Below are 72,089 nucleotides of genomic sequence, written 5' to 3' on the forward strand. Positions count from 1 at the left end.
TGTCTTATCATTATACGATAAGAATAAAACTGAAGAGAAGATGTTTTCTTGAGAGGGGTCTTTAAATCTCCGGTTCGTGGGTCTACGTGGTACAGTAGGAAGTGGTAGCCATCATCTCCACGAGGGAACATCAGGGGATATTGAAGAGCGTCGTATGATCGGTGGGTTTCAGATATTCGTCTCAGGCCCTGGTCTCTTGTCCGAAGCACGATGTCTCGCTTATCACATTCGTGTCCAACCAATATGACAGCTATCTCGTTTGTTGTCGGCTGATTATAACAGCCTCTGTGCTCACCAGCAGGAACTCGGTCGGCGTGGATCACAATCTTGTGGGTGTCACCGTCCGGCATTGTCTCTAGAGTTGTCTTCAGTTCCTTGACATATGGGTTCACATCATGTAACATGCCCTGCAAATCATTAACTAAATGGGTTTTTAAATTTGGTATTATTGCTGTTCTTTGATCTACCTGTGCTTTGTGGTCTGCAATGAAATATATTTGAAGATATTTAGAATTTTCATTGTTTGCAGGGAGAAGTGAACCTATTAAGTGGTATACTTGTCCTTGAATTTTGAATGTTGGCATAAAATTTCCTTCCACTACTTTAGTAGCTCCGAAGCTTGTCATTTGGAATGCGCTGTTGTAGGCTCGCACAAATTGAAGAAAATGGCGAGAGTCAGTATGCGTCCCATTTAACAGAGAAATAAGAAGTTCCGGTAGAGGAGTTAGATGATTTAATTTAATTTTTCCGGAAGAGCAGCACATTCCCTCTGGCTCTTGCTTCCATTTGAGAGCCCTACAGAAAGGGCACACTTTACTCAAAGACCCTATATGGGCTCTTGGATGGTAGTCGATAAGAGGGTTATAAGCAAATGCACTTCGCTGCTTTTCATGCCATGGAATCATATTAGGACACCTAGATTCAATTGACGTTGAATGTAATTCTCTAACATTGGCATGTCTCACTCTATCTTCATCTAACCGTCTGAGATATTCATCAGTGGTCTCTGATGAACGTCTTTCTGTTGCACGTTGTCTTTTCTCTTCCTGCTGGACATTTTGCATTTCGTTTAACGATGCGTAGGTACTTCGTCGTTGTGTTAACGCCTGAGAATATTCCTCCGCAGCTAGGTTTTCGCGTGTGAGGGAATGGTGCTCTCTGTCATGCTCCATTCGAGCCATCCGCTGATCCTCTGATTCTGTTTCTCTTAAACGCATCTGTCTAAATCTTTGCGATCTGAGTCTTGCCTCGCGGTCTGAAGCAGTCTCAGAAGCCCTAGATGTGGACTGGCGTGCTCTCTGTGAGCGAAGCCTGGCCTCGCGCTCAGAAGCAGTCTCCGAATCACGGTCAGTGCTCTTCCTCAGTCTGTCTGCATTGAGTCTGGCTTCGTGGTCTGAAGCAGTCTCAGACGCCCTAGATGTGGATTGGCGTGTTCTCTGTGAGCTAAGCCTGGCCTCGCGCTCAGAAGCACTCTCCGAATCACGGTGAGTGCTCTTCCTCAGTCTGTCTGCACTGAGTCTGGCCTCGCGGTCTGAAGCACTCTCAGACGCCCTAGATGTGGACTGGCGTGTTCTCTGTGAGCTAAGCCTGGCCTCGCGCTCAGAAGCACTCTCCGAATCACGGTGAGTGCTCTTCCTCAGTCTGTCTGCACTGAGTCTGGCCTCGCGGTCTGAAGCACTCTCAGACGCCCTAGATGTGGACTGGCGTGTTCTCTGTGAGCTAAGCCTGGCCTCGCGCTCAGAAGCAGTCTCCGAATCACGGTGAGTGATCTTCCTCAGTCTGTCTGCATTGAGTCTGGCCTCGCGCTCAGAAGCACTCTCCGAATCACGGTGAGTGCTCTTCCTCAGTCTGTCTGCACTGAGTCTGGCCTCGCGGTCTGAAGCAGTCTCAGACGCCCTAGATGTGGACTGGCGTGCTCTCTGTGAGCTAAGCCTGGCCTCGCGCTCAGAAGCACTCTCCGAATCACGGTGAGTGCTCTTCCTCAGTCTGTCTGCATTGAGTCTGGCCTCGCGGTCTGAAGCAGTCTCGGAAGCCCTCAATATCTTAACTTTTTTAGCTTTTGATATGGACCGTCCAATGTTAATTCGCTTCCTAGCAGGCATGGTCAAAGGAACAGTCACAAAAGTGTCGAAACCCAATCAGTAACTCTGTAATGGGCAGCAAAGTGCATGTGGTGGTGATTATTTTCTGTTGGTGACGGTGGTGTTGGTGATTATTGTTTTAACAGGACGTAGAACGGGGCAACTATCCTCTATTAACACTAATCAGAAGAAAACTGAAAGAGATCCGATACTTCGAAGAATGAAGTTATCGGCAAAATAAAGGGAAGGGCCGCAATGAGCTCGAAAATATCAAAAACAGAAACCCCTCCCAGAGCAGAAACTGGGAAGGCAGGAAGTACTAAGGGGTAATAGTCAACAAAATAGAGGTAGTTGTGATTATTGTTTCGAGAGGTAGTACAAATGCGCAACAATCTTCTGTTAACACTAATCAGAACGAAATATGAAGAGATGCGATACTTCGAAGAATGAAGATATCGGAAAAGGAAGATAAAGTCCACAAAGGGGTTAAAAATCGCAATCAGCAACAGAATTGAAATGGCCGTATTGGTGATTGTTTCAAAAGGAGGGACAACTCCTCAACAATCCTGCCTTATCACTAATCAGAACGAAATTGAAAGAGATCCGATACTTCGAAGAATGAAGATATCGGCAAAAGAAAGGGAAAGGCCGCAAAATGCTTCCAAATAACAACCACAAACCCCGCCCAGAAAAGAATTTCAGATGCAGTGGTTCCCAATGAAATTAGAGTATCCGAAAATTTCTAAAGTGGAAATAAATTAACGTACCGTCGCAACACTTCTGAAACAGGAAACAATATTTCAGATATTTTTAAACGCAATAACTGACATGAACACTCACATAGATATGTTAACAATCTCAGTTAGAAAGTAACAATGTAATACAGAGAAGAACTAAGCGCCACCAGTGTGAATACCATTAAGCAGTCAAGTTCCTTTTGCTCAGAGCAATATTGATTTCGGTTACGCTTATCGACATGGATGATATAGACTGCTGAAGCTGACCGAAGTAGCTGTTGCCTGTGACTCACGGGTGGCCCAGATTGGTTGCGCAGTAGTGTCGTAGGACAGGTATCCTAATTAGGATAAAACCTTCAATACTGGTATTTTGAAGGTTTATGATGAGCCGAAATTATTATGTTATTATATTTATGTTTCGTGTCCATGGACGTATAACGTGCGGACGTACGGCACACAGATTTCCAATATGGCGTCAAGGAACAGCACCATTAGATCTCTGATGTAAAACATGTATAAATTCTATGTAGATTGTTTTAGAGAGCGATTGTTTTCTTTTTTGTATTCCGAGAGAGGCACTGAATGTTTTCTTCTAACTGACAGGATAAGTTCGTAGCGATAATAAAGTTGCTTTTAGAATACGTTAAAGTGTTCTCGTGTGATATTTTTATTGCGTAAAATAGAAAATCGCATATAGAGAACGACAGTAGATGTTGGTTTTCCCCACAGGAGCACCGTGACTGTGTAGCACACAACCGCACGTGTATCTTATTTCCTTGTTTATAGCTGTCTCTCTTATAAAGGAAAGATTTCCATGTAACATCTGTACGTAATTTCTTTCCTTATATTGCTGTTGGTGTATATAGTGACCTACTGTATTTTGCGTAGCGTGTGCATCGTAGTTCGTTTCTGTGAACCGCCTGTTGCGTGGTGAAGGTGGGAGGGGGGGGGGGGAGGAATACATCCGGGTTATTCCCTGCCTGTCGTAACAGGTGACTGAAATCGCCCCAGGGGTCCTTAACTTGGCAGGGTGGGCTCGCGACCACGGACCCTTTTAGGTGCACTTACTTATGCCACGCTCCTCACTTTAGCTATATTATCCGAACTTCCGTGGTCTATTCTTGTTCTTTGCAGACTCCGACGGCATAAGAACATTCGAGGCCTCATTTCCACGCCCTTCGCGGATAACTTAATTTCGGAAGAGTCGGATTCCTCCATTTTTGTCACTGATTACTGTTAATATAGGATGGTTGCCCCGTTGTAGTTCCTCTTGAAACAAAAATCAGCACCATCACCACTCTCTTCTCTCATCCGACTTGTGTTCTTATGTTTGAGAGATCTCGGGAGTTGGCCCAATTTTAAGATCGTATGCCGTTCCTGAGGCCAACCGAATGTGGAGGATTGTATTGAACAATTACGCCTTTCTGCTGGGATTCAATCAATCAATCAATCGATCAATCAATCAATCAATCAATCAATCAATCAATCAATCAATCAATCAATCAATCAATCAATGAATCAATCAACATACATACGGAGTAATTAAGGAAGAAAATAATAGTTAAGAAATCTGACATTAATGGAAAATAGATTATAATAACTGAGGAGAGCCGGATGACGACAAATATGTAAATACCAAGTGAATGTATTGCTCTTATTTATGCCCCTCAATAAATTATGCTGGTGTGAGTTATGGATATAAGAAAGCCGTAACAGAGGAGCAAATTAGGCGCAGGGATTCTTAGGTAAACATATAAGAAGACTAATGGTGTTATTACTGAAGCTGTTCGAGAACGGTTATAGGCCTAACCTCCAACGATATTCCGCCATTATCCCGCAGAATGGCCGATTGACACCTCTCTTGTTATTCTACCGCCCCCACCCACAGGGGGACGTTGTCGGTCTGTCGGTCACTCAATGCAGAGCATGGTACCAGCAGAAAATTGTAAATTTCTCCGTCATGTGAAGAGTAAGGTAAATTATGAACATAACGAAAGTTGTTTATAATGAAGAGACGTTTCACGTACGGTAAACGAAGTTTACAGAAAATCAATAGTATAAGAGAAAAAGGAGGAAAACCATTCTGGTTTTCCTATAAACCCCCCATCTATTGTAATATTTTAAAATGATATGCACATAGAAACCTTCCCCGGGATGAGCATACTCTAAATATGAAGTTTGATTGAGATCTATTTAGCCGTTTCGACGTGATGGCTTTCGTATAAACACCCCGTGTATTGAAAGATTTTAAAATGATATGCATATCGAAACCTTCCCCGGGATAAGTATACTGTAAATATGAAGTTTGGTTGAACAGACAAACAGACAGACAAACAGACAGACAAACAGACAAACAGACAAACAGACAAACAAACAAACAGACACGAAACGTAAAAACCACCGATTCGGTCTTGAGTTGACCTAAAACGGATAAATATCTGAAAAATTGGCAAAACAAAAGAAATTACAGACAGCGGACCCCCTACAATTTTATTTATATAGATAATTTCGCTGCTGTAGAATCCTGGAGCTGACGTTGCCATGGTACGGTATTCTACATTGTATTCGAATATCGAAGTAAATAGTGTACATGCAGTAAATAAGATAGTTTTAAAATTGCATGTCTCTTAGCGTTATCCGAGAAAGAGCATGGGGAGGTCCCCGTACGTTTCCAATGTAAAGTGTTTGTTACGGATTTGTGATATAACGGCAGGCTCACTTGCCTACTGGCATTCACAATCAGGTTGGGAAGTTTACATTATAATTGCAGGCCCCATTGCCTACTATGCGGACAGAATCGATTTGGGGAGTTTTCGTTAAAATGGCAGCCCCCCTTTCCTACCTCCAGATAGATTACAGTTTTTATTATAATGGCAGGCAATTACCCTACTATCACTCGAAATTGAGTTGTGCAGTTATCATTATAATGACAGGCCCCTTTTCCTACTGCCAGCCAGCGTACTGCCAGTCACACCAAGTTGGTGAGTTTCCATCAAAATAGCAGGCCACTATGCCTAATGCCAATCACATTTTAGATGAGTACATTTCTTTATAATGGCGGGCACCCTTGCCTACTGCCAAACACAATCGGGTAGGGGAGTTTTAAACAAAACTGCATGCTCACTTACCTTCTGCAAGTCAAATCGAGAAGGGAACTATTCATTACAATTGTAGGCCTTCCTTACTAATGACAGTTACACAGGAGTTGGAGAAGGAACCCTTTCCTACTGCCAGTCAAAGTCGGTGTGGGGAGTACTGATTACAATAGCAGACCGACCCTTTCTCGATCGCTAAATCGACATCAGTGAATATATATAGATCGACATACGAAAGTATATGCGTGTTTACAATATTGAAGACCTTCATTTACAGATTAACTGCTACTAAACGTACGTCATATCGACAAAGGATTATACCATAAGACACGCCGGATTTAGTGGCCTAAATGGCTGGTCCAATGATATGTCATCTATTCTTGGGTCAGATTTAGAAACGTGGAACAGGGTAAAGGTTTTGTAAGATCATCTCACATTACATTACTTTTCGGATAATAATGTGACAGCTACATACGTAGCATTTGGCTCACATATGGCTACTGACTGGGCCAATTTTCGTGAAGAGTTTGATGATTCTGTATTTCATATAAGTAATTGAAAGTATGAATAATGCATGTGAAAATTCCAAATTGACTTAACATCGATTAATAGAGAAAAATCAAACGTAAAAGGGATACAGATACGGCATAAAGTCATAAGACCAAGGTTGTAGATGATTCCAAATTGAACGGAGATTGTGCAATCCGTTACGTGATAGGAATTTCCGAAGGTCTGCACCATCATTAAAATTGCCTGCATATTTCGATATTCTTCGGGGGTAAAAAATGAAAAATTTAATGATATAGGATTTTTCATTCGTTACAGGCTAAAACGTATAATTTTGTCAAATTTCAATTATCTTCTTATTCTTCTGGCAGATTATGCCACAATGTGGATTTTGGGCGAGGCGGGTAAAAATTAGGACTTTCAGGAAATCAAAAATTATGGAGATTGTTATTATTACCCCTTAAACGGAAAGCTGTACGAAAATTTCGCCAAAATAGTCAGTGTAGAGGTACACAGTCGTTACGATTTGATTTATATAGATAAGGAATCTGCTCCATGTAAAACACCTTTTGGGCTATGTCCGCTGGACTTAACCTGCAAAAGTGACCATTCATGATATCTCCCTTATTAATCCTCCTGACGAAAAAATGCACATGAAAAAAAAGGTTTAGAGGTGGAATTCCATCAGGTTTGGTCGATTTCCAGTCAGGTTGGTCTTGTTCTGTATATATTGTGGAAGAGTAAAATCACCATTTCGGTTCCTTATAAACCGCCAGTCCATTCCGGAACATGAAATGTTATTTACGTTTAAAACCTACCTTTGGACAGGTGGATGCTAAATATAAATTTTGTTTCGAATGTCTTCAGTAGTTTTCAAGTTGTAAGGAATACGCTTTACACGCACCCGCTCGTGAGTTAAGTCCGATGGGACTTGTACAGAAAAACGGTCCTTTAATGATATCTCCCTTATTGATCCTCGTATCGAAATGATGCACATGAGAAAAAAAGGTTTAGACATTAATTTCTACCAAGGTAGGTAGACTTCCATAAACTTTTGTTGTGTATATTTTTTGGAAGTGCAAAATCACTGTTTCGGTTTCGTATAAACCCCCAGTTAGTTCAGGGATTTAGAAACAATATTTGCCCTGAAACCTATCAAGGACAGGTGTATTCTAAATACGAATCTTGGTGGAAATGCATCCAGTAGTTTCTATCATTCACGTACATACGGCGTAATTAAGGAAGAAAATAATACAGTTAAGAATGTTGAAACTAATAGAAAATGGATTATAACTGAGGACAGCCGGATAACGACAAATAAATAAATGCCGTGAGTTATGGATATAATAAAGCGCTAACAGAGGAGAAATTTAGGTTCAGTGATTCTTAGGTAAACAAATATGAAGATGACTAATGGTGTTATTACTTAATCTATTCGAGGGCGGTTATAACCTCCAACGATATTCCGCCAATATCCCGCAGATGAGCCGATTGATGCCTCTCTTGCCATCTACCCAAGGAACAACCACGAATTTAAAAGCATGATGAGGAAAATGGCAATACGTTACTTCCCTACTGGCATGCAGTCAGAGACGTTGCCATGGTAACCTGTAGGTTCGTTGTCGGTCTGTCGGTCACTAAATGCAGAGCATGATACCAGCAGAAAATTGTAAATTTCTCCGTCATGTGAAGAGTAAGGTAAATTATGAACATAACGAAAGTTGTTTATAATGAAGAGATGTTTCACGTACGGTAAACGAAGTTTACAGAAAATCAATAGTATAAGAGAAAATAGAGGAAAACCACTGTGGTTTTCCTATAAACACCCCGTCTATTCAAAGATTTTAAAATTATATGCATATCGGAACCTTTCCTGGGATGAGTATACTCTAAATATGAAGTTTGGCTGAGATCTATCCAGCCGTTTCGACGTGATGGTGGGAAAACCACTCTGGTTTTCCTGTAAACCCCCCGTCTATTCAAGGATTTTAAAATGATATGCATATCTAAACCTTCCCCGGATTAGTATACTCTAAATACAATGTTTGGTTGAGATCCATCCAGCCGTTTCGACGTGATGGTGGAAAAACCATTCTGATTTTCCTATAAACCCCCCATATATTCAAATATTTTAAAATGATATGCATATGGAAAACTTCCCCGCGATGAATATCCTCTAAATATGAAGTTTGGTTGAGATCTATCCAGCCGTTTCGACGTGATGGTGGAAAAACCATTCTGGTTTTCCTATAAACCCCCTGTCTATTCAAGGATTTTAAAATGATATGCATATCAAAACCTTCTCCGGGATGAGTATACCCTAAATATGAAGTTTGGTTGAGATCTATCCAGCCGTTTCGACGTGATGGTGGAACAGACAAACAGACAGACAAACAGAAACAATTTTATTTATATAGATTTTTACACTCGTTCTTCACCCCCTTTCCATCCCCGCCCAAAGGAGTCCTATGAGTGCCTTACACAACAGTATATTTTTTTCCCAGATATTAAGTCTTATTTGTACCTATTTTGGTTGACAGCTATGCCCAAACGTACATGCATAATCTCACTGCTCTAGAATCCTGGAGCTGACGTTGCCATGGTTACGGCAGTTCATTTCTTTATCCGATTCCTAGAGCAGGGGTAGTGTGGTGCCAATATCTCCGTAACGGTTGGTTTTAGGGCCTTAAAACATGGTTTTCGGGCCCGTAGGGCTTACCGAGTTTTGTTCTTTGCGTCAAGAGGATTAAATTGAGCTTTGTCTCGTCCTTATACGACAAATTCGATATTTTGCCTATAATAGTATAAGAGAAAATGGAGGAAAACCGTTTTTCCTATAAAACCCCCGTCTTTTCAAAGATTTTAAAATGATATGCATATCGAAACCTTCCCCGGGGTCAGTATACTCTAAATATGAAGTTTGGTTGAGATCTATCCAGCCGTTTCGACGTGATGGTGGAACAGACAAACAGACAGACAGACAAACAGAAACAATTTTATTTATATAGATTCCTAGAGCAGGGGTAGTGTGGTGCCAATATCTCCGTAACGGTTGGTTTTAGGGCCTTAAAACATGGTTTTCGGGCCCGTAGGGCTTACCGAGTTTTGTTCTTTGCGTCAAGAGGATTAAATTGAGCTTTGTCTCGTCCTTATACGACAAATTCGATATTTTGCCTATAATAGTATAAGAGAAAATGGAGGAAAACCGTTTTTCCTATAAAACCCCCGTCTTTTCAAAGATTTTAAAATGATATGCATATCGAAACCTTCCCCGGGGTCAGTATACTCTAAATATGAAGTTTGGTTGAGATCTATCCAGCCGTTTCGACGTGATGGTGGAACAGACAAACAGACAGACAAACAGACAAACAGAAACAATTTTATTTATATAGATAGATTAGTAATGATGATTATATTTAATTGTCTTCTCTTGAGACTGAAACACAGGCAAAGGTGTTGGACTGTTACAAGTATTACACTGGCACGAGATGTGCGTTTGGTTTCTTGAAATAGCACTGGAATTACTTCAGTTAAAGTTTTCTTTATTCAGTTTCGCTGGAGGATCTTTAAATTTCAATACGTTCACTGAATAAAGAGTTTTCATATCCGTTCCTTAGGACTGAAAAATGCTATTTCGTGAAACAAATAGAAATTATGTGTACGAAACGAAGACACAAATCTGTATTTCTGCAAGTTCGGGATATACCGCACACATCCAGTGACCGACAGAAATAGTGTTATTACCACGTAGTGAAGACACAGAATAGGAAGCATATCGTCCTTGAATAAACATAACACCGGGCGAGTTGGCCGTGCGCGTAGAGGCGCGCGGCTGTGAGCTTGCATCCGGGAGATAGTAGGTTCGAATCCCACTATCGGCAGCCCTGAAGATGGTTTTCCGTGGTTTCCCATTTTCACACCAGGCAAATGCTGGGGCTGTACCTTAATTAAGGCCACGGCCGCTTCCTTCCAACTCCTAGGCCTTTCCTATCCCATCGTCGCCATAAGACCTATCTGTGTCGGTGCGACGTAAAGCCCCTAGCAAAAAAAAAAAAAAAAAGAAAGCCATCGATATGCAGGTAGCTAACAAATGAAAGGAACCGATTATCTCCCGGTATAAGGTAAGGTTTATTCTGCCCGAAGGCAGGTCCGAACCTCCGCAGAGGTGCTCCTGAGCCGGAGTTTACGTGCGGTAGGGTGGCCAGTTCCTTTCCGTTCCTCCATTCCCTTACCCCCCACCAACAGCGCGTGGCAACCCATCCAACTCCTTACCACGCCCAATGTTGCTTAACTACGGAGATCTCACGGGATCCGGTGTTACAACACGGCTACGGCCGTTGGCTCCCGGTATAAGGAGATCCCCTATACCAAGTGCCAACAGTCTCTTTGAGAGCGGATGAGCGGGTATGAGTAAGGGCACTCTATTGTCCTGGGGACAAGAAATTGTTCCCAAAGGTGCAGGAACCAGTTTGGTCAAAGGCATTAGGATGCAGGAGGCAACGGGAAACCACTGCATTAAAGATCGTGAGAGATATTACAATAAATCCACATGGCATGGCTGCAGAGTCAAGATCGGAGCTGGCCGCGTGGATCGTCTACCTCCGTTTGGAGACGACCTCTTGAAGAAGACGAAGAAGAAGAAGAAGAAGAAGAAGAAGAGTATAATGTATCTATGGTTCATTTTTCCTTACACAACGAAAAGTGTTCTGACGGACTGCACATCCGTATGTGGCTGTGGGGGGCGTGACATGCCTTGGATATAATATTTGATAGGAAGAGCATTGCGACTTATGAGATTTGGTTTCTTCACTGACGATATAGAAAGGAAACTTCATTCGAATCCGTGCGCCAGTTCTAGTGCGCATCACAAATGTCCGCCATAGTGAAACATGGTTAAAGTGCCGTCATACCTAGTTTCAAGTAAAATCATTTCTTATACCTTGTGAGCTTTAATTTGAAAATAGTAAATAACTGTAGGTCTAATATGAGCACTAACAATAATGGCGTGTGGCCTCCGACGAGGCCTGGTGCAGGTCTTTGGAGCTGACGCCGTATAGACCACCAGCGCGTCTGTGAGGATGGGGCCCTACTTGTGATGAACTCTAATGATGAAGTCGGCACAGACACCCAGCCCCCCAGCCATCGGAATTAAGCAATGAAGGTTAAAATCATCAACCCGGCCGGGAATCGAACCCGGAACCCTCTGGACCAAGGATCAGCACTCTAACCATTTAGTCATGGAGCCGGGCATATGTGTATTGAAGTGAACACTTGTTTTATGTAATCATACCTAATAATTGATTAGTCAATATTTATAAATTTACACGTTTGATAAATCATATTTATATGAAAAAAGACAGTAGATGGTACTCAATAGCTAGGCCCCTAACTCTAAAAATAATCGTTGTGCCACCATATTGCATTCAATATATTTGTGCTCTGATTAATAAATTTATTAAGTCGTAACTTGGAGTTATATATTCAAAGTTGTTGTGTGTGAGACATCATAATTTATTACCCTCTTTCACATCCCAGTAATGTCTTTAGAAAGAATTAGTTAATAATCAGTGAGTCGAAACTCACGGTAAAATTAAAAAAAACCAAACCCCATGGCACTACAGCCCTTGAAGGGCCTTGGCCTACCAAGCGACTGCTGCTCAGCCCAAAGGCCTGCAGATTACGAGGTGTCGTGTGGTCAGCACGACGAATCCTCTCGGCCGTTATTCTTGGCTTTCTAGACCGGGGCAGCTATCTCACCGTCAGATAGATCTTTCCGCTTGTTTATAAGTTTTGATGTACCTTATAAGTAGTTACTGTTATCTAAATTTCAGTAGTTCTACATAGTTTAAGTTTATGATAGTTTACTTTGTAATGATTTGTAGGTAGTTATATCGTCGCTCCTATACAAAAACCACGAAAGTGACAAGGCTCTTTCAGTCCATTATTTATCTTAAGACTGGTTACGCCTCCCAACCACATATTGATATGCAGTCCATCAGAACTACTTTCGTTGAGTTAATTTTCTTATGCTCGTGTGTAAACGAAAATAAACCTTAGATTCATCAAATTCTAGTAGTGGGTAAATATGTCATGCAAACACACATTTCTACAGTACGGTATAGTAAGGTTCATTTTCCTGTACTCACATCCATAGGAAAATGAACTCACCGAAAACGGTTCTGATGGTCTGTATATCAATATGTGGCTAGGGGGCGTGACCAGTCTTGAGGGAAATGATGGATAGGAAAAGCGTTGCCACTTTTGCGGTTTTGACATAGGAATGACGGTATATCAATCTAATTCTGTTGCTGGTTGTTGGGATAAATAAAATGTCTATCTATCTATCTATTGCACCCATAAGCGAATTTACGTAATTAATTTACAAATTAAAAGTTGAATATTTCACATATGGGATATTACAGTAGACTGGGAATCCAGCAGTCACAAAGGAACTTTCTGGCGCCAGTGTGACGGCGAGTACAATCCTCGAAACTTTTCTTAAAGCACGACCAACTTGTAAACCGCCCTAAGTACTCCTTCCAATAAAATTTATGACACCGCCTAGGAGTGGCGACTTTCTTCTGGTTCTCACGAGAAAATCACGCGTTGAGGCCTGACCTACTTAGCTAGGACAAAAGGGACAACGACAATACCCGCCAATCCTTGGGAGGAAATGGAAGTATCCACTTTACGAAGAGCGCGAATGTCTCAGCCAATCACAAAATTCTAAATTTGAATGAACTGTCATAAGCGGGAATCTATAATCAGTATTTCGCGATCTGAAGCCCGGTGTGGTGGTGAAAAACAGTGTCCTGACTTCTTTTTAATATTTGGAAAATTATCAGTGCGAATCTGTGGTTAATTAGTGCCTAATTAATAAAATTTAACTTCACACGGAGGAGTAAGTGGGCCCAGCAGAATGAAGTGTCATGGCGGGATGGAGCCATTCACCGGAAGAAAATAACACCAGTGACGCGCGCCGTCGTGTGGATTATCCTGTGATCATTTCCCACGGCGCAATATTACATGTAAGTCAGACTGAAATTAGGAAGATTTGTACATAAATTTCAGAAACCTTAACCTACGGATGTACGATAAAGCGCTCCTGAGGGCTAGATCATTACGCCACATCCCTTCCACGGAACTATTTTCTAGGCGGGGGGAGAACTCTTTACAAAACCCAGCGACCAGGGGGTTGAATTCTCAGTGTTTCTTGAGATTCTCGGTGTGTCTTCAGAATTCTCAATGTTTCCAGAATTCTCAGTGAAACTTCAGTTGACAGTGTGAATCAGAGCGACAGTGTGACAGAGTGTGACAGCTAATTTAGTTAGTCAGCTTTACTTTCGGCTGGTAAGAAAGTGATTAGAGACACTTGTAGGCATTTTGAGAAAGCCTTGTATTATTTTACTTGGGAGAGTAACACTGCAGAAATGAACACTTTAACAAACTCTTATTATTTATGCAGAGATAACGGGCAGGAGCTACACCTTCAAAACTTGGCTTAAATGAGCTCACATTACGAGTCGAGAGGAACAAGTCCATGTTTGCAGCACAATTACATAAAACCTCTCTAACCCACGGGTAGTTTCACATTTTGTTATCAGCATAAATTTCTCCACAACATTGGAACTGCATTTAGCTTGTTTTTACCATTTAATAAACTGTTTGGCAAGCGAGATGTTTACGGGCAGAAACTAGTAAAGACAGACAGGGAGGAGAATGACTTTTCTTTAATGAAGGCCGCAGTGGTAGACCTTGACAAACAGTTATGTCCCGTTGGGGTGAATGTACGGTAAGCTGCTATGCAAACAAAAGCTGAGAGAACGGTGGCAGACCAACAGGTGATTTCCAGGCTGGTAGCGGGGACGACCGTCTAGCTTCACGACAGGAGTCTGCAGTGGAGTGCGAGAAATACGAGTGTTTTATGTCAACGTAAGCGTGTGTTACGCCATGGCAAATATGTGTCAAATTTGCGTGTGTAAAAACTTGGAATACCACATCAGCTTGAAGATGGAATTCTAAATTCATCATGACCGAGGCCGGAGGGTGAGTCAACATGCCTCCATCACACAGGTATGAGCATCAATAAATAATGTAAATAAATATGTAGGACCGTGACTAATCGATGATCAATGTAGCTTAGAGTATTGGGTAGGATTGTAAATAGTTCACATCTTTTAAATAATCATAATTGTAAATATAATAATAATAATAATAATAATAATAATAATAATAATCGAGTTATGTGTGCACTTCGTTCAGGTAGATGTTGTTTGCGTGTTGTTATGGATTGTTTCTGTAGTATGTCACTTTGACAGTTTAGGCAGCTATGATATTTGATCTATGAGTGTAATGCCGATTTATAAGTAATTTTTATATTCATCATGTTATTATATCGATGGTTTTGAGTCATATTTTTGTTGGAGTTTTGATCTTGTAAACGCCGCCTAGATGATTTTAATGTTTATTTTTTGCTATTTTGCGCTTACAGCTTGTTTTATGTTGTGGGATCATCCTTCAGATGACCGCGTCTGATAGTACTTATCCCGTGTATTTGCGACGATTTTTGGTAGACGCGAGTATTTATGTCCGTGTAGTTGCGGTCGCACATCTTTCAACATCTGTGTTTTGAGAGGCAATCTCACTTTTTTTTATATATAGAAACAGTGAGTGCCAGGAAACCATTGATGAGTCAGCTCTAATTTTTTTGTGAGATGCGAAGCAGAGAATGATCAAGAGATCGAGCTAGATGATTAATGTCCCTGATGATCTACGTTGATAATGGAAATATGATATTTGGACCATGTCATGAACTGTCGTAAGAAGTCGTAATGTGCACGACAGATATTTTGCCCGCCGGATACGAGCGAGGCCGTGTTGTGAGAATAATGAATAATAAGACGTCGAGAATTAATGAGTAAAGAGAATTGTGAAATGAATAATTTAACCAAGAGTGTTAAATGTGTTACGACATGGGTTATGATTGTAGGCAGAAGCCTGTATTTGTTTAAATAATTCCAGGGAAAGTAGATGCTCGACAAATATGCTAGCCATTGTACAATGTGAGCAGAGCGACGAGTCAATGTGTTTTCTTTTTATAATCATGTAGAGTCATGGATGACATGAAATAACAGTCATTGTCCACAAAGGTTAAATAGTATCATGGCCAGACATTATTCGTCTGAGGTTAGAGATTGCCGTCAAATTCACAATATTTATATTTTGCTACTCGCAGTGGGGTAAATTTTTATGGAGACTCCGATTTTATTGTGCGCATTCCATCCTTATTAATTTCCAGTACGCCGCGATGGTGGGATCTAGTTTTGCTTATTTTATTTCTTTCTGAGTGTACTTTATTACCGTTTATTTGTAGGACGTAAGCGTATGTGAATTATTTATAGTTGATTTGATGTAAATAGATAGGTGTAGATAGGCTAGTTTTGATTTTTGTATTTTCTTTGTCGGAGCAGTGTTTCTCCATTTAACAGATTTAATGATGTCAATAAGATCTCAGATGTTAGGTTAATGGATCATCGATTAAGTCATGGTCGAAACGATAGTAGTGCTATGCTCATACCAGGCATTTAAGTAATTACCAAACTTTTAAAATCCACTACATTTTATTTTAGAAATGAAGCGATCTTTAATAAACCAATTGTATAAAACTGCCGCAATGAATGAGGTAAACAAGATGGCATCTGCCTCCATCTAGTGGTGGTACCGCAAATAATGAGTTGATAATGAAATGCAGTTAGCGGCAAATTCAGTAGAAATTTCAATGTACAAGGATCGCTATCATTTAAAATGTTAACATCAGGCACTTGGCCTAATCTTTGGATTATTTTTAAGCAGTCCAGTCTATCACAGCTATGCAAGTGAAGTTTAAAATTTAGATGAGTGGTTGTAACACTCAGATTGATGTTTCAATAATTTATTTGTTTAATCATGAGGTGTTTGAATAAGACAATGGTTATGTAGGAAATGAAGGGTGATGTTCATGGCTGTTTTTTTCGAATTATTCTTGATGTGATACACTTGGTTAGTGCAGTCCATGATTATTTTAAAGTTGGGGTGTTTTCCCAAATGAGCCACATGTGTGAAATATTTGATAACTCCTATGAGTCAGTGGATTGATGACGTAACTAATTATTTTATTATGATTCAACTACTTTTAATTTATTTTGAGATATTTTCTACGTAATATAATTCTGTATTTCAAGAAGGTGGTCTTTCTGACCAGAGTTTTAATTGATTCACGTTATCAACTTGAAGACAGTGTCAACATAGTCTGGAATTTATTTTAATTAATGTGATTGACCTTCAGTCAGCTTATCAGGCAGATAATGGTGTTATTGTAAGGCAGATCTTCAATCTTTAATTTTCTTAGTCTCATTTATTTCATTGTGTTTACATTTTTCCACTAGTTCAGTTTACGTTCATATTTTTTTTTGGCACTTTGCATTTTTATTCAATAAATCAGTCTTTTATTTAAATTTTAATTCAGTCTTTGGGTACCGTCATTTTAGTTAGTTTACCCCTCTTTTCATTTCCTCACTCCTTGTTCGACGGGTGGCCTCTCTTCGGGGATAGCGGACGGTCACGACTGAGGAAGAAGAGTCTACATGCAGCGGTGAGTATGATTTACATGCCATTTATTACAGGAGCAGCCGGCGCACAGAAGAAGGAAGAGTTCACCGCAGTTTTTGCCTTGAAAAGGGCACAGGGGCCGGAGTGAGGAGTGAAAAGCGTGTCACCCACCTTTGGGGCCAGATTTGCTTATCCCCGGGACTTTGCACTTTACATTTAATTTATTTTTGTACCCAGACTGACAGCCATGAACATAGATTTACTGAGTGTTGAAATATGAATGCTGTGATAGTACTGTTTGACAAGTAGTGGTATTAACTATAAATGACATGTTTTGTATAATTTTATCCAAATTTAGGATAAAATTGTTTTGTATTGGTGATTACTGTGTCTTGCATGTGTTGGAAGTATTGTTGGGGAGCCTGAAGGTCTTAGTCGTTTCTCTCAGTATACAAAATGTCGATTAGTCAGGAGCAGTGGGACATGTTAATAAAAACAATCAACGATCTAAGCGTAACAACTGGTGAGTTAAAATCTAGTCAGGCCGAACTATCGAATAAGATAGAAAGTAGCCAGGCAGAATTAGCTATTGAACTTAAAATAAATCAAGATGAGTTAAAGTCCAGTCAGGCTGAACTTGCAAACAAGGTAGAAAGTAGCCAGGCTGAATTAGCTAATGAGTTAAAAACCACACAAGGCGAATTAAAATCCAGCCAGGTAGAGTTAGCCAACGAGTTAAAAACCACACAAAGCGAATTGAAATCTAGTCAGGCTGAACTTGCAAATAAGATTGAGAGTAGCCAAGCCGAACTTGCAAATAAAGTAGAGGCAGTCCGAGGACAGGTTTTAGAAGAATTCAAACAGTGCGAGCTAAAACTCGAGCAAAAATTTATAAAGAGCCAGGTTGAATTGAAGAAAGAGTTACGGGAAAACCAGGACAAACTCATGCAGGCGTGTAATGCGAACAGGCAGGAGACGATGGAAGAAATAAAGAAGTTAGCAGATGCACAAGCACAAATACAAGAACAGTTAGATAGCCATAGCGCGACTGTTGAGGAAAGTATGAGGGAAACCCGGGTGATGATACAAGATCAGGGCAAGGATTTAGCTCAAGGTATCATACTCTTGGAAGAACGAATAGATAAAATTGAGGACGAGACCAGGAAAGAAATAAGTAAAGTGTGCGTGCAGGTTGGAGAGACTCAGGAGAAAACGAGTCACGAAATCATGACCCTAAAGTCGGAAACCCAGGACATTACAAAGAAGTTAACAGAACTGTCGGAGAAGATAGCAGAGACTGAGGGTGAGATTACACTCAGTGAGCAGTCAATAAGACAGGAATTTAACGAGGTCATTGAGGGAAAAATCCAGGCAATTAAGACCCAATGCGAAAACCTGTCGACCTTAGTCAAGCTGCTGGTAGACAAGCAGGCAGCCGATTCGCAGGTAGCAAAGGAGATTAGGATACAGCCGCAGTGTGAGCAGACAGAGAGCGAGCCGATAACACAAGTATTTAACGTGGAAAGGACAATGCCGGAAAGTACACAAAGAACTGAAGCTTCCACCCAGATAATAAACATTGTGCGTACAAGTGACGATCAACCAAAGAAATTTAGTGGAACGTCACAAATTACCCCAAAGGTATATCTTAGGGAATTGAAACAATATTTCCAAGATATAAAAGCCCCAGAAGACAAGAAACTACGTATTGTAGAAAAATACCTAGAGGGACAGGCTAAGACATGGTACTACGGTTTCGTGGATACCTGTAAGACATTCGAAGATTTCGAAAAAGCTTTCCTCGAAAGGTACTGGTCCTTGTCAACACAGCAAGCACTCAGAATGGACTTGTACACTCGCAAGTACATGTCAACACAGCCCACACGTTATCTAGACTTTTTCTTAACACAATTGGTGAAACTTAGACAATTAGACTCCCCTGTGTCTGACGCAGAAATCGTGCAGACAATAATCAAGCAATTTCCGCCGGATGTGCAGCGAATGCTAATTACGGCCAGGGTAGATGATCCAGCTCAAGTTGAGGCAATTCTAAGGGAGCTAGACGCCACATCAACCAGTAATGTACCGCAGAGAGTGACTAGGCAGATGCAGGAACATAGGGCTTACCTAGCTAATGCCACAAGTGAGAATGCACGAGGCAACGCGCAGGTAAACGGCCCGAATTCAGGTGCTGTACCGCGGCGAGATATGAACACGAGACGCCAGGAGGAAGAAACCCAACGTCCGTGGTATAGAAAACCTAATTATTCAGACAGGCGACCGAGATACCAGGACAGGCAGCCATACCAAAGGAGGTACCTCTCACGAGATAAAAGGCGATGGGAAGATAGAGGAAGAGATAGGCCTTATTATCGTGACCCTGAAAGAAGATGGAACGAGAGAAGAAATTACCAGCGAGATAGGAACTCGGACCCAAGGTACCAAGAAGGGCGCCGATATATAAATGACCTGAATAGTAAACAGCAGCGCGATCCGTGGAAACATGCAATCGAATCCCAGGACATGAACCCGGACATCACGGGAGCCGAAAGCCTCGAGTTCCAGCAGACAAGAAGGAGAGGAAGCGAGGACCGCAGGCCGCTCAACCCTAATGCACCAACGTACGAGGGGACCGTTGCTAGAAAAAAAAAACAATTTCAAATTAGTAGCTCCATCAGACACTGACTCAACCACACATTTAACCATTGAGAATGAAGAGTGGGAAGTAGCAAAAGTAGATTCCTGGATAGCACAGCCTGAGGACTTATTAAATGATGAATTCAAGCAGGAGAGCCCACAAATTTTACCTCTACCTGTGATTAAAGTCAAAATTAATGGAACAAGTATTTTAGGACTTTTAGATACTGGTGCTAGTATCAGCATTATTTCGAGGACTCTGTTTAATGACTTGAAAGAGAGAATGAGCCTACTTGAGATCCCGGTCTCGACAGTAAAAATAAAAGGGATCGTGCCAGACAAGGTGACTACCTGTAAGTCGCAGACATACCTGGAAATGACAATAGGAAGCTCAACCTACAGTCATACATTTATTATAATGGCTAGAATTAACTACAACGTAATTCTCGGAGCCGATTTTCTAAGGGAAACGCATGCCGTCATTGACCTTGCAGGGGGCGTTGTGAGATTCCGAAGGAATGGAGGTCATGACAGGGTTGCAATAAATCCGGAAACTGATGAGGAGGACGAAGCAGATAACAGTACTGACGGAGAGTTCCACGATACTTTGGGAACTGAGCATGCGGATGAACAATTAAATATTTTGGACCATGAGGGGATTTTTACAGACATTTTTATGGCTGATACTGCAGAAGACATTGAGAAATTAATAAATGACAAGGTTGCAGAGTTTAAAGGAACGAAAGAACAGAAAGATAAATTAAGAGCCTTCTTAATTGAACATCAGGCCGTATTCGATTCCAAAGTAGGCCTCATACCTAATTTCACGTACGTTTTCAATGTTTTGGACTGGGAACCATACAAACGAAAGCCGTACCCAGTGCCGGAGAAATACCACGAGGAGGTCAAACAAATAATTAAACAGATGGAAGAAAACGGGATAATCTCGAAGCGACCCACTCCGTACGTGAATAGCCTTGTCATAGTAAAGAAAGCCGACAATTCCCTGAGGCTGTGCTTAGATGCTCGCCAATTAAATTCCAAATTAATCCCAGAGAATGATCAAGCCATGCCTATTAAGGACGCAATTCGTCGATTTAGAGACATGGAAGTTTTTACGGGTGTGGACCTGACCAGTTCTTTTCACCATATCCTTCTGCATGATAAGTCGAAATTACTAACAGGATTTATGTTTGATCAACAGACCTATGTTTTTGAAAGACTCCCGTTCGGAACCAGGAATTCGAGCAGCGCGCTCATACGAGCACTTGACAGGAACTTAACAGACGAAGTCAAAGCAGTTACTACTTTGTACATCGATGACATGATAATTGCAACTAAAACCTTTGAAGAAAACCTCCAAAATTTAGGCAAACTGTTTAAAAACCTTATAGAAACTGGATTCAAGGTGAATATCAAGAAATCACACTTCTGTCAGCCGGAAATCCTATTCCTAGGACACGTAATAGACGGCAAGGGAATCCGACCAAACCCGGTAAAGTTAGAAGCAATAAGTAACTTCCCCAGGCCTACCAAGGTGAAACATGTTCGCCAATTCCTTGGTATGTGTCAATTCTTTAGAGAACATTGTAAAAATTTCACCGAAGTCGTTGCACCACTACAAGACCTGCTGTGTAAGAATAACAGATGGAAATGGACACCGGAAGCAGAGACAGCGTTCACGAATACTAAAGAATTGTTAGCCAGGAGTATACAATTAGCATATCCTGACTTCAACAGACCATTCATCCTCCAAACAGACGCATCTAAAGTTGGCGTAGGTGCAGTCTTATTCCAGGAACAGGACGATGAATGTAAAACCAAGGACTATTTAGGCTTTTATAGTAGAAAACTGAGGTCGCACGAACGGAGCTACACAACTACAGAGCTGGAAATGCTAGCTATAGTCCAAGCCCTACAGCACTGGCGAAAAGTTATTTATGGATTTCCAATCGTCATAAGAACCGACCACAAAGCTTTAACGTTCATGTTAAAATGAGCTGTTTCATCTGACAGAATTACTATATGGTCACTGTTCGTGCAGCAATTTAATTTCACCATTGAACACTGTGCAGGTAAGGCGAACATCTTGGCTGACGCCTTAAGCAGGAACCCAAATAAACGTGAAGAGCAGGTAAATTATGTGGACTTAACACAGGAAGACCGAAATGTACTGCTCCGACTGAGCCAGTTACCAACCTTTCAACAGGCTGACCCAACCTTACAGCCGATTATCCAGTATTTCCAGGGAGCAATTCAACAAGGGGACCCTCGTTATGACGAAATTCACAAGGCCGCACAAGAATACAGGTTGTTAAATAATCAATTGTTAAAATATGCAGATAAGGATCATACAAAATTAAAGATTGTAGTCCCGAAAGAATTACAGGAAGAGCTGATATGGCATGTACACCGTATTATTGGGCACGGAGGTATTGATAAGACCGTCGCCACAATTCAGGAAACCTTTACCTGGAAAGACCTAAGGAAAACTGTCAGAGATGCAGTAATTACATGCGACACTTGCCAGCGTGTCAAGGCGAACTCCTACCTTGTAAAACAGAAGCCAATTCCCATTCTACCGTCAAAACCCCGTGAGTTATTCGCGATGGATATTTATGGAAAAATCCCGAAATCACGGAGAGGCAATCAGTTTATATTAGTCACCATGGATGTATTTTCGAAATTTACAAACCTTTCTCCAATGCAAAAGGCCAATACTAGGTCAGTTTTAAGATGCATTAATAGGGAAATAATTCCGGCTATGGGAAAACCGGAGAAATTATTAACAGATCACGGAACACAGTTCACCTCCGCAGAGTTCAAAACAGGTTTAGGGCAACTAGGAATACAGCATGTTCTGAGTTCAACACGTCACCCAGAGTCGAACCCGGCAGAAAGAGTAATGAAAGTCATCGCAAAATTCAGCAGAATTTATATCCCAGAACAGCATTGGCGATGGGTCGATATTCTCCCATTGATTACTGACTGCATAAATAATACTGTCCATGAAGCAACAGCGAAAATCCCGGCCACAGTGCATAATGGCTTACAACCGGCCAGACCGTGGAATCCAGTCGTCAATTGTCCGCCAGAACCCCTATTATCTCCGGAAGTGTGTACACAACAGGTACAGGAGCGTTTAAGGGAGCAAGCTGACCGCAGGCTGAGAAGGGTTCGAGGAAAAAAATTTCACAAGCCATTAAGGGTAGGTGAAATGGTATTGATCCGTAGACCAGCCATCTCCGATCCTGAAAGGAAGTATTACGCAAAATTCGCACCATTGTACATCGGTCCTTACCGCATTGTTCAAGATATGCAAAACAATGCATATAAAATTAGAAGTTTAGATGGAGAAAATGAAATGGTTATGAATGCATCTAATCTTAAAATATATAGAGTAGCACCAGGCGCAGCTCAAGTGAATCTCGTGGAAAAACCAAGGAGCTCAAACGCAGGAGAAGACACAAGTTCCGGCACGGAAGAAGAAGATGATGATGATGACCCATGTACTGAAGCAGAAGAAGAAGATGACCAGGAGACACTATCAACGAACCCAGGAGACGACAGTCATTTCGAGATTGAGACAGGTCAACAAACAGAAGAAAATTGTCCGGAATGCGAACAGAACTCAGCCGAGATACTGGCAGTCATGAAACAGATTGCAGATGACCTCGAGGAAGAGAACAAAAGTTTAGAGAGAGAAATCAGAGAAAAACTCAGACATAAGCAGAGGTATACTTCATAGTCAGGAGTATACATTCGCTTATGGCTGCAAGTGTGTGTGATATCACTGGTTGAATTGAGAAATCTTCCACTATCGCGTAAGATTTCTAACGTCGTAAGGGAGCATTGCACCCATAAGCGAATTTACGTAATTAATTTACAAATTAAAAGTTGAATATTTCACATATGGGATATTACAGTAGGCTGGGAATCCAGCAGTCACAAAGGAACTTTCTGGCGCCAGTGTGACGGCGAGTAGAATCCTCGAAACTTTTCTTAAAGCACGACCAACTTGTAAACCGCCCTAAGTACTCCTTCCAATAAAATTTATGACACCGCCTAGGAGTGGCGACTTTCTTCTGGTTCTCACGAGAAAATCACGCGTTGAGGCCTGACCTACTTAGCTAGGACAAAAGGGACAACGACAATACCCGCCAATCCTTGGGAGGAAATGGAAGTATCCACTTTACGAAGAGCGCGAATGTCTCAGCCAATCACAAAATTCTAAATTTGAATGAACTGTCATAAGCGGGAATCTATAATCAGTATTTCGCGATCTGAAGCCCGGTGTGGTGGTGAAAAACAGTGTCCTGACTTCTTTTTAATATTTGGAAAATTATCAGTGCGAATCTGTGGTTAATTAGTGCCTAATTAATAAAATTTAACTTCACACGGAGGAGTAAGTGGGCCCAGCAGAATGAAGTGTCATGGCGGGATGGAGCCATTCACCGGAAGAAAATAACACCAGTGACGCGCGCCGTCGTGTGGATTATCCTGTGATCATTTCCCACGGCGCAATATTACATGTAAGTCAGACTGAAATTAGGAAGATTTGTACATAAATTTCAGAAACCTTAACCTACGGATGTACGATAAAGCGCTCCTGAGGGCTAGATCATTACGCCACATCCCTTCCACGGAACTATTTTCTAGGCGGGGGGAGAACTCTTTACAAAACCCAGCGACCAGGGGGTTGAATTCTCAGTGTTTCTTGAGATTCTCGGTGTGTCTTCAGAATTCTCAATGTTTCCAGAATTCTCAGTGAAACTTCAGTTGACAGTGTGAATCAGAGCGACAGTGTGACAGAGTGTGACAGCTAATTTAGTTAGTCAGCTTTACTTTCGGCTGGTAAGAAAGTGATTAGAGACACTTGTAGGCATTTTGAGAAAGCCTTGTATTATTTTACTTGGGAGAGTAACACTGCAGAAATGAACACTTTAACAAACTCTTATTATTTATCCAGAGATAACGGGCAGGAGCTACACCTTCAAAACTTGGCTTAAATGAGCTCACATTACGAGTCGAGAGGAACAAGTCCATGTTTGCAGCACAATTACATAAAACCTCTCTAACCCACGGGTAGTTTCACATTTTGTTATCAGCATAAATTTCTCCACAACATTGGAACTGCATTTAGCTTGTTTTTACCATTTAATAAACTGTTTGGCAAGCGAGATGTTTACGGGCAGAAACTAGTAAAGACAGACAGGGAGGAGAATGACTTTTCTTTAATGAAGGCCGCAGTGGTAGACCTTGACAAACAGTTATGTCCCGTTGGGGTGAATGTACGGTAAGCTGCTATGTAAACAAAAGCTGAGAGAACGGTGGCAGACCAACAGGTGATTTCCAGGCTGGTAGCGGGGACGACCGTCTAGCTTCACGACAGGAGTCTGCAGTGGAGTGCGAGAAATACGAGTGTTTTATGTCAACGTAAGCGTGTGTTACGCCATGGCAAATATGTGTCAAATTTGCGTGTGTAAAAATTTGGAATACCACATCAGCTTGAAGATGGAATTCTAAATTCATCATGACCGAGGCCGGAGGGTGAGTCAACATGCCTCCATCACACAGGTATGAGCATCAATAAATAATGTAAATAAATATGTAGGACCGTGACTAATCGATGATCAATGTAGCTTAGAGTATTGGGTAGGATTGTAAATAGTTCACATCTTTTAAATAATCATAATTGTAAATATAATAATAATAATAATAATAATAATAATAATAATAATAATAATAATAATAATAATAATAATCGAGTTATGTGTGCACTTCGTTCAGGTAGATGTTGTTTGCGTGTTGTTATGGATTGTTTCTGTAGTATGTCACTTTGACAGTTTAGGCAGCTATGATATTTGATCTATGAGTGTAATGCCGATTTATAAGTAATTTTTATATTCATCATGTTATTATATCGATGGTTTTGAGTCATATTTTTGTTGGAGTTTTGATCTTGTAAACGCCGCCTAGATGATTTTAATGTTTATTTTTTGCTATTTTGCGCTTACAGCTTGTTTTATGTTGTGGGATCATCCTTCAGATGACCGCGTCTGATAGTACTTATCCCGTGTATTTGCGACGATTTTTGGTAGACGCGAGTATTTATGTCCGTGTAGTTGCGGTCGCACATCTTTCAACATCTGTGTTTTGAGAGGCAATCTCACTTTTTTTTATATATAGAAACAGTGAGTGCCAGGAAACCATTGATGAGTCAGCTCTAATTTTTTTTGTGAGATGCGAAGCAGAGAATGATCAAGAGATCGAGCTAGATGATTAATGTCCCTGATGATCTACGTTGATAATGGAAATATGATATTTGGACCATGTCATGAACTGTCGTAAGAAGTCGTAATGTGCACGACAGATATTTTGCCCGCCGGATACGAGCGAGGCCGTGTTGTGAGAATAATGAATAATAAGACGTCGAGAATTAATGAGTAAAGAGAATTGTGAAATGAATAATTTAACCAAGAGTGTTAAATGTGTTACGACATGGGTTATGATTGTAGGCAGAAGCCGGTATTTGTTTAAATAATTCCAGGGAAAGTAGATGCTCGACAAATATGCTAGCCATTGTACAATGTGAGCAGAGCGACGAGTCAATGTGTTTTCTTTTTATAATCATGTAGAGTCATGGATGACATGAAATAACAGTCATTGTCCACAAAGGTTAAATAGTATCATGGCCAGACATTATTCGTCTGAGGTTAGAGATTGCCGTCAAATTCACAATATTTATATTTTGCTACTCGCAGTGGGGTAAATTTTTATGGAGACTCCGATTTTATTGTGCGCATTCCATCCTTATTAATTTCCAGTACGCCGCGATGGTGGGATCTAGTTTTGCTTATTTTATTTCTTTCTGAGTGTACTTTATTACCGTTTATTTGTAGGACGTAAGCGTATGTGAATTATTTATAGTTGATTTGATGTAAATAGATAGGTGTAGATAGGCTAGTTTTGATTTTTGTATTTTCTTTGTCGGAGCAGTGTTTCTCCATTTAACAGATTTAATGATGTCAATAAGATCTCAGATGTTAGGTTAATGGATCATCGATTAAGTCATGGTCGAAACGATAGTAGTGCTATGCTCATACCAGGCATTTAAGTAATTACCAAACTTTTAAAATCCACTACATTTTATTTTAGAAATGAAGCGATCTTTAATAAACCAATTGTATAAAACTGCCGCAATGAATGAGGTAAACAAGATGGCATCTGCCTCCATCTAGTGGTGGTACCGCAAATAATGAGTTGATAATGAAATGCAGTTAGCGGCAAATTCAGTAGAAATTTCAATGTACAAGGATCGCTATCATTTAAAATGTTAACATCAGGCACTTGGCCTAATCTTTGGATTATTTTTAAGCAGTCCAGTCTATCACAGCTATGCAAGTGAAGTTTAAAATTTAGATGAGTGGTTGTAACACTCAGATTGATGTTTCAATAATTTATTTGTTTAATCATGAGGTGTTTGAATAAAACAATGGTTATGTAGGAAATGAAGGGTGATGTTCATGGCTGTTTTTTTTCGAATTATTCTTGATGTGATACACTTGGTTAGTGCAGTCCATGATTATTTTAAAGTTGGGGTGTTTTCCCAAATGAGCCACATGTGTGAAATATTTGATAACTCCTATGAGTCAGTGGATTGATGACGTAACTAATTATTTTATTATGATTCAACTACTTTTAATTTATTTTGAGATATTTTCTACGTAATATAATTCTGTATTTCAAGAAGGTGGTCTTTCTGACCAGAGTTTTAATTGATTCACGTTATCAACTTGAAGACAGTGTCAACATAGTCTGGAATTTATTTTAATTAATGTGATTGACCTTCAGTCAGCTTATCAGGCAGATAATGGTGTTATTGTAAGGCAGATCTTCAATCTTTAATTTTCTTAGTCTCATTTATTTCATTGTGTTTACATTTTTCCACTAGTTCAGTTTACGTTCATATTTTTTTTTTGGCACTTTGCATTTTTATTCAATAAATCAGTCTTTTATTTAAATTTTAATTCAGTCTTTGGGTACCGTCATTTTAGTTAGTTTACCCCTCTTTTCATTTCCTCACTCCTTGTTCGACGGGTGGCCTCTCTTCGGGGATAGCGGACGGTCACGACTGAGGAAGAAGAGTCTACATGCAGCGGTGAGTATGATTTACATGTCATTTATTACAGGAGCAGCCGGCGCACAGAAGAAGGAAGATTTCACCGCAGTTTTTGCCTTGAAAAGGGCACACTATCTATCTATCTATCTATCTATCTATCTATCTATCTATCTACATTCAGTGTATCACCTCATTCAATTTTGCATGTGCTAACCTCGAACAGTTCGAGGATTGACTGCGTACTGAAATAATGTGAAGTTAATTGAAGTGATAGTAAGTAATTGTATACCTTTACAGTGCTAAGGACAATAGTAGTTTGTAGTAAGAAAACATAATAATCTGAAGACGTATATACTTCAGTATTTAGCAGTTGTCTCAGCGAACAGCTTTAAACATGTCCAGTCAGCCCTTCTGATGTTTCATTCGTCGCTGTTCGGGCAAAAGGTCATATCTCACAATGGTCTTCGTGTCCATTATTTTCCTTAATACTGGTCACTCCTCCGAGCCACATACGGATATCGAGTCCAAGATAATAGGAAAATGAACCTAGAAATGTTTATTTGCACGACTTATTTACGGACTCCTACAGTATAATGTACTTAAGGTTCATTTTCCTTTACACGTTCCCATACGAAAATGAACTGAAATAAATTGTTCTGATGGACTGCATATCCATATGTGGCTGGGTGGCGTGACTAGTCTTAGGGCAAATATTGGATAAGAATAGCGTTGTGAGGTCTGAACCTTTGCCCGAACTGCAACGAATTCATCTTGGCTGCATTTTATCTCGACGACACAACTATGTTGATTAACGTGTTTAAAACAATCAATGATGATGGACTTTAACAGAGCAGAGCGGGTGCGGTTTTTGAGGCAGTATGGCTATGGAGCTACACTTCGCATTCGGGAGACGAGCGGGTTCGAAACCCTACGTCGGCAGTTCTGAGAATGGTTACCTGTGGTTTCCCATTTTCACTTCCAGGTAAATGTCGGGACAGGTCTTACTCGTACGCCTCATCCGATTCCTTCCGTCTCTTTATACATTTTAATTTCCTTTCATCTTCATTAGCTCCTCAACTGAGGTTGGAGTCAGGAAGGGCATCCGACCGTAAAATCATGTCAAACAATTTTATCTCATCCCCGACCCCGTATCAGGAGACAGGACTAGGAGGCAGACATACACACTTACTGACTGTGCTTTCCTCCTGTAAATTTCGTATGAAGAGAATCCCCTTCTACTTAGTTCGGAAATCCAGTATTAAAATCCTTGAACTAGCCAAATAACGAACCCCTGCACTTCTTCTGCCGATACATTCATTTTTCCCTCTGATTAGTGTTGATAGAGGAGGGTTGCCCAGTTGTACTTTCTCATAAATAAAAAAACTACTATCTTCATCACTCTCTTAGGTGAGTGGCAGGTGAGAACTTTATCGCGCAAATGGGTTTGCCTTTGTTTTAAGGTTCGATGACCTTCGTGAATTCAATTGTAGGTGAAGTGATCACTATTTTGTGTTTCTGATGGTAGTTCGTAGTGTGATTTGGGTTTACATGGAGAGGAAATGATTAGGACAGAACAAACACTCGGTCTACCAGCCAGAAGACTTATCCATACGCTATTAAAATCCCCGACCAGGCCCAGAATCGAACATGGGACCCTCTAATTCGATGACCTTTAGCTGAGTGGCTCAGGTTGAGGTTCTGGCCTTCTGACCCCAGCTTGGCAGTTCCGATCCTGGCTCAGTCTGGTGGTATTTGAAGGGGCTTAAATACGTCAGTCGATGTACTGGCATGTAGAAGAACTCCTGCGGGACCCAATTCCGGCAGATTGACGTCTCCGAAAACCGTAAAAGTAGTTAGCGGGACGTAAAGCCAATGGAAGTATTATGAACGAAGACCTCTAAGCAGACCACTCAGCCAAAGTATGTACTATTTTTAACCAATGGGCCTAAGTTAATGTGGAGGCAATCATAGTGTTAAAATTCCACTACACTTATATGTGAGTAAAGTCAGCACCCTTATTTACAGCCATTCACCAAAGCACATTGCCAGTGTCTCCGTCAAACATCGAGGAACCGCACTCACTAATTAATTATTTCACATTATTTCAGCTTTCTTCCGCATGAATGAAAGCAATATAGTTGTGATTTCAGAACTTGCGTTTGACGGAGAAAGACTGTACAGATTGAGTACATTATTTATTCCCGTTCGTAACCTCCACAGAAAGCACACGACAGGTGTACCTGCGGGCACTTCGCTAGTTAACGGAGATACATGAAGGACATCAATCAGATAGATAGTGATCAACGACGTGGAAGGCCATTAAAATCATAGTATCATACTCATCGACAAATGGCAGCTCAAACGGAAAATAAATCTTCTGCGGTGGTGACCGAGCCAAGTTACATGAACAGAAAGAACTCGTAATATGTAAACTTAAAATTACTAAAAATCAACTTTCATCATAAATTTGTAAAGGAAGTTTCCAGCAAGTCACTTTTCCGAAAGATAAAGTCAAAATTTCGTCGAAAGTAATGCATATCATTAGTTTGTATTAATACTTTGCACTCGCCTGCTTCTCCTGGTGTTGGAGTACTCAGAATAGTTTTTTGTTTTTGTTTCGACTGCCAGTACATGTCGACTGCCAGTACATGTAGACTGCCTAATTAGAAAACCTAGTATTCAACAATGCTTTTCCTATCCATTACTTCCCTTAAGACTGGTCAAACCTCCTAGCCACAAATGGATAAGCAGTCCATCAGAATAAATTTTGTTATTTTTTCTATGCTGATGTGTAAAGCAAAATGAACCTTACGCTCATTACTATAGGAATGGTTTTTGTGACGTATTCACGTACTCCTACAGTATAATGTATTTAACGTTCATTTTACTTTACACTTCAGAATTGGAAAATGAACACAACAAAATTATACTCATGGGCAGCTTATCCATATGTGGCTGGGAGGTGTGACCAGTCTTTCGGAAAATTATGGCTAGGAAGAGCATTGTGGGAAAGAAGTTTTTTTTGTCTCTTAACCCCCATATTGACCTAAAAATGTCACCTGCCGAGACTACCTGCTGAGGACAGCTAACTGAATGGTTGAAGTATGAATGTGTGCGCGCCTGAGGGTAAGTCATTATTAAGAATTCTTACTTTTAATTAGTTTTATTATTAACTTAGTAATGTATTTAAAATTGCTCTCAATTCTATTAATTTTTTGTTTGGTTTTAACTATTTTAAATATCTCATAACTTTATGTATGGTTTTGATTAGTATGTGGTTAAGTGGAAGAGAGGGCCTCGAGCCCTAACTTCGCCACTGAAAAAAGGCATTAATAAGTAAATAAATAAATAAATAAATAAATAAATATTTTAAAACAGGATGGTTGCTCTTCATTTCTCACTCAATCATGCCTAAACAACTGGAGCAATTGATCTGAAATTTGGTATCCATATACGATAGATATTCAGTTCAAATATACACTGATTCTAAATTTTCAGTAATTAACCTTTTCTAAAAGGTGACCATTAATATGTAGGTGTTTACTGAACTTGCGCATCTTTTATTCGCTTTAAATGAATATAATGAGCAAATGGTTATTCCTATCACAAAATAAAACCAAGAATGTGTACTTACACGTAGTTTTCTAAAATAAAAGTGCTCTATGTGACCTGTTAGGAGGAAAGTGACCTAAAGTGGCATTTTTCATTTTTGAGTTTTTATTCTAAAATTGACATAAGACAGTGAGCATTTAAAGGCAGAGTTCACGCTTCTAGGAGCAAAACTATACAATATATTAAGTGGGGACTTACGCCTTTGAACATAAAAAATGGGGTGTACTAAACGTTTTTTCTGCAGCTACGGAATTTAGTACTAAAAGGAAATTTAGTATGACAACCACATTATTACTAAGTAATATGCCTACATATTTAGAAATCATATAAACCTATGTCATTATTTATAATTAATTATTCAAAATAATAGTGTATCAAAAAATGAAAAACCACTATTTTGCAGTTTCCCTCATAATTTCCAAACACATGAATATTTTTCTATGATTCTTTTTCTTATGAAGTAATATTATAGCTACAGTATGTACTAGATTCAGTAAAGTCCATCAAGTATTAAAAAAATCCAGAAGTTATTTTCAGTCAGTTTTTTCATTTGAAAATATTTTTAAAACTTAACCAGTAAAGCTAGCTCAATAATTCTAGCATATCTCCTCCTTCTCTATGAAATATACGTGCAGAAAAAATTTCATCTTAATATCTTAAAAACTTTCAGAGTTATCAGGGAAACGGTCCTGAAAAACAAAAGTTTCAGGAAACGAACAACAAGCATGCCAATAAAGAGCTTATGGGTGACAGGGTTTCACGTTCTTGGCCATAAATACGAATGTATTGGAGATTAACTAAACTGTTGCACTGTTATAAAGAGAGAAGTTCAATTTTAAATGAAAAACATACATTGAAAAATCGGATTCTTGGTCCGTCAAAGGTATTGATTCCCCGTTAATTATTGACTGTTGATATTACGAAAACTATATTTTGAGAAAAGCACAATTACAGTTTTCACTAATCTTCTTACCATTGGTTCGAAGTTTTCATGACAGTGACAGGCGAAGACTCGAACTGCTGCGTAACTTAGTTTGTTAGAAAGACCATAGCTAACGCAAGAAGTCAACACATAGAAATGCAATGTTTACACCACAGACACATTTCGATGGCCTGATTAGAAAACCTCATATCTCCCAATGCTTTCCCTTACGACTGGTCCCGTCTCCTAGCCACATAAGGGTATGTAGTCCGTAAGAACAAATTTCTTTGAGGTAATTTTCCTGTGCTGCTGTGTAAAGGAAAAAATCCCCCCCCCCCCCACACAAGAAATAGCTGGACGTCATGCAGTGGTAGAATAGGTTAGTAATTTCCTCAGGGAACAGGTGTTCAATGAGAGATATGACCGAGTCAATCGGCACTTTAGTGAACAAGGACTCTACATCGAAGTTTTTATGAACAGACGGACGGAGTGGCTATGGGAAGTCCACTTTCGCCCGTAGTGGCTAATTTCTTTATGGGCCAGTTTGAGGAAGAGGCTATTGCTTCGGCGCCCGTCAAGACTATGATATGGTGGAGGTATGTTGATGATGCATTTGTGGTCTGGACAGAAGATCCTGAAAAAATCATCTATTTCTAAACCACCTAAATCAGCAACATCCGTCAATAAAATTCACTATGGAGATGGAGTCGGAAGGATGCCTTCCTTTCTTGGATGTTCTAACAAGAAAGAAACCGGGCGGCTCCTTACGACATACCGTCTATCGTAAGCCTACCCAAACAAATCGCTATCTTCATGCAGATTCTCACCACTATCCAGCACAAAAACAAGGCATTCTCACGACACTCGCCAAGAGGGCGAGACGAATTTGTGAGCCATCACATATCCAGGTGGGGATGGACATGCTCAAAGTCACGTTCAAGGGTAATGGTTACAGAGATTTGCAGATTCATAGAGCCCTACATCCCAGAGAAACGTCCAATCAAAGCTCACAGAAGGAAGAAGTGAAGGGAAGCGCCTACTTGCCTTACCTCCACAACACCACATATCGAATTGACAAGGTCCTCCGCAAATACAATATTAAAACAGCTTTTGGCACCGCCACTAAAATTGCTCACAGTCTGAGTAAAACCAAGGACAAATTGTCCCGACTTTTACATCCTGGGGTATACGAAATTCCCTGTACGTGCGGTAAGGTATACATCGGCCAAACATGCCGGTCCATTGGTACCCGTATCAAAGAACATGAAAGTAATATTCGTCTCAACCAGCCAGACAAATCGACAATAGCTGAGCACGCTCTATCGTCGGGTCATGATGTCATGTTCCAAGATGCTCGAGCTCTTACCCACACTAGACACTACAGGTCCAGGATTATACGGGAAGCTGTGGAAATACGTAGAATTCCTAACAATTTCAACAGGGACACCGGCCATCAATGACGTAAAACCTGGTTGCCAGCCATTAAGGATTTACGTAGGTAGTTCCCTTCCCTATTGTTATTTCGTCTCGGTGTTTTCCAAATTCATACGTTCCTCGTCGCCAGATGTTTCATTCCAGACTTTTGTCTATATCGTACACCTGTCAATCTCATATGTTACTCAAACACGTTATGTGAACCACTTAGTCTGATTGTTATGGTTCGGTCAGCTTCCGCTACGAACGCTAGAGTTGTGCCACGTCTTGGGACCATCTGGTGGCGAATGAACGTACCATTTCCACTTCTATCACGGCCGACTGGATCCCTCGCTGCGCTCCTTATACCGGCCTTGACAATCGCTTGTGAAGCCCAGCATAAAGCTGTAATTGGAAAGTTTCACCGTAATGCCGCTGGAGCGCTGACCTACTACCCATTGACAGGAAGCTGTACACCGCAAATTGCCGCATTTCCAGTTTTATTTATATGGTTTTGCTGTCGTAAATGTTGGCAATGTGTTCGCAATGAGGTGTTTGTTGGCTTGATATTGGCATCTGATAGTTATGCGCTAGAGAGTTAATTTTTTATTGTATAGTGTGGTGATTATTTTTTAAATTGTGTTTACAAATCTTGGAATTCGTGATATTCTTGTGCACCTTTTCGTACTTCGAGCAAAAATGTTATGGAAACAAGAACAAAGTGATTTCTTCGTCCTGAACAAGGATTTTAATTTATGCGCTAATTCATTTTTTAATGGTGTGGTGATTTGGTTTTCTTTAACAGTGTTAGGAAATATTCGAGTATATATGGCTGTGTGCCTTTTTTGTATTCCGAACAGGAAAAAAAGAGTAAAGGGACACTATCATTACATGAATTCTCTGTAGACCAGGACAAAACTACGGAGTGGCTAAAAGCAGGTAGCACTCTCATCTCATTTTTCCGTTTCTATTTCGGGTATTTACCTTCGTTCTTTCTTTTTTTTTTTCTACCTTTCTTTCTTTCTTTCTTTCTTACTCTGTTTACTCCTCCAGGGTTGGCTTTTTTCTCAGGCTCAGTGAGGGATCCCACCTCTACCACCTCAAGGGTAGTGTCCTGGAGCGTAAGACTGTGGGTCGGGGATACAACTGGGAATGATGACCAGTACCTCTCCCAGGCAGCCGCAACTTCTATGCTGAGCAGGGGACTTGTGTTGGGGATGGGAAGATTGGAAGGCATAGACAAGGAAGAGGGAAAGAAGCAGCCGTGGCCTTAAGATAGTTACCATCCCGGCATTTGCTTGGAGGAGAAGTGAGAAATTATGGAAAATCACTTCGAGGATGTCTGAGGTGGGAATCGATACCCCCCTCTACACAGTTGACCACCCAAGGCTGAGTGGACCCCGTTCCAGCCTTCGTACCACTTTTGAAATTTCGTGCCAGGGTCAGGAATCGAACCCGGGCCTCCAGGAGTGGCAGCTAATCACGCTAATAAGGTATTTTTACCCATGAATTTTCTTTCATAGAATAATCCTTTAGGCGGTGTCGTATTTGCCATATGACAGCAACACAACACATGTTTATCCAAGATAATCTGAACTTTAACATTTAAACATTGACAAGTAAGAATCACTACTGCTATGCCGGTAAGGCCAACGTATGAAGTGTTGTTACCTGAACAATGGGGCCGATCGCCTAGATGTTAGGCCTCTTTAGACAACAATCATCATCATCATCATCATCATCATCATCGAGCAGAGAACAGTTTACAATTTATTTACTCAAAATACTTTTCTCTCACGGAATTTTTTAAATTCTTCTTCTTCTTTTTTCGCTATTTGTTTTACGTCGCACCGATACAGATTGGTCTTATGATGCCAGTGGAATAGGAAAGGGCTAGCAGTGGGAAGGAACCGGCCGTGGCCTTAATTAAGGTACAGCCTGATGTCTAAATGGGAAACCACGGAAAACCATCTCCAGGGCTGCCGGCAGTGGGGATCGAACCCACTATCTCCCGGATGCAAGCTCACAGCTCACAGCTGCACGCCGCGCGGCCAACGTGTTCCACCCTACTGCATTTCAAGTAAAAATTTTCTGAATTTAGCACGACCAACTTGCCCGGGGTTTAATATTCTAGTGAAAGGTATGTATGAAATGTACCGGTAATGTGAAACCATATATATTGAAATTAAAATTTAAACATGTTTGAGTCAAAATATTTATGTTCTGCATACAACGAATATGGAAAAGGTAAGACTTTTATGTTTTGTCCAGCCCTCTCCCTGAGAGCAGCGCTTGAAGAATTTTAAAACTCTAATTGAACAATGACTCTTAATCTCAATATTAACATCAGAAGACGAAAGTATTGTGGTAAGTTCTGCTATGTATCTAAATGCCATGATAATAAAAACGATTACTATTATTCCTCACAATTAAGGAACGGAACGTCAGTTGGACTACTCCATCCTCCGCAGTTTCATTTCACGACGTTATTTTGGCACATATCAATGAAAGTAGCTTTTAGGATTGATCGTTTTAATAATATTAGTCAATATAATATACTATTTTATTCCCTAAATTAAGATACATCGGCAATCAGAGTCAATATCTGAAAGTCAGCTGGACTAAGTCATCTCCCCGCAGTTTCATTTCACGACATCATTTTGGCAAATATCAACGAAAGTAACCTTTAGGATTAATAATTTTAAAGTAGTAACCTATGTAACATTCTCCATAACTCTAACTTACGATAAATTGGCAATCAAAGTCAGTATATTTTCCATAAAGAAGTATGCATTTCTACCGCAAATAGGTCGGCCGCCAGCGCCGCGTGTCGAGCTGTGTAACTACTCAGATTACAGTGCGTGGACCCGATTGTCAAGGCCGGTAAGGAGCTAGGTAGAGCGACGCATCAAGTCGGCCGTGACTTCTATTATAACGTACGAAATTCAAAGTGTCATTGTTTAGGAAGCCCTTCTCGTGGACAGTCTAGATTTATTCTGTGGACGCAGAGAACAGTTTTCTGCGAAACGTTAAGAATTTCACCGTATTTTCTTGACACGGCCTAAGCCCAAAATCCTATACAGTATCAGGCCATCTATTTGTTCAGCTCTGGTGTTAAATTTCCATTTTCCGCGCAACGAGTCTGATATATGTTTTCTTTGTAACTATAATGGTTCTATGGGAAGTAAGCTTTTTATGCGCGTTCTCAAGCACCTGCTGGCCGAGTGCTGTTCAACTGGTTATTTCGGCAGTTCTTGAAATATCCTACTAATTCAGACTTAATACCAGATCGTGTGAAGTTTGCTGCTTACGCGTCAACAAATGGTACAAACAAAAGTGAGTGACATCGCCAAATGTCGATCTATCAACAGCGGGTACGTTCTGCTCAATGGGGTGAGATTCTACTCTATGCCAAGACACAGGGAGCTGACTGGAGCAATAAGAATGAAGATACTAAGCCAGTACACTACTGAAGTTCGTTAATTTCAGTCAACAATTTGCTTCGTGCTGCGTTGCCTCTATCTGCTGTGACGTTGTTTCTCACCCAGCCAATCGTGGACCCTGTTACACGAAGCGCAGTCGTCAATAGTCTGCCCGCAACTTGCAGTACGAAGTGCACCCACTATTCAGTCATCAATGATCTGCGCTGTTAACCAGGTGGCAGATTCCCCATCAATTTTTTCCCTAACCTTTTCTTGCATGTGTATGTTAAGTTCTCAGCCCGAAGGCTGGTTGGATCCTCAACAGCTCCACTATCAGCTGTCATATATGGCCTAGGCATCACTAAAGAGACGTATTAGGGAAATGAGGAGTGAGATAGCTTCCCGTTGCTGAGCACACAGCTAGAAGTTGCTATTATGTAGTATATCTGTCTATGAAGCCCACTGAAATGCAGGCACCAGCCGAGTCTATGAGCAACATTGTCACACCAGTTATAACAGGGACTGGCGCTATAAAGAATGGTATTACTAGCATCGCTCATACCTCAGTCAAAGCCAGAGGATCGCACTCTGATAGATCAATAAAAGTAAGAGGACTGTTCCAGCCCATACCAGAATACATAGTGCACTGTGAACACTAGGTCTCGCCAGCAAAGGCGTAGCCTTTTCTTAACTGTTTTCAAAGAACTTGGAAATTTATCGAACATTTCGCTTGATAAATTATCCCAATCCCTTATTCCTTATTCTATAAATAATTACCCAAATTTATCCTCGTAAATTCCAATGTTACATTTTATAGTCCGCGAAACTTTTACTGACACTTGGTTTTACGGGGGTATGGAGTAAGGAGGGAGCTACCCCGGTTCCGGTAATACTGCCAATTGAATGGAAATGAAATCTGTACTGAATTGATAGTATGTTCGATCGATATGCATTTTCTAAACTTTATTATACTACTCGTAAGTCAACAACTGTGTCACATACATATTATATAACATTTCTCGAAGCGAATCTTGTTCCTAGCATGAATTCTCAGAAATATCACCTTGACTTTGCTGTGTAAACAACAACAGTACGAGTACTTAAAGTGTACGCCAGATGTCGCACACCGATCATAAGCGATTCTTAGTTTGAGTTTCAAAGGTTGCCAATACGAATCTCGAAGATAACTGAAGTCGACCGATTCAGCACTAGGGTGTAAATTTATCGCTAAAAAGTGCGCAGATAATAATGATGACTGCTCAAGCGTCATCAGATGCAGACCTGGATATCCACTTGGTGTCTTAGCAGCTTACAGCGGTAGTACAAAAAATGGTCTCAAATTTCTGTTACGGAAAATCAAGTGATTATAAATATGTCTCTTAATAAATGACAAATTGATAACAATTACTCGTAATTTATTTGCATCGAACGAATCGTCCTCAAAAGACATCTCTACGATATTTCGAGTGGAAAAGTGTGGGATTCAGTGCTTCAAAAGTGGGAAACTGGCTGAGGGCCTGTGAAACTATCACAACTAAATAATCAGTTCTCTAGAGCAGGGGTTCGCAACCTTTCAGAAAATGCCTACCACTTGAAATATTTTGGAAACAGATTTACTGTCGGGAAAGTACCCAATGGCTTGTTTTATTTAATTAAATTACTGAGGAAACTTCATATCGTCGCTGCCGGGACAAAACCTCCTATGTGAAATATTTTAGCTTAGAACTTTGGCCGGTAAGGTTCTGTCATCTAAGGTGCAATATTGTCAAGGCATTCACGCTCTTCATTCTGTATGTGCTGCGGGTCATTATATCTCCAAAATATTATCACATAGGATTTTTTGTCCTGGCAACGACGATATTTAAGTATTAACTTACTTGTATTTCGGTTGTTTTTTTTTTTTTGCCTTCGAGTCAACATTGAATTTCACAGCGAAGTCAGAGTGAGTTCACATGTGAAGCACATGTAAATTGCATGTTATTTCACATGTGCTTCACACTTCGCGCCTCGTTATGCCTCAAATCATTTTGCAGTGAATTATTTATTAACTAACAATGAGCTTGCAGAAAAGTTTCTGTGAGTTTCAACGTATGTATCTTCTTTACTGCTCCGTTAGCATTGAAATTCACAGTGAACTCACAGTGAATTCATTGTGAAATTCAATGATGACTGGGCTTTATCAAGACAACAATAAATGTATAGAGATTTTTTTCAAAATTTTCCTGCTAATTCTTATTTAAATACAGTGGAACCTTGGATTGCGAGCATAATTCGTTCCGGCAACATGCTCGTAATCCAAATCGCTCGTTTATCAAAGAAAATTTTCCCATAAGAAACTATTGAAACTCGGATGATTCGTCCACAACACAAAAGCATTTATTCGCATAACATTTCTAAAACAAAATATAACGTAAAACAATTAAACTGCACTTTACCTTACAATAGAATCATTGTTGGTGTGAGGGAGACGAGAGATGACATGAGAAGAGTTACTGTGTGGCACGAATTTCACTAACGGAATCACTGCTATCCGCTGGCTCATTGGAAGTGTTTTCTTTTCGTGCAACTTTAACGAGGAACCTGTCCAATGACCGTTGCTTTTGCCTCTTTTTGAATTTCACGAAAATGTGACTTTGCATTGTCATTGAACAGATTCATCCACTGTAATCATCTCCTTCTTCCGACCGGATTCCTTTTTAGCCTTCTTTTCTTTCACAGGGCCCATCGTTGCAGATCAGTTATATCACAGATGACAGAAACAAAACATGTACACTCGTAAGGTGTTGACTATGCGAGCGAGGCACGTCAACTGAAGTCCAGCGCGGGAAATGATTGCACACACTTTCCCAGGAAAGAGAGTGGCAGGGGGAGGGGAAAATAAAGGCACAGGGGAGGTGGAAACATACGTAATCGTGACGCTCGTATTGCGAAACCTCACTCGCTAAGTCACAATTTATTTAAAATATTTGCTCGTCTTGCAAAACACTCGTAGACCAACTTACTCGCAATCCGAGGTTCCAATATATATATATAAGTAACAATTTTATAATAAAGGAAATATAAAACGATTACTGTAAATTACAGTTTTTATTACCCATACGTGTAAAAAAATACAATTTTATGTAATTAGTAAAAACTAAGCAAAAAAAAAAAAAAAAACATCAACATAATCAAAAACCAACTGTTAGTGCCTATCCCCCGTGATCACTCGTACCCACGTACCCATTTGTAGACAGGTTAAGAATGTCTTTTTTTTTATTACAATTTTTAACTTGTGTTATCTCTATACTCGCATCACTCACGCGTACCACTTGAAACGTTCCCGAATACCACCAGTGGTACGCGTACCTCTGGTTGTGACGCCTTCCTCTTTGATAAAAGAGCCGTCTATATGACTCTCAATCATACCGTCCATCTATATTTCACAGTGCAGTCTGCAAGATAACTTCGACCATATGTACTCTAACGTTCTTCTTTGATAATATGTCTCTCTTTCATGGCCCTCCATCAAGATTTCACATCACAGCCTACAAGATCAAACCGACCATCAGTACCCTATGCTTCTCTTTGTTAACATGTCTGTCTGTCATGGCCATCCATCAAGACTTCACATCACAGCCTGCAAGATCAAATGGACCACCAGTACCCTAACGCCCCTCTTTGATAACAGGCTATGTCTCTCAGTCATGTCCATCCATCAATAATTCACATCGCAGCCTGCAAAATAACATCGACCATCTGTACCCTGACGCTCCTCCTTGAAAAAATTTCTCTCACTCATGGCCATCCATCAACGTTTCACATCACAACCTGCAAGGTAACATCGACTATCTGCACCCTAACGCTCCTCTTTCATAATATGTCTTTCGGTCATGACTATCGATCAATTCTTTCATTACAACATGCCATCGACCATCTGGACTCTATCTCTCCTCTTTGATAATACGGCTCTCAGTCATGGCTATCCATAAATAATTCACATTGCATCCTGCAATATCACTTCGATCATCTGTACTCTAAAGCCCCTCTTAGATAACATGTCTCTCAATCATGGCCATCAATCAATACTTCACATCACAGCATGCACGGTTGCCACGTAACATCACGTTACACATTTAGTGACGCAAATTCTCAGATGACCCTGTGCCACAAGACATATTTATGTCATAATATTAGTGAATTAGACAATACAAATTAGATTGTTTATCTTCCATATCACTTTACATACCGCCTCCTTGATTTTTGTGTGGAGGGGAGACTCCCTTTGTATAATTAGAAGTACCGTCATACTCTCACCAGCACTGACATCACAATCGAACAGGTTGTCACTCAGTTCACTGTGTAAATGGTCCTCTTGACAAGATATTAATAATTTCTTTCCCGATGTAACAATATTGAAAAAATATCGGAAATGAGTGGAGAAAATCCTGGATTATAAAACTAAGATAAATATACAGGACCTGGGTACATGTTAATTAGCTTTGTTACAATATTTGTCTACAGAAATATAGACAAGGAAGTACAAAACACGCTGTTGACAATACAGTGTAAGCTTGTTAAACGTAAGCTAAATTCGCAATAAAGTGTCCTTTTTTATTCACTAGTTTGAACCTACAGCTGCTTCGCGTTTTTTCATCCTTACACAATTACATCTGTAGCTGGACAGAACGGAAACCAGTCATGCGGGTAATTCTTCATAAATTAAATAAATAAAAAAGCTGCCGCAGAGGACAGCAAGCTAACTCCCCATATTTCATATCCACACTCCACGAAGCAATTACAGGCCCTCTGCTGGGTACCTGAGGAGAGAGAGAGAGAGAGACATTTTGGTTCCTAATGAGAAGTAGGCCTACCACTTCCTTCAGGTGAAGTCACTTCCGAGACAACATTAACAACACTTTCTTTCCAATCCAAATAACACTCATAATAAGCTCTCCTTCTGGATAAGGGATGAAATGTTGACCTGTGGATCTCAAGGTCTCGGAATTCAACCCGACAGCGATAGTCGAATATTTGCCACAACATGTCGGCAATTAAAAATATTACTATTGTTCATATAAGAAAATTAATTGCTAAACTCAGCAATATATATTCCGGTAGAGGCAGGCTAAAATTAAAGAAAAATTCGGTACCTGGTAGCAGAGATCATATTATTATTATTATTATTATTATTATTATTATTATTATTATTATTATTATTATTATTATTATTATTATTATTATTATTATTATTATTATTATTATTATTATTATTTAAAGAGCCTCCGTGGCTCAGGTGGTACACCGAATGCCTCTCACCACTGGATTCCGTGGTTCAAATCTCGGTCATTCCATGTGAGATTTGTGCTGGACAATGCGGAGGCAAGACAGGTATATCTTCGTGTACTCTGACTTTCCCTGTCATGTTTCATTCCAGCACCACTCTCCAATATCATTTCATTTCATTTGCCAGTCATTAATCATTGCCCGAGAGGAGTGCGACACGATTCTTATCCTCCCCTCTAGATGGGGACTTCAATCATTCTATTCCCGGCCCGGTCGAATGACTGAAAACAGGCACTGGATTTTCATATTTAAAGTAGGGTATTACTATTAATTCATTAAATAATTTACTTCATTCGTTACGTTCATCTATGGACCACGTTTACAGAATCCACCACATATTCCATCTCTCAAACGTCCGTTTTCTTTGCACACCTTCGAGATGTTCGTAAGTCGAAACCGACTTTCAACCTATTAGGTCGTGTTACGTACATTTAGTACGTGTTGAAGATATGTTAAGTACAGAAAAAAAATGGCCAACTAGACACCAGTGGGATCCGAACCCACAACCTCCCGATTTCGTAAGTCTTTGACTTCTCCTTTGTCACTCTTCAACGGAGATGTTGCGTGACTTGTAGAGTTTTTTCGGTGAATCCCTAATTCCCGCAATTTTATTCCTAAATTTTTTCTTTCCTGTACATCTCCCTCTTGGATTCCTACTTTTTCCAAGTACTTGTGAACCTCCTTAAGCCAAAAAGGTTGTCTTTTCCATTTTCCATTTTTCTTGTAGTCTAAATATCTTATTATTCATCCTCTTTATAATATAATATAATATAATATAATATAATATAATATAATATAATATAATATAATATAATATAATATAATATAATATAATATTATTAATATTATTGTGTTCGGCTCTATGGCTAAAGGGTTAGAGTGCTGGCCTCAGGTCCAAGAAGTATCCAGTTCGATTCCCGGCCGGGTCGGGGATTTTAACCTTCATTAGTTAATTCCGATGGCTCTGGGAATGGGTATTATTTGAGCCGCCTCTTGATTCGTGCATTTCTTAACAGTTTTGAACTATAATTAATTGTAGAAAATACACATTTATATTACTATTGGAGTGCATAACTCTACTCACGTCTCCAATAGGACTCGTGTGTCTGCTTAGCCGCACACAGATGGCTCATCCATGGTGGAATCAGTTGACTGAGAGATTTGAGTTTCTCAATCAAATCAGTCACCACTGATCTGTATTATCTCTGATCAGTCACCCAGATGGCAGATTGTCTATCTTTTGTTTATCTAGTCGTCTCTTAAATAATTGCAAAGAATTTGGAAATTCATTGAACATCTCCCTTGTTAATTATTCCAATCCCTAACTCTTGTTCCTATAAACAAAAAATGTATACCCATTTGTCCTCTTGATATTCAAATTGATTTTTCATATTGTGATCTTTTCTACTTTTAAAAACCGAGTGAGTTGGCCGTGCGGCTAGGGGCGCGCAGCTGTGACCTTGCATTCGGGAGATAGTGGGTTCGAAACCCACTGTCGGCAGCCGTGAAGATGGTTTCCCGTGGTTTCCCATTTTCATACCAGGCAAATGCTGGTGATGTACCTTAATTAAGGCCACTCATATCCCATTGTCGCCATAAGACCTATCTGCGTCGGTGCGACGTAAAGCCTACTTTTTAAAACACTACTCAAACTTATTCGTCTACTAATGTCATTCCAGGCCATCTCTCCACTGACACCTCGGAACATACCATTTAGTCGAGCAGCTCGTCTCCTTTCTTCCAAGTCTTTCCAACCCAAAGTTTGCAATATTTTTGTAACGGTACTCTATTGTCGGAAATCACCCAGGAAAAATCAAGCTGCTTTCCTTTGGATTTCTTCTAGTTCTCGAATAAAATTATCCCGGTGAGGGTCCCCTACACTGCAGTATTATATTAACTCCGCTTTACATCCTTACTACAAACCTTAAATAATCTCATAACCACGTGAGGAGATCTGTAACCATAATTTACAATCCCGTTCATGTGATTAACCGAATGAAGATTTTTTCCTTATATTAACACCTAGGTATTTACAGTGATTCCCATGCGTTAGTTTCACCATATCAGCACAGTAATTAAAACTTAAAATTACAACATGACTATTCACCCCGTTTACTTCACAACATTCTTGAGTTTCTTTTGCAGCCGCTCACAATCTTGAAACTTACTATACTATACAGATTACATCATCCGCAGAAATCCTTATCTCTGATTCCAGGTCTTTAATCGTATCATTTATATACATAAAAAACATAAAAGTCCAAATAATCATAATTTTAGTGGGGATGGAGCAGAAGGAAGATAGGCGAAAGTCATTATCAGTGACTTTTCATCAATTTGGCCGTAGTTCGAATCCGCGTTATAGCATACGGGATTTTTGAGATAAAAACATTCCTGTAGTCGGTATTCCACGAAAATCTGGAGCTCCCGTGGCTCTGATCACGATATCGTGAATCTCATAAAAATACAACCTTGCTTCTTATTTCGAAGAAAAAAAAGAAGGGTTCTTTAACTTGAAATTAAGTCCAGTGGCATTTAAGCTGTCTCACACGCTAACTGACTGTGCTGGAATTCGATGCCTCGACCTTGAGCCTAGGGGATAAGGGTCTAAGCAACTACACTAAGTAAGGTGTGAAACATAAATTTTATGATCGTTAGTTTTAGAAGAGCTACCTTAAGTAACACCCCATGTAATATACAGTACCGACTTGCAGTGTCCAAGTTATGTGAGTTCATTATATGACGTGTCAACTTTGACGAAATGAGGAGATACAAAGCTGTGAAGGTCACACGAAGGAGCTCCATTGTGTAGCCTCTGAGACAACACGCTAGCTCTACCGTCAAGGTCCTCTGTTGTGTAAGTCGGTTAGTCCTTATCCGACTTGCTTAAGATGGATAAAAGTAAAAATCTCATAAAATTGTACTTCTTCTTTCCTAGCCTTTTCCCAATCACTAGCGGTCATCTAGCCTCCGTGGCTCAGGCGGCAGCGCGTCCCACTGCTGGGTTCCGTGACAGGGTTTTCTCCGGGTACTCCGGTTTTCCCTGTCATCCTTCATTCCAGCAACACTCTCACTATCATTTCATTTCATCTGTCGGTCATTAATCATTGCCCCAGAGGAGTGCAACAGGCTTCGGCAGCCGGCACAATTCCCATGCTCGCTGCAAGATGGAGCTTCATTCATTCCATCCCTGACTCGGTCACTGACTGGAAAACAGTTTGTAGGTTTTTCATTCCTTAATTTAACAACGTATGTCTGTATGTCTACCCCTTAGTCCCGTTTCTTGATACAGCGTCGGGAATGAGGGGGTATATTTTACGGTCAGATGCCCTTCCTCTCGCCAACCACGGTTGAGGAGGTAATTAACAAGAAATGAATGGTGGGAATCCGCTGTGGCCTATGAATAGGAACTGTCCCGGCGTTTGCCTGGAAGTGAACATTGTCTTGGAAAGCTGCCTATTAAATTAGTTAAAAAATAAATTGAATAATTAATAATATGATTAATGATCCTTCGCCGCATGCGGTGGCATTGATTACGAATATAAACTTTACTTTCGCTGTAATGCGCATCCGGTAATTAGCATTACACACAAAAAAATTATATCTTGTGGTATGAATTACTTGTCGGCCCCGCGGTGTAGGGGTAGCGTGCCTGCATCTTGCCCGGAGGCCCCGGGTTCAATTCGCGGTAAGGTCAGGGATTTTTACCTGCATCTGGGGGCTGGTTCGAGGCCCACTCAGCCTACGTAATTACAATTGAGGAGCTATCTGATGGTGAGATGGCGGCCCCGGTCTAGAAAGCCAAGAATAAAGGCCGAGAGGATCCGTCGTGCTGATCACACGACACCTCGTAATCTTCAGGCCATGGCCCTTCGGGGCTGTTGCGCCATGATTTTTGATTTTTGGTAGGAATTATTTGATAGGATACATAACTTGAACCTTACTATTGCATCAATAACAATTTAATCTTTTTATTTTCTACAAAAATATCTGAGTTTCGTTACATATTTAATTTAAACATTTCTTCGTATGTGTATATATCAGTCCTAAATGTTTTCTTCGCCTAAAGTTCCATATTATAGCCTAATAAGAGTCTAATTGGATTCTAGTAATACCATTTCAAAAGGAATAGCGCTAAACAAACGAAAACACCAAGCAACGTGCTAATTTCACTATATAATCAGTAACCGTATTGCCAACTCAATACAAATGTTACTACAACTTCCGCATAACAGTACTGTAGTTAAAATCCGTTGGTAGAACTCAAGAAAATATTTAACTTCTAGTTTTCAAAACTACAGCTTAAGTATCTAGCTGATTATCTGACAGTCGTAGTACAAGCCCTAAGGTTCTTGTTTAAGAAAATATTTAACTTCTAGTGTGCAAAACTATAGCTTAAGTATCTAACTGATTATCTGACAGTCGTTGTACAACCCCTAAGGTTCTTGTTTAAGAAAATATTTGACTTCTAGTTTGCAAAACTGCAGCCTAAGTATCTAGCTGTTTATCTGACAGTCGTAGTACCAGCCCTAAGGACTGTAATGGTTAGGAAGTGCATTGTCAGAAAGGAGGGTTTGCTGCGCAGCTACGATATGTATACATAGAGGACCTTATGTCATTGAGGTCGTAAGGGCGCGTCTAAATTGAGGGGTGGGGGTGGGGGTTAGTAAAACGAGGTCCACTGATTCACCCGTGATGATAGTGCCCTCAGCAGTCACGAGTCAGTTCTCACTTCAGGCAGATGAAAAATATAGGTATACCCTTGCCTAGTATTTGCGGCGAATAACATATAATGGAAGAAGAGGAACTGATAAGGCTTGGATGAAACAACACTTTAAAGCATAGAGTGAAGCAAAGTCATCTCCGTACAGGCCATGAAGGCCCTTGGAGGGGTTGAAGGTAAAAGCTTCCACTATCCGTAACCTCGGCATGGGGTGGGGTAAAATGGTTAGCTTTACACCCGTCCACCTTGTCCCCAGGAATTACGCTAGTACTCATTTTTGGTGCAGGCTGAATGAACCTCAGGGCGATGTGCACCTCCGGAAGTGGAAATCTCGTTTTCTTAAATTTTTCGACTTCCTGACGGGGAATCGAACCCACGTCGTTTCGGGTGAACCGAGCACGCCTTTACCACCTCGGCCAGCCAGCCCCTCCATTTCAAAGCATAGGTATTCCAATATTCTAGACAGACTCTTTGCATTTTATGAAAACTTGGAAAAAAAATGAAAGTCTTTTCGTGATGCACGCATTCGCACGCATAAGTTATTAGCTACTATGTTTGGTACTACATACATATATTCTTGGACATGAATCTGAATAAAAATCAAACTATCTCATGTTTGTCCAATATTTCGTTGGATGCAGGGTTACGCATTCATTCTGCTCAAACAAATTTCTATGATATCACTAAGTTGATGAAATAAAAATAAAAACGTTAGGTGTTGTTCGAAATGCAGGGAAGGGGACAGTTTTATTTTGTTCTATTTTTTTGAACGTCGATTTTTGTTATTCTGTTTTGTCGTATAAAATCAGCCGTCCATACACCTCTCTCCCCTCCAATTCATTCTCACTCACTAGCGCTCTCTCCTTCGAGGCTCGACCCTTAGCATTGATAGTTCAGGGCTGCAAGGGGCTACCCAATTGGAGTGGCCTGGCTTAGCTGCCGGTTATGCGCCCGGATGGCCGAGGTTCGAGTCCTGGTCTACCTGGGTTGGAATTTCCACCTGAAAAAACCACTTAGAATTAGCAAGGATCCTATAAATATCTGGTAAAAGCTAAAATAGTCCGCCTCTGTGGTGTAGTGGTTAGCGTGATTAGCTGCCACCCCCGGAGACCCGGGTTCGATTCCCGGCTCTGCCACGAAATTTGAAAAGTGGTACGAGGGCTGGAACGGGGTCCACTCAGCCTCGGGAGGTCAACTGAGTAGAGGTGGGTTCCATTCCCACCTCAGCCATCCTGGAAGTGGTTTTCCGTGGTTTCCCACTTCTCCTCCAGGTGAATGCCGGGATGGTACCTAACTTAAGGCCACGGCCGCTTCCTTCCCTCTTCCTTGCCTATCCCTTCCAATCTTCCCACCCCTCCACAAGGCCCCTGTTCACCATAGCAGGTGAGGCCGCCTGGGCGAAGTACTGGTCATACTCCCCAGTTGTATCCCCCGACCAAGAGTCTGAAGCTCCAGGACACTGCCCTTGAGGTGGTAGAGGTGAGATCCCTCGCTAAGTCCGGGGGAAAAACCGAACCTGGAGGGTAAACAGATGATGATGATGAAAAGCTAAAATAATAATAACAATAATAAACTCCACTATGCCGGTCCCAAGCCCGGGGCCTCATCTTGCAAGTGGTGGGGAAGGAGGAGGTAGGGGAGTATCAACCTCGTGAAAAAAAAAAAAAAAAAAAAACTAGCGACCATCTGGCTCCGTATGGCAGCACCCTGTTAACGTGCCCCTGCCTAGGGTTACAGGTGAAAACTTGTCAACGGTCTCGAAGGCGGAGGAGGAATTTTGGCTCCCAATGGCAGACAGAGAGGAAGAACCTAGTGGAGTAAACCACGAAAAAATAATAATTTCGGACTAACAATCCGATCTTAACTTGGAATTTCGGTTCTAACCCTGTACAATTAACAATTTCAATTGCAGAATGGAAAGGTCGCTTCAAGATAGCACTATCCCAGGTGGCAGCTCGAATGAGAAATCCAGCATTGCCCTACGCAATGCAACGGGACTGAGGGTTCTGGGAAGTCCCAACATCTGCATTGAGGATAAGTCTGAGCATCTTTGGAATCCTTCCAGACTTAAATTTCAGAAGAAATTCTTTGCAGGAACCCTGAATGTAAATTCTTTGTTAAAATCTGGCAAACAGAAAGAACTGAAAAAAGTATTAAATAAACATGAAATCCAAATTCTGGCCGTTCAAAAGACAAGATTTGTGGAAGAGAATATGACTGAAACGGAAAGCTATAGAGTCTTTAATGGTAGTCCAGCCCCGCGGTGTAGGGGCCAACGCATCCGTCTGTCACCCGGCGGCCCCGGCTTCGATTTCCGGCCGGGTCAGGGGTTTTTAATTGTAATGATTAATATACCTGGTCTGGGGACTGGGTGTTTGTGACGTCCTTAATATTGCTTTCCTCACACACAACATTCCACAATACCGCCATTACAATTACATGCAGGTTCATACAATATGGTGCCAGTAGGGGCAAAAGATCCACATGGGTCGACGCCCCGAACATATATAAAAAAAGCAAAAATAAAAAATCTTTAAGGGTAAACCAACAATGAAAATTACGAAAGGAATGCCACTACTAGACACCGCCTTTTTTGTTCATAAAACAATAGTTGATAATTGATTATATTTCAAATTAAGTTCTTCACACAATTAAGTGTAAGAACAAAGAGTACACATTTCTCAACTGCCATGCACGAATAAACGAAGATAATAATAAGAATCCTGGTAAAACAGAAAAATTCTGGGATTTAGTGGATAATGAAATATCTAAAATCAAATGTTATCATACCACTGAGTGATTTTAATGCAGAAATATGCAGGGAAAGGATCTTCAGAAAAACTGTGGGGGAAATCCAGCACACAAAAGAACCAACACGAATGGTATAAGGATTATTCATCTGTGTAAATCCTTCCAACTGAAGTTAATGTCGACCTCCTTCATGAAACTCCCAAGAAAAGCTACAACCTGGAGATCTCCAAATCCGATGGTAGGCGAATTACAGTTAGACAATGTAGCGATTTCTCAAAAGAATGTTAGAGAAGTCATGAATTTTGAAGTAATAAGAAGTGAGGATTTTGACTCTGACCACTATCCTTCACAAATTAAGCTGAAACTGTTACCAACCAAAACACAAAAGAAACCAAAAGGACTAATGGAATATAATACAAACACAACATTTCTCAATAAGCAATTAAGAATATTCAGAAAGAAATTAAAATAACTCAACGTGATAACTGGCAAGAAATGTCAAAACAAATTAACAACGCAGCAAGAAAGATATCTGGGTCAGCTAAAACAAAAAAGAAGGTCTGGTGGACTGACTTTTGCGCAGAAGTACTAAGGGACAGAACTAAAACATGGAGAATATGTAAATGTTTTAGAAATAGTGAACGTTATGATTTATTTGAATTACAAAGGAAAGAAACAGCCAGAATTATAAGGAGTGTCAAAAGATCATAGGGAAAATCACAGCTACAGGAAATACAGGATAATTTTATAGAAAATAATTCAAGAAACTCCTATCAAACCTTCAAAAATAACTCGAAGGGCTATCAAGCTCCTAGTATTTGTTTCAGAGATGAAAATAGTAATGGCGAAAACTGTGAAATACTGGCATAACACTTTGAAAACATTCTAAACTGTCCGGAACCAAGCCACAAATTAAAATTTCCAGAGATATAAAAACCTAAAATATGTTTTCCCGGCAACTGTAGAAGAAATTAAAGATGCAATTAAATCTCTAAAATATAATAAAGCTAGTGGGGAAGATTCCATAATAGCCAAACTTTTGAAATGATCAGAACTAAAAATCATTGAAGATCTACAAATAATTTTTGAAGAAATTTGGAAAACAGAAAAGATACCAGAAGAATGGAAACTGGCTCTAATATACCCATTACATAAGAAGGGTAACAAACAAGATGTCGACAGTGATAGAGGTACTTATTTTCTACCCATTGTTTATAAAATACTCACAATAACATTAGTCAACAGAGTACAATCTACACTTGACAGTCAACTGGGTGAATATCAAGCTGGATTTAGAAATGGCAGGTCCTGCTCTGAAGTCAGTAATTCGTCAGAAACAAATGAATTCGAAAGACATAGTCGTAACATTCATCGATTACAAAAGAAGCTTTTGACTCTATTGATAAAGCAATCTTAGATAAAACCATACGTGAATTTGGAGTTAAAACCTAATTGGCAAACCTAATCCGCGAAACCCTTATAGACACAGTCTCGAAAGTTAAATTTATTGGTGAGATATCATGACCTTTAAAAATAAAAAACAGGTGTCAGACTAGGTGATGGTTTATCTCCACTCCTTTCCAACTGTATCTTGGAAAAAGTTGTAAGAATTTGGAGCGAAAAACAGAAGCACCATAATATATTACCCCTTATTCTGGGGAGAAAGAACATAGGTGTTGCAATAAAATGCCTAGCATTTGGAGATAATTTTGCAACATTCTCTTAAAACCTTCAAAATTCAGCAATACAAGTAAATCTTCTGGAAGAGACAGCCAAAATGGCAGGCTTAAGAATTTCGGCAGAGAAAACACAATCCATGACGAATATAAAAAAATGCTCCAAAATTGCTAGGAACAGATGTTGGGTCGATCGAAGGGGTAAATCAATTCAAATATTTGGGGGAAACAATCCAATAAAATGTATTGAAAAAGTATGTATTGAAAAAGAGGCAAGGATACACAAAATGGAAAGAGCTTACGGTATAACAAAAATACATACAACAAAAAATGTTTATCTAAAAAGATTAAATTAAAGCACTACAACACAGCTGTGAAACCAGAATGCTTAGTACTCAATTATAAAATTGAAATGTTGAAAGTAATAGAAAGAAGAATTATAAGAACAATATTAGGAACTCTAAAAACTACAGAATTTTTGAAATTAAGAAGTAATAACGGCATCTATCAGAACATAGAAGACGTATCTATAACAGTACGGAAGAGAAGACTGCTATTTTTGGACAGTAGACTAATCAAAAAGATCTTGACGTATCTTTCGAAGAAAAAGTCAACAACCACCTGGAAACAAGAGATAAAAAAGACCTGGAAAGAAACAACATCAGAGAAGAAGTAATGGAAAGAAAAATTTACAGGAAGATAGTTTTAAAGATGGAAGGATTCCAAGGGAGGGGGGCAAAGAATCCCGGTACAATTTGTTCTGAAGAAGGAAAGAATAAACATAGTGAAACAATGAAGGAATATTGGAAGAAAAGAAAGAACAACAACAAAGGATAAAGAATTGAAATTAGAATGTAGTACCTAGTAGGCCCTAACGGAATAATATATTATTATTATTATATTATATTATATTATATTATATTATATTATATTATATTATATTATATTATATTATATTATTATTATCATCATCATAATCATCATCATCATCATCATCATCATCTGTTTACCCTCCAAGTTCGGACTTAGCGAGGGATCCCACCTCTACCGCCTCAAGGGCAGTGTCCTGGAGCTTCAGACTCTTGGTCGGGGGATACAACTGGGGAGTATGACCAGTACCTCGCCCAGGCGGCCTCACCTGCTATGCTGAACAGGGGCCTTCTGGAAGGATGGGAAGATTGGAAGGGATAGGCAAGGAAGAGGGAAGGAAGCGGCCGTGGCCTTAAGTTAGGTACCATCCCGGCATTCGCCTGGAGGAGTAGTGGGAAACGACGGAAAACCACTTCCAGGATGGCTGAGGTGGGAATCGAACCCACCTCTACTCAGTTGACCTCCCGAGGCTGAGTGGACCCCGTTCCAGCCCTCGTACCACTTTTCAAATTTCGTGGCAGAGCTGGGAATCGAACCCGGGCCTCCGGGGGTGGCAGCTAATCACGCTAACCACTACACCACAGAGGCTGACTATTATTATTATTATTATTATTATTATTATTATTATTATTATTATTATTATTATTATTATTATTATACAAAGCATCAGAAAATACGCCTTGCTTTTAGAAAAACAAGATTTAGATTCTTTGGTCATCTGTACAGAATTGACAAAGACAGATTAACAAAAATAATTTTTGAACACTATGCAGTAAAAGAACCGAAATCAGCATTTTTCAAAGAAGCCGAAGAAGATTTGGTACAACTCAACAATAAAAGGGAGCAAAATTACAAAGAGAAAATAATTTAGGAAAGCGATATTTGATGGTTAAATTCCAGAGAAAACGAAGAGGAAATCAGGCAGTAAATGGATGGAAGAAAGAAAATAGCACCGAGACAGGATAAAGAAGTAAACTGTTTCACGTTCACTCAGGATGGCTTAATCGAATGAATAATAATAATAAGAATAAGAATGTCGGGAGCATTATACACATCATAAGTCTAGATCATTGGAGGAAGATCACTAATTAACATTTAGAGAAAAAAAACTAATATCCTTAAGAATATTTCAGCTCCGTATGCATAGGAGTGTGTATGAAAAGGAAATCTCTTGAATTATACCAGCATTCTCAGCAAATATCAAACAGTAATACAAAAGTAAGAGCCTCCGTGGCTCAGGCGGCAGCGCGTCGGCCTCTCACCGCTGGAGACTGTGGTTCAAATCCCGGTCACTCCATGTGAGATTTGTGCTTGACAAAGCGGAGGCGGGACAGGTTTTTTCTCTGGGTACTCCGGTATTTCCTCTCATCTTTAATTCCAGCAACACTCTCCATTATTGTCCGGCTCCATGGCTAAATGGTTAGCGTGCTGGCCTTAGAGGTCCCGCGTTCGATTCCCGGAAGGGTCGGCAATTTCAACCATCATTGGTTAATTTCACTGGTATGGGGGCTGGGTGTATGTGCCGTCTTCATCATTATTTCATCTTCATCACGACGCGCAGGTTGCCTACGGGAGTCAAGTCAAAAGACCTGCACCTGGCGAGCCAAACATGTCCTCGGACACTTCCGGCACTAAAAGCCATACGCCATTTCATTTTCTCTATGATCATTTCATAGCATTTTTCAGTCAGTAATAAATCACCTTGCGAGTGACAACCCCATTTTAATGAAAAAAATGCTGGCCATTTTAATAATAACCTATATATATGGTTAATTCATTACATCCCCGATCCGGTCAAAGACTGGATAACAGGTTGCAGGTTTTCAGTACAAAAGGACGAATGAAATTTTATGGCCATATTCAAAGAATGGGCAATGAGAGACTCTTTGAAAATAGATTTAATTAATTGTGGATCCCTAACATTTGCTAAATAACTCGTCCTAGAAACATGATTTTTACGTTTACTAGTTTACACATTTTGAACACATCTGCAGAGCAAGGGGTTGAACTTCTAGCGCACCTGAAGCAAGCTCATAGCCGTTTTCTGGTGGTGGTGTTGATGACGGTGACATATTAGGCTGGATATATTCCTTCAAGAATAATTAAACATTAATTTTCCCATTTCATGTTTGCTCAGTGAATAGTGAATAGTGAAGAATTTTTGCAGAATAAAACTAGGATATTAAGAAAAGAAATCTTCATACTCTTTAATGCAATTCAAAAACGTATCCGCAGGTTTCTTCCAATATTTTTAGTGCAATAGAATATTACCTAAAAGTTACGCTATCTTGATTTATTTAATGAGGCACACCATTATAAATCTTGAATAATTTGCACATGAAAATGTACAACATAAATGATATCTCAAAAACTAATCAACTTGCAATGCTCAAATTTCCCACAGTGTTTTATGATATGACTATTCATAAGCATATCAAATTTCAAAACTGTACCTCAGTTTATATAGAATTTGGAAATTTCAATCACTGTGTTTTTGTTGTTGTTGTTTATGTTGGAGTCATTAGTTCTTAGACTAGTTTGATGTAGCTCTCCATGCCACCCAATCCTGTGCTAACCTTTTCATTTCTACGTAACTGTTGAATCCTACATCTACTCTAATCCACTTTTCGTATTCAAATCTTGCTTTACCCCTACCAGTGAACAGAACAGACCGTATTTTTTGTTTCATTCAGTGCAAAAAATTATTTTATTTATTATCTCTGGACGTTATGATCTAAAATGGACAAGATAATGTTAAATATTTTCTACCATATTATTTAAATATCGGAGTATCGCAGGTTACTGAAGGCACCCAATCCTATGGGTGGATCAGCTGAAGCCCCTGATGGGGAAATATTGCGACGAGGCTACCCTTATAGCGGCCGACCGCCAGACTTTGTGCAGTGTCGTACATTAGAGACTCTAAGACGTTACTGAGTGTAAGACACACCTTAATTAATCGGCGATTTTCCGTAGAAATTGCATTTTAAACGATTAAGACTTGCGTGAAAACTCTGACAGTTATTGTTATTTTATAAAACCTTAACGACCTTTGAAACTCCAAAATATCATCATTTGAACTTAGTTCTTCCTCTCTCACTTTCTCGTCGTCTATACAGGATATATCAGGATTACTTGGACTACTTTTGAGGGTGGTTTACACAAACCAAAACAAAGAATATTTGTCCAAGCTCTCTCAACATGAACCGAACAGACCTATTGCTCAAACCGAGTTTCAGCGATGTTTGTCGTAAACTACGCTCTAAGAACTGCACGCCTGTTTGAGTAATCGTCCACAATTTTCATTAGTGGTGACGGTCCTTGGGTGCTCTTTCGTAGACATAAGACTGATCCTATGATGGAACATGTCAAGGACACCTAACATTGTTCTATTATTAAGTCGCTCTTCGCACTGTTCTCTGATGTGAAGCAAACATTCCCCATCGTGCCGCTCCACTGTGTATAACCAGAAATTTTGTTCCAAGAGAAACAACATTTCCGTGGTGTGAGACCCAAAATTGCAGGAATCGAAAGGTGGACAGCAAGCGAGTAATTATAATGTCAATGTCGTTTGTTCTGCCTCATACCGTATATCATTTAGACGAATAGTGTGGAGGTAATAATTTCTGACTACTTAGATAAATTGCGAGCTCGAGACGTTCGATTCAGAGAGTGCCAGCTTCTATTCACGGCTGGGTCGGGTATTTCAGTCTCGTCTTTTTAGTTCTCCTTGTACGGGGACTGGTGTTTTTTGTTCATATCGTCACTTAACAAACAATACCGCGTATTTTACAATGCTCTTCCTATGCATTACCTTCCTTAAGACTGATTACGCTTCCCAGATACATATCGTCCCTTAGGAAACAATACCGCGTATCTGACAATGCTGTTCCTGTCCAATATTTTCCTTAAGTCTGGTCACGCCTCCGGGCCACACATGGATATGCAGTCCATTAGAACAATTTTCGTTGAATTCATTTTCCTATGGGCGTGTGTAAAGAAAAATGAACCTTCAATACACCATACTCGAGGAGGAAGTTATATCATACAAACATACCTTCCTACAGTACGGTACAGCAAGGTTCATTTTCCTTTAGAGACACGCATAGGAATATGAACTCAACAAAAATTGTTCTGATGGACTGTTTATCAATATGTGGTTGGGAAGCGTGACCAGTCTTAAGGAACATATGGATAGGAACAGCATTGTCAGATACGCGGTGTTGTTTCTTAAGGGACGATATGAATATGTAGTCCATCAGAACAATTTTTTGTGTTCATCTTACTATAGGGTACAGACGTGTAAAGCAAAATGATCCTTAAGCAACTTACATTGTACTCTAAGAGTGTGTAAATACGTCATATAAACATACATTCCTACAGTATGGTAGTGTGAAGTTCATTTTCTTTTACACGTAAGCATTGGAAAATGCACCCAACTAAAATTGTTCTGATGGACTACATATCCATACGTGGCTGGAAGTCGTGATGAGTGTTAAGTAAAATAATGGATAGAAAGAGCATTGTCAAATACGTGATATAGTTTGCCTTTTTTTTACAAGTTGCTTTACGTCGCACCGAATCAGATTGGTGTTATAGTGACGATGGGATAGGAAAGGACTAGGAGTTGTAAGGAAGCGGCCTTGGCCTTAATTAAGTTACAACCCCAGCATTTGCCTAATGTGAAGATGGGAAGCCGTAGAAATCATCTTCTGGGTTGCTGACGGTGGGGTTCGAACCCACTATCTACCGATTGCAAGCTAACAGCTGCGAATACCTAACCCCATCGGCCAACTCGCTCGGTGTATTGTTTCCTAAGAGATGATAGGTATACATAGTATCAATGGCTGGCTGAGTAACGTTACAGCAGCTAACCGTCCTATGTTTAAAGTTAAGTGACCCATCACAATTTGTTGGTAAGTATTAGATTTACATGCACATTGAGGAACCTTTTGCAGTAAAATATTGCTGTGTTTCTACGTCTGATATGTCCTTTGCCATCCGAAAGACTCTTTATGTAGCCTACACTTAAAAGAAACCTGCGTAGACCTACCTCTTAAGGTTAATTTTTAATCATACAAAATACGAGGATGTCCGCCTCTGTGGTGTAGTGGTGAGTGTGATTAGCTGCCACCCCCAGAGGCCCGGGTTCGATTCCCGGCTCTGCCACGAAATTTGAAAAGTGGTACGAGGGCTGGAACGGGATTTACTCAGCCTCGCGAGGTCAACTGAGTAGATGAGGATTGGATTCTCACCTCAGCCATCATCGAAGTGGTTTTCCGTGGTTTCCCACTTCTCCTCCAGGAAAATGCCGGGATGATAGCTTACTTAAGCCCACGGCCGCTTCCTTCCCTCTTCCTTGCCTGTCCCATCCAATCTTCCAATCCCTCCACAAGGCCCCCTGTTCAGCATAGCAGATGAGACCGCCTGGGCGAGGTACTGGTCATTCTACCCAGTTGTATCTCCGAACCAAAGTCTGAAGCTTCAGGACACTGCCCTTGAGGCGGTAGAGGTGGGATCCCTCGCTGAGTCCGAGGGAAAAGCCAACCCTGGAGGGTAAACAGAAAAAGAAGAAGAAGAAGAAGAAGAACGACTACAAGGATTAATACAACTACTATTTTTAGCAACTGATCTTTCTCATTATCTTGTATTATTATTATTATTATTATTATTATTACTATTGTTATTATTATTATTAGAATATTATAAAAATTATTGTTTTGCGGTCACTAACTACTGTTCTCGGTTTTCGAAGACTCCGAGGTACACGAATTTCGTTCCTTAGGAGTGCGTGTCGGTAGACGCACCACCACGAGCCTGGCCTAGATTGGCACCTTGAAATAACACCGTGCTGAGACAGTGGAGGTGACTGAATACACTCGTGATATCCTCTGTCTGTCGTAAGATGGGACTAGAAGAGGATACCCCACCGGGGCTCACATGTTGGATGGGTTGATTGACAACCACAGGTCCTCTTGCTAAGTCTAACGTTACTTATGCACTTGTGTCATGCTGCTCACTTTAATTTTTCTGTCCGGGCTGTTTCTTTTCTCGACCTGAATCGTATTAGGTTTGAGACACCTGGGAAGTCCGTTTACACGTCCTTCGTCACCAACCCTTCTTCCCTCGATACTGTCATTCTACGAAAAAATCGAACGTCTTTCGCTTTTCCTCTGATTAGTGTTAAGCTTGTTTTTCGAGTTACCGAGCTCGATAGCTGCAGTCGCTTAAGTGCGGCCAGTATCCGGTATTCGGGAGATAGTAGGTTCGAATCCCACTGTCGACTGCCCTGAAAATGGTTTTCCGTGGTTTCCCATTTTCACACCAAGCAAATGCTGGGCTGTACCTTAATTAAGGCCACGGCCGCTCCCTTCCCACTCCTAGCCCTTTCCTGTCCCATCGTCGCCATAAGACCTATCTGTGTCGGTGCGAGGTAAAGCAACTAGCAAAAAAAAAAAAAAAAAAGTTTTTCGAGTTGCACATAAAACATTTTTTTTGCTAGTGGTTTTACGTCGCACCGACACAGACAAGTCTTATGGCGACGATGGGACAAGAAGGAGCTAGGAGTGGGAAGGAAGCAGCCGTGGCCTTAATTAGGTACAGCCCCAGCATTTGCCTGGTGTGAAAATGGGAAACCACGGAAAACCATCTTCAGGGCTGCCGACAGTGGGGCTCGAACCCACTATCTCCCGAATACCGGATACTGGCCGCAATTAAGCGACTGCAGCTATCGAGCTCGGTACACATAAAACAGTAACCACAACCAACAGGCCCTAAGTTCATTACATCAGAGGTGGCTGACGGTATGTGAGAGAGAAATAGCTGATTACAAGAATTCCACCTGTTCTTGAGCAAAGTAGAAACAGCAATGGCACAATCGACTTCCTTTCACTAGCAGAACTAGACGTTCAGTTATGCATAATTTAACATTATCCGTCGGCTGATGCACTAAACTTTATAGGTCAGCCTGGCGTTCTTTGTCTGCGTATATTCATCATTCAAGAGTGCCATTAAATATAGTTTTATAATGTATTTCTCTTGCGTTTAAATGCCCTGCTTACTTCACTGTAAAGATCATGGAATACAGTTTCAGACAGAAGCAAAGATAGAAGTTGGATGTCAATAATAATGATAAGTTATTAGCAACAGGACCAGCACATGACAAGGAGTATGACAGATTGAATGTGATTTTCCACTTCGATAATCTCACTAGTACCGACCAGATTCCGACGTGAGGAACAAAAATTAGTTTAACTCTTACAATTTTCCAAAATTTACGCGCAATTTAGGGAACATTTTAGTGAGATTTAAGTAGAATACCTGGGATCATAAGACTGGAAAACCTATAATAATAATAATAATAATAATAATAATAATAATAATAATAATAATAATAGTCCGCCTCTGTGGTGTAGTGGTTAGCGTGATTAGCTGCCACTCCCGAAGGTCCGGGTTCGATTCCCGGCTCTGCCACGAAATTTCAAAACTGGTACGAGGGCTGGAACGGGGTCCATTCAGCCTCGGGAGATCAACTGAGTAGAGGGAGGTTCGATACCCACCTCAGCCATCCTAGAAGTGGTTTTCCGTGGTTTCCCACTTCTCCTCCAGCAAATGCCGGGATGGTACCTAACTTAAGGCCACGACCGCATCCTACCTTCTTCCTTGCCTGTCCCATCCAATCTTCCCATCGCTCCACAACGCCCCTGTTCAGAATAGCAGGTGAGGCCGCCTGGGCGAGGTACTGGTCATTCTCCCCAGTTGTATCCCCGACCCAGAGTGTGAAGCTCCAAGAAACTGGCCTTGAGGGGGTGGAAGTGGGATCCCTCGCTGAGTCCGAGGGAAAATCCGACCCTGGAGGGTAAACAGATTACGAACCAATAATAATAATAGAATGTGGCCCCCGGGGAGGCCTGCTGCATGTCTTCCGAGTTGAGGCCGTATACGCGACCAGCGCGTCTGTGAGCATGGGGCCCTACCTAAGATGAAACCTAATACTAAAGACGAGCCATAGGAATTAACCCGATTGGGAATCGAGCAAGGGACCCCTCGAACCAAGGGACAGCATGCTTACATTTAGCCACCGAGCCGGAAATAATAATGTCACGCTCAACAACAATAGGCCAGATATTATTCTAACCGATAAATCAAAATGATCCGCATCCCTTACAGAAATTGCTTGTCCAATCACCTCCAATCTGTAAACAGCAATGGACACAAATATTTCAAAGTACACGGAACTTCAAAAGAAATACAACGCCTATGAAATTTAGAATCACTCATCGCAGTGATATCAGATAGGCAATTGGTGGTATTCAGAATAGCTCGCATTAAACCAACGTCATCACACGTACTTTTTGAACTGCAGAAAGCCACACTCCTGAACACCTGCTACGTTATGAGAAAGTTTCTAGGGATAACTTTTCTAGTGAGTTACACCAAAAAGCATGAAGATCCACATTGAAAAAAATGAAATGAAATGTCGTATGGCTTTTAGTGCCAGGATATCCCAGGACGGGTTCGGCTCGCCAGGTGCAGGTCTTTCTATTTGACACCCGTAGGTGACCTGCGCGTCGTGATGAGGATGAAATGATGATGAAGACAACACATACACCCAGCCCCCGTGCTGTTGGAATTAACCAATTAAGGTTAAAATCCCCGACCCGGCCGGGAATCGTACCCGGGACCCTCTGAACCGAAGGCCAGTACGCTGACCGTTCAGCCAACGAGTCGGACATCCACATTGAAGATCCAAGAGATACTGAAGGACAGATTCCCAAAAAGGGTAGAGGAAGAAGTGTTTAGGGACATCATTTGTGCACATTTGTTCAATCAATCAATCAATCAATCAATCAATCAATCAATCAATCAATCAATCAATCAATCAATCAATCAATCAATCAATCAATCCTGATCTGCATTTAGGGCATTCGCCCCGGTGGCAGATTCCCTCTGTTGTGTTCCTAGCCTTTTCTGAAATTTTTTTTTCAAAGAAATCAACCATCAGAACAGTTTTCGTTGTGTTCATTTTCGTATGATGATGTGTAAAGGAAAATTAACCTTAAGTACATTATCCTGCAAGGATTCGTAAATAAGTCAAGCAAAAATACATTCCTAGAGTGCGGTACGGTAAGGTTCATTTTCCTTTACAGGCAAGCATAGGAAAATTGAACACAACGTACATGTACGTAACACGACCTAATACGTTGAAAGTATGTTTCGATTGCAATGCGGTCGTGAAAATTCAATATTCATTGACATGCCCCACAACGGGCAACTTAAACGCACTCTACAGTGTGCTAGCAGCAGTGCCAGACCTGTAGCTCAGATCCTTTCAAACAGAACAAAGATGGCCTAGGCCACCATAGCTCAATTGCTAGAGCAACCGACGCGAAATCGGGAGGTTGTGGGTGCGGATCCCACTGGTGTCCGGCTGGCCATTTTTGTTCTGTACTTAACATCTCTTCAACACGTACTACATGTACGTAACACGGCCTAATACGTTGAAATTCTGTTTCGATTACAACGAAAATTGTTTTGATGGATTGCATATCCATATGTGGCCGGGGGGCGTCACCAGTCTTAAGGAAAATAATCGATAGGAAATGTATTGTGAGATATGACCTTTTGCCTGATCAGCGAAGAATGTTCGTTGTGTTAATTTCCCTAAGTCGATGCGTAAAGCAAACTGAACTTTGCCGTACCGTATTGTAGGAATGTATGTTTGCGTGACGTATTTTCGCCGTGTAATGTGTGTAAGGTCCATTATAATTTCGCATAGGAAAATGAACACAACGAAAAAATTTCTGATGGATGGAATATCCATATGCGTATGCAATAATGTTCCGATTGCAATGTTTACTTATAGTAACATGACAACGAAGTAAGGGAGTTAGAAACAATTGTCTTCAGAAATACAGTGTTGCTGTTGCGTTCAGTAAATGGAATGATGCAGATATTATCAGTGAGTTAAAAATCTAACAATAAACCTAGAACTAAAATTACATTTGTATTTGTGGCCGTGCATGAAAATGTGCTAAGGCTATGGAGCCAAGCTCTGAATTTGTGTTTGAACCCTACCGTCAGCTGTCCTGAGAATGGTTTTCTGTGGTTTGCCACTTTCATTTCCAGGCAAATGCTGGGACAGTATCTGTTCACAGGCCACAGCCGATTTTTCCACCTCCTTCTCCATCATTCATCTCATCTTCATTAGCTCCTCAAATGAGGAAGGCGTCAGGAAGGGCGCCTGGTCGTAAAAGTGCCACATAAATTCATATCATCTCATGGCCGACTCCCTATCATGGAACGGGCCTGAATGGTACATTCTACACAAACAGTTGTTAACTCTTTTAATAAATTGTGTTATTAAGTGTGAATATTTACTAAATTGTATGCCTGGTAAGGTGAAATGAAATGAAATGAAATGAAATGAAATGAAATGAAATGAAATGAAATGAAATGACGTTTGGCTTTTAGTGCCGGGAGTGTCCGAGCACGAGTTCGGATAGCCAGATGAAGGTCTTTCTATTTGACGCCCGTAGGGGACCTGCGTGTCGTCATGAGGATGAAATGATGATGAAGACGACACATACACCCAGTCCCCGTGCCAGCGAAATTAACCAATTATGGTTAAAATCCCAACCCTACCGGTAATTGAACCCGGACCCCTGTGACCAAAGGCCAGCACGCTAACCATTTGCCTGGCAAGGTTATAGGTCAGAATAAATTTGTCGCTGTTCGGGCATAAGGTCATATCTCACAATGCTCTTCCTAACCATTATTTCCCTAAAGACTGGGCACTCCTCCCTGCCACACAAGGGTATTCAGTCTATCAGAACAATTTTCGTTGTGTTCATTTGTGTATGCTACCCTGTAAAGGAAAATGAACCTTAGGAGTGAGTAAATAAGTCGTGTGAACCTACATTCCTATAGTGCGGTGCGGTAAGGTTCATTTTCCTTTATACGAAAGCATAGGAAAATGTACACAACGAAAATTGTTCTGATGGACTAAATATCCTTATGTGGCTGGGAGGCGTGACCAGTGTTAAGGAAAATAATGGATAGGAAGAGAAATGTGAGATGTGACCTTTTGCCCGAACAGGGACTAATTCATGTTCACTTACTGGTAACTGACCTCAAATCATGGAAAATCTTTCATTGCCTGTCAATCCTTAAATAGCCTTAGAAATGGGTTCTAATCTTCAATAATCTATTAACTTTTTATAAAATATGCCAATTTAAAGAATTATACTGGAAGTTGGGCAACTCGAGTATTGTTGTAATAGTCTTCACATTTCCTGTACATGTCTCGTTTCTCTCTGTTCAGCAATGTTGTTTTCTTAACAGAGACAACGAGCTCGGATTCAGCCCTCCAACTTGGCTTAGAAGGCCAGCGTTTTCACGTCTGAGCCACTCAGTCTGGGTAATACTCAGTTATTTACTTTGTTGTAAAACACCATATAGATATTTCCTTTCAATTTCTATGTTATAATAATAATAATAATAATAATAATAATAATAATAATAATAATAATAATAATAATAATAAGAATAAGAATAATGGCTTGTGACCTCCTGAGAGACCTGGGGCAGGTCTTTAGAGATGTCGCCGTATTGGCGACCTGCGTGTCTCTGTGGTTGGAGCTCCACCTAAGATGGATTTTAACGTTGAAAACAACACATACATCCAGCCCCCTAGCCATAGGAATTGACTAATGAAAAGTAAATTCCCCGACCCGTCCGGGAATCGAATCCGAGACCTCTTGGATCATAGGCTAGCATGCTAACCATCTAGCCATGGAGCAGCACGGTCCTATCCTGTACTATTAGTAGATAAGCTTTCCAAAATAAATTTAGGAAATGTTTAAAATACCATTTTTATGTCAATATTTCGCTATCCAGTTAACATTTTCCTACATTTTAAAAACTATTTTGATTTCTCTAAACATTTTCTCACGCAATAGCCTACTACTTCTTGCAATAATTGTATCCGTTTTTAAATATGCACACGTCTGGCTCCATGGTTAGCGTGCTGGCCTTTGGTCCAGAAGGTCCCGGGTTTGATTCCTGACCGGGTAGGAGATTTCAACCTGAAATGGTTAATTCGTTTGGCTAGGGGACTGGGTATTTTTGCTGTCCCCAACATCCCTGTAACTCACACACTACACATTACAATATCCTCCACCATAACAATACGCAATTACCTACGCATGGAAGATGCCGCCCACCCTCATCGGAGGGTCTGTTTTACAAAGGCTGCAATCGGTTAGAAATAGCCACCACGAAATTATTATTAATATTTACATATTATCACATACTTGCTTCCTCTGCTTGTATGTATTATGTGTGCAGCGATTTTGTTTTCTTTTCTCTTCATTATTCAAATTATGAATCTCATCTCGTTGAAAATATTTTTATTTTGTGAAGGAGTAGGCTACTGCATTAGTTTCTGAAATGTCACATTTCACGATGTACGGCTAACATAAAACAAATGTTGTGAAAATATTCGGTAAATATCCACCACTCAGTATGGGTTTTTTCTTGAAATTAAATTCTTGTGGACAAAATGGAAGAAGAACATGTGGTTCAGTAACATGTTGGTACCAGAACCGTGGGCTAGAAGTTGAATAGCTGGGAATAGAAATAGACTTGCTATGTTGGTTGCCAACTTCAAGGGGATTTGATATGCTAGTAACCGCCACTATTGATGTTGGGATCATAGCCATGGAACTTCCAATTTTACATATCATTCAACCAAAGGGACATTACTTTTGATCTCATAAATCAGAAAACACTGCCTGGGATTTGTAACACGATTGTAGTGATGAGAGACCTTTACCAATATCAATTACATTACCATATGAAGTGAAAGCCTACAACCTGTTTTCCAGTCAGTGACCGGGTCAGGGATGGAATGAATGTAGCCCCCATCTTGCGACGAGGATATGAATTGTGCCGGCTGACGAGGCCTGTCGCACTCCTCTGGGGCAATGATTAATGACTGACGGATGAAATGAAATTATATTGGAGAGTGTTGCCGGAATGAAAGATGACAGGCAAAACCGGAGTACCCGGAGAAAAACCTGTCCTGCCTCTGCTTTTCCAGCACCAATCTCACTCGGAGTGACCAGGATTTGAACCAAGGTACCCAGCGGTGAGAGGCCGGCACTCTGCCGTCCGAGCCACGGAGGCCCTTCACATTACCACACACCCTCCAAAATATGATGACAGGTACGGGATCATAGCTCTTCTTTACACAATTAACAACATTATATCTGCCATTTCCTTACGTTGAGAAATATTTGAAATCCCCAATCTTTCATTTTAGTCTCTGAATTTGACATACTTTTTCCGGAGAGGGTAGCCAATAAGAGATCGTTGAAATAGGTACAGTATATGATATGGCTCGTAATGAAAGATACCTCGTGGGTTCCTTTTCACTTCTTACTACCTATCAATGGTCTAATTATAAAACCTCGTATCTAACGTTCCGTACTATCGGAATGCATGTTTGCGTGACGTATTTAAGCACTCAGGAAGTATAATGTATTTAAGGTTCATTTTCCTTTAAACATTCGCATAGGAAAATGAACAAAAGGGATTTTTCTAATGGATTATATATTCATATGTGGCTGGTGGGCGTGACAAGTCTTAAGGAAAATAATGGATAGGAAGTGCATAGGGAGATACGAGGTTTTCTAATTAGGCAATCGATATATTTCTGGGTAATAGCTTCGCATTATTGTTATGCATTAAAAAACTAACACACTTTTAAGCCTATGAACAGTGCATATTTTCGTCTTCTATTTGTAGATGCCTAGCGACAATACGTAACGGAAGTACAAAAGTGACACACTTGATAAGACAATTACGACACAATAGGGACAATTGTTTTCAGTTCAACACTCGAGTTCCACAACTTTCAATATCATTCCTTAATTTGACCTATTTTATTAAAATAGTTTGTAGACTAATGAAGACTGGAACCAATTTCTAAGGCTGTTTTTAGGATTTAATGTGAATTTCCAGTGAAGTGAACACTGGCGTATAAACTTACGAGGAGTACAATTTAGAAAATATTTTCACATAACTTGTTAATAATTTATATCTTATAGATTTCTGCTATGGGTTTTGAGAGACGCAGGAGTGCCGAAAGTATACCTTGAGTGCTCTTTAAAATAACAGTCAATCAGTTGAAATTGCTGTGTTAGAGTTCAGCATGGAAGTCAGAAATTCTGGCATACTTCTCCAGTAATTGAAAATGTTTAAACAAGTTGTGTGATGATTATGAGGAGAGTAATAGTTATTACGATAATGATGACGACGATGTTCGTGTGACAGGGATGCATTTATCTAGTAGAATTTCTCTTACATTTCCCCAATATTTGCAACCGAAACAAAAAATAGCAACACGCTTTTTAGTTCATGTGTCCAGTGTGAAGGCACAGTGATCATAGACGCGGAACTTCAAATTTCAGTTTGAAGTGTAATCCGAACCATAGGAACGTGACTTATTATTTAAGAGATCCCTCACGCACTGGCCAGTATTCGATACTCAGTCTAGTTTGTGAGAAGCTGGCGATGAAGCCATTCAGATTTGAAATGGCGTATGGCTTTTAGTGCCGAGAGATCCCAAGACGGGTCCGGCTAGCTAGGTGCAGGTATTTTGATTTGACTCCCGTAGGCGACCTGCGCGTCCTGATGAGGATGAAATGATGATGAAGACAAAACATACACCCAAGCCCCGTGCCAGGGAAATTGACCAATGATGGTTAAAATTCCCGACCCTGCTGGGAATCGAATCCGGGACCCCTGTGACCAAAGGCCAGCAAGCTAACCATTTAGCCGTGGAGCCGGACCATTTGGCTTTAAAGGCCACCCCTTCACCGTAGCATTTTCAAATGTTTAATCATCTCATGTATGTTAATAATAATAATAATAATAATAATCATAATAATAATAATGATAATAATAATAATAATAATGTTATTGATTTTAGGTCCCACTAACTACTTTTACGGTTTTCGGAAACGCCGACGTGCCGGAAGTTTGTCCTGTGGTAGGCCTAGTTCTTTTACGTGGCAGTAGAACTACTGACACGAGGCTGGCGTATTTGGTCACATTCAAACACCATCGGATTGATCCAGATTCGAACCTACCAAGTTGATATCAAATCAGACTCTACCGTCGGAGCTACTCAACCTGGCAATAATAATAATAATAATAATAATAATAATAATAATAATAATAATAATAATAATAATAATAATAATAATAATAATAATAATAATAATAATAATAATAACACGGCTCCTTAACTAATGGCCTACCTCACATCCATTAGTTTAGAGTCCTAGATTGGGAGATGAGATCCATGTTTGGTTAATCTCTCTGGATCGTAGACTGATGAAGGGAGGCCCCAGCTATACGGTCACCGATTTCCTTCAGACTTTTCGAGGATGATCTACGTCAAGAATAAACAGATACTTGTTCGTGGTTTGCCATTGGCACTTATTTAACCGCAAAATGGTCCATAAAATTTAACGGACTGCATAAATGTTGGAATTTTTCCGCGAGAATCGGTAGCACAGCTTGACTAGAGGTCAGCTTTCCTGAGTGGTATATGACAGTCTCAGGCTCGAGTTTAGCTGGTACCTCTTTCTTCTACTTTGATTTTCATCTGTTTTTTTCCTTTTCTTTTATATCTGCTCCATGTTTGCATATACGGGCTTCTTGTCTGGAATGGCGCAGGTTAAATGCAAACTGTCTCATAAGAAACAAGTTTACAATCATGCTTGTTTGTTTTTTTCTTGTAAACCGTCAACACTTTCACTCTCTCTCCATCTCTTGTTGTAACTGCTGCGGTGGTAATAAAATTAACAGGAAAAGTGAAGATGTGTCAAGCCACGCCTCCGTGACGAAAGTAACGAGTTTATGATACAGCTTTTATTTAATCTGCTTATATTCTATTCCGCATGAACAAAGAAAAACGGACAAACGATGACATAGGAAAGGTAAAAATAATGAGATCCTGGTGCGTCTCGAACCCTAGACGCTCGCAATCAAGTCACTGACGCCGATCACTCCACCAGCGGGGTTACACATGCTTACTCTTTAACTGGTGACAGATATGCAAGCTATTAAATACAGAGAGCCATTTTTTTGTTAAATAAGGGCCAACGGCACAGATCATCGGACTTGTGTCTGCTTATTTCTTTTTCGTAGAACGACTTTCAAAAGTTTTTAAAGAAATTGATAACTACATAGCAGCACCTTCCATTTGGTGAGTGTTTGTATTTGTCTTAATAAGCAACAATGTGTGGGGAAGTTTCTGAGAAATAAATAAATAAATAAATAAATAAATAAATAAATAAATAAATAAATAAATAAATAAATAAATAAATAAATAGGTCTGCCTCTATGGTTTAGTGGTTAGTGTGATTAGCTGCCACCCCGGAAGACCGGGTTCGATTCCCGGCTCTGCCACGAAATTTGAAAACTGGTACGAGGGCTAGAACGGGGTCCACTCAGTCTCGGGAAGCCAAATGAGAAGAGGTGGGTTCTATTCCCACCTCAGCCATCCTGATAGTTGTTTTCCGTAGTTTCCCACTTCTCCTCCAGGCGAATGCCGGGATGTTACCTAACTTAAGGCCACGGCCGCTTCCTTCCCTCTTCCTTGTCTCCCTCTTCCAATCTTCCCATCCCCCATAAGGCCCCTGTTCAGCATAGCAGGTGAGGCCACCTGGGCGAGGTACTGGTCATTCTCCTCAGTTGTATCCCCGACCCAAAGTCTTACGCTCCAGGACACTGCCCTCGAGGCGGTAGAGGTGTGATCTCTCGCTGAGTCCGAGGGAGAAACCAACCCTGGTGGGTAAACAGATTAAGAAAGAAAGGATAAATAAATAAATAAATAAATAAATAAATACAAAATAGAAAATGAAAAGTAAAAAGCGGTAAATAGAGGAGATGGAGAAAAAGGGAAGGAAAATTTAGAGGAAAATCTTGGGACCATTGGAAAAGGAGGAAGGAGAGTTAGACATGGGAGGAATAAAGATCTATACAAGGAGGGAGGAAATGAAAGGATGTCAGACTCGATCAGAAAGAGGAGAATTTAAATCTTTGGTCACATGGTAGGTAAGGATAACAACAGATTGCCAAAACGAGTGTTTAACAATGTTCAGAAGAGCAAGAATGACAACTGATGGATCCAAGGTTTAAGAAAAAGCATGAGAATTAACGGGCAATATAATAAAAGAGAAAACAACTTACAGAAGACTGAAGAAGAAGAGGAAACGTAATAACATCTGAACACAAGAGAGGGCAAAACTGCAAAGTGAAAGGATGAAAATCTATTATAAGTCAAAAGAAGAAGTGTTAAGAAGAATGCGCAGTTACTTTCCTAGTGTCTTAGATGGCCAAAATCGAATAGGAGAGTAAATAAATAAATAAATAAATAAATAAATAAATAAATAAATAAATAAATAAATAAATAAATAAATAAATAAATAAATAAATATTTTTCTTTCGCTTTTCCAACATAATGATGAGCAATGGGCAGTGAAGTAGCCTATGTATCACATGTGGATTTGGCCTTGTTTTACTGGGGGGTGTCCTTCCTGACTCTAATCCTATTTAAACTGTTGTGATCGGTAGTGCCGTGTGCATATGAAGATAATAGTGTTGGGATCAAACACAAGCACTCAGGCCCCGAGTAAGAGGAATTAAATAAATGTGATTGAAATCCCCCAACCCGACCGAGAATCGAACACAAACTATCAGAATTGAAGACCTTGATGCTGACTGCTTATCTGAGGCACTGTTTCATAATAATAATAATAATAATAATAATAATAATAATAATAATAATAATAATAATAATAATAACAATAATTTATTGGCACATGACTTTTAGTGCTGGAATTTCCCAGGACATATTTGGCTTGCCTGATGCAGGCTTATTTATTTGACATCCACGGGCGATCTGCACGTCTTGGTGAGAGATGATGATGTTGGTGATGATGATGATGCTGCTGCTGATGATGATAATGAAGTAGGGAGAGGGAGACACCCTGTCTCGGCACATAGCCTACTCCTGTCGAATAACACCAAGAGTTTGTTCAAGGTTTAAGAATCCCCATCCGACGTCCTATTCCCTCATTCCATCTGAACACTGCGGAAAAGTTGGGAATTGAATCCAAGCCTTATGGCACGCTATCTGATTATTATAAATTGTATACCACAAACTTTCCTCCCCTGCCAGAATTTTTTTTACCAGTGGGACTCTAACCAGCTGACCACTGCGTCGGACCATGTGCACTTGACTCGTTAAAGATCATCGCCATCAAATAATAATAATAATAATAATAATAATAATAATAATAATAATAATAATAATAATAATAATAATAATGTAATCTAATGGAGTGCAGTCGAACGAAGGCAGGTGATGTAGGAAATATTAGATTAGGAAACGAAGTCTTAAAGGAAGTAGATGAATATTGTTACTTGGGTAGTAAAGTAACTAACGATGGCAGAAGTAAGGAGGACATAAAATGCAGACTAGCACAAGCAAGGAAGAGCTTTCTTAAGAAAAGAAATTTGCTCACTTCAAACATTGAGATCGGAATTAGAAATATGTTTTTGAAGACTTTCGTGTGGAGCGTGGCATTGTATGGAAGTGAAACATGGACGATAACTAGCTCAGAAAGAAAGAGAATAGAAGCTTTTGAAATGTGGTGTTACAGAAGAATGTTGAAGGTGAGATGGATAGATCGAATCACGAATGAAGAGATACTGAATCGAATTCGTGAGAGGAGATCGATTTGGCTAAATTTGACGAGAAGAAGAGATAGAATGATAGGACACATCTTAAGACACCCAGGACTTGTTCAGTTGGTTTTTGAAGGAAGTATAGGTGGTAAGAACGGTAGGGGTAGACCACGGTATGAATATGACAAACAGATTAGAGCAGATGTAGGATGCAATAGTTACGTAGAAATGAAAAGTTTAGCACAGGATAGGGTGGCATGGAGGGCTGCATCAAACCAGTCTATGGACTGATGACTCAAACAACAACAATTGCGTATTGCTTTTAGTGCCGGAAGTGTCCGAGGACATGTTCGGTTCGCCTGGTGCAGGTCTTTTGATTTAACTTCCTTAGGCGACCTGGGCGTCGTGATGAGGATGAAATGATGAAGACGACTCATACACCCAGCCCCCGTGCCAGAGAAATTAACCAATGTTGGTAAAAATTCCAGACCCTGCTGGGAATCGAATCCGGGACCCCTGTGACGAAAGCCCAGCACGCTAACCATTTACCCATGGAGCTGGACAATAATAATAATAATAATAATAATAATAATAATAATAATAATAATAATAATAATAATAATAATAATAATAATAATAATAATTGAGACAAGAAATATATGGACGCAAAGAGGAGACGCAGGGATCACTTCTACGGTCACTTACGATGGATGGACTTCTCTCGATGGAAAAAACGCAATTTTAACAACTTTGGTTCAAAAACATAAAAAAGTTTAAGGCCTGGAAGGAAATGAGCCTACAACATGAAGACGCGAACCAACGAGGCATTTTCAGAACAAGCATT

Source organism: Anabrus simplex, chromosome 5, assembly GCF_040414725.1.
Source record: "Anabrus simplex isolate iqAnaSimp1 chromosome 5, ASM4041472v1, whole genome shotgun sequence".
In the NCBI taxonomy this organism is placed as follows: domain Eukaryota; kingdom Metazoa; phylum Arthropoda; class Insecta; order Orthoptera; family Tettigoniidae; genus Anabrus; species Anabrus simplex.